We start from the raw sequence: 72,089 nt of genomic DNA on the forward strand, positions 1-72,089 counted from the left end.
CTCTCTCTGCCTGTCTCTCTCTCTCTGTCTCTCTCTCTGTCTCTGTATCTCTCTCTGTATCTCGCTCATATACAGCCTGTATAAGATGGACGGGTTGCATCTAAACCGGAGAGGCATAAATATCCTGGCCGCGAGGTTTGCTAGTGTCACACGGGAGGGTTTAAACTAGTATGGCAGGTGGGTGGGCACGGGAGCAATAGGTCAGAAGGTGAGAGCATTGAGGGAGAACTAGGGAATAGGGACAGTGTGGCTCTGAGGCAGAGCAGACAGGGAGAAGTTGCTGAACACAGCGGGTTGGTGGCCTGAAGTGCATATGTTTTAATGCAAGAAGTATTACGGGTAAGGCAGATGAACTTAGAGCTTGGATTAGTACTTGGAACTATGATGTTGTTGCCATTACAGAGACCTGGTTGAGGGAAGGGCAGGATTGGCAGCTAAACGTTCCAGGATTTAGATGTTTCAGGCGGGATAGAGGGGGATGTAAAAGGGGAGGCGGAGTTGCGCTACTGGTTCGGGAGACTATCACAGCTGTACTGCGGGAGGACACCTCAGAGGGCAGTGAGGCTATATGGGTAGAGATCAGGAATATGAAGAGTGCAGTCACAATGTTGGGGGTTTACTACAGGCCTCCCAACAGCCAGCGGGAGATAGAGGAGCAGATAGGTAGACAGATTTTGGAAAAGAGTAAAATCAACAGGGTTGTGGTGATGGGAGACTTCAACTTCCCCAATATTGACTGGGACTCACTTAGTGCCAGGGGCTTAGACTGGGCGCAGTTTGTAAGGAGCATCCAGGAGGGCTTCTTAAAACAATATGTAGATAGTCCAACTAGGGAAGGGGCGGTACTGGACCTGGTATTGGGGAATGAGCCCGGCCAGGTGGTAGATGTTTCAGTAGGGGAGCATTTCGGTAACAGTGACCATAATTCAGTAAGTTTTAAAGTACTGGTGGACAAGGATAAGAGTGGTCCTAGGATGAATGTGCTAAATTGGGGGAAGGCTAATTATAACAATATTAGGCGGGAACTGAAGAACATAGATTGGGGGCGGATGTTTGAGGGCAAATCAACATCTGACATGTGGGAGGCTTTCAAGTGGCAGTAGAAAGGAATTCAGGACCGGCATGTTCCTGTGAGGAAGAAGGATAAATACGGCAATTTTCGGGAACCTTGGATGACGAGAGATATTGTAGGCCTCGTCAAAAAGAAAAAGGAGGCATTTGTCAGGGCTAAAAGGCTGGGAACAGACGAAGCCTGCGTGGAATATAAGGAAAGAAGGAAGGAACTCAAGCAAGGAGTCAGGAGGGCTAGAACGGGTCACGAAAAGTCATTGGCAAATAGGGTTAAGGAAAATCCCAAGGCTTTTTACACGTACATAAAAAGCAAGAGGGTAGCCAGGGAAAGGGTTGGCCCACTGAAGGAGAGGCAAGGGAATCTATGTGTGGAGCCAGAGGAAATGGGCGAGGTACTAAATGAATGCTTTGGATCAGTATTCACCAAAGAGAAGAAATTGGTAGATGTTGAGTCTGGAGAAGGGTGTGTAGATAGCCTGGGTCACATTGAGATCCAAAAAGACGAGGTGTTGGGTGTCTTAAAAAATATTAAGGTAGATAAGTCCCCAGGGCCTGATGGGATCTACCCCAGAATACTGAAGGAGGCTGGAGAGGAAATTGCTGAGGCCTTGACAGAAATCTTTGGATCCTCGCTGTCTTCAGGGGATGTCCCGGAGGACTGGAGAATAGCCAATGTTGTTCCTCTGTTTAAGAAGGGTAGCAAGGATAATCCCGGGAACTACAGGCCGGTGAGCCTTACTTCAGTGGTAGGGAAATTACTGGAGAGAATTCTTCGAGACAGGATCTACTCCCATTTGGAAGCAAATGGACGTATTCGTGAGAGGCAGCACGGTTTTGTGAAGGGAAGATCGTGTCTCACTAACTTGATAGAGTTTTTCGAGGAGGTCACTAAGATGATTGATACAGGTAGGGCAGTGGATGTTGTCTATATGGACTTCAGTAAGGCCTTTGACAAGGTCCCTCATGGTAGACTAGTACAAAAGGTGAAGTCACACGGGATCAGGGGTGAGCTGGCAAGGTGGATACAGAACTGGCTAGGCCATAGAAGGCAGAGAGTGTCAATGGAAGGATGCTTTTCTAATTGGAGGGCTGTGACCAGTGGTGTTCCACAGGGATCAGTGCTGGGGCCTTTGCTCTTTGTAGTATATATAAATGATTTGGAGGAAAATGTAACTGGTCTGATTAGTAAGTTTGCAGACGACACAAAGGTTGGTGGAATTGCGGATAGCGATGAGGACTGTCGGAGGATAAAGCAGGATTTAGATTGTTTGGAGACTTGGGCGGAGAGATGGCAGATGGAGTTTAATCCGGACAAATGTGAGGTAATGAATTTTGGAAGGTCTAATGCAGGTAGGGAATATACAGTGAATGGTAGAACCCTCAAGAGTATTGAAAGTCAAAGAGATCTAGGAGTACAGGTCCACAGGTCATTGAAAGGGGCAACACAGGTGGAGAAGGTAGTCAAGAAGGCATACGGCATGCTTGCCTTCATTGGTCGGGGCATTGAGTATAAGAATTGCCAAGTCATGTTGCAGCTGTATAGAACCTTAGTGAGGCCACACTTGGAGTATATTGTTCAATTCTGGTCGCCACACTACCAGAAGGATGTGGAGGCTTTAGAGAGGGTGCAGAAGAGATTTACCAGAATGTTGCCTGGTATGGAGGGCATTAGCTATGAGGAGCGGTTGAATAAACTCAGTTTGTTCTCACTGGAACGAAGGAGGTTGAGGGAAGACCTGATAGAGGTATACAAAATTATGAGGGCCATAGACAGAGTGGATAGTCAGAGGCTTTTCCCCAGGGTAGAGGGGTCAATTACTAGGGGGCATAGGTTTAAGGTGAGAGGGGCAAAGTTTAGAGTAGATGTACGAGGCAAGTTTTTTACACAGAGTGTAGTGGGTGCCTGGAGCTCGCTACCGGAGTAGGTGGTGGAAGCAGGGACGATAGTGACATTTAAGGGGCATCTTGACAAGTACATGAATAGGATGGGAATAGAGGGATACGGTCCCAGGAAGTGTAGAAGATTGTAGTTTAGTCGGGCAGCATGGTCGGCACGGGCTTGGAGTGCCGAAGGGCCTGTTCCTGTGCTGTATATTTCTTTGTTCTTTGTTGCTCTCTGTATCTCTCCCTCTGTCTCTCTCTCTCTGTCTCTGTATCTCTCTCTCTGTCTCTGTATCTCTCTCTCTGTATCTCTCTCTCTGTCTCTGTCTCTTTCTGCCTGTCTCTCTCTCTCTGTCTCTCTCTCTCTGTCTCTGTATCTCTCTCTCTGTATCTCTCTCTCTGTCTCTCTCTGCCTGTCTCTCTCTCTCTCTGTCTCTCTCTCTCTCTGTATCTCTCTCAGTCTCTGTCTCTCTCTGTCTCTCTCTCTCTCTGCATCTCTCTCTCTCTCTGCCTGTCTCTCTCTCTCTGTATCTCTCCCTCTGTCTCTCTCTCTGTCTCTCTATCTCTCTCTCTCTGCCAGTCTCTCTCTCTCTGTATCTCTCTCTCTCTATCTCTGTCTCTCTATGCCTATCTCTCTCTCTCTCTGTCCCTCTCTCTCTCTCTCTCTCTCTCTCTGTGTGTCTCTGTCTCTGTATCTCTCTCTCTGTATCTCACTCTCTGTCTCTCTTTGCCTGTCTCTCTCTCTCTCTGTCTCTCTCTCTCTGTATCTCTCTCAGTCTCTGTCTCTCTCTGTCTCTCTCTCTGTATCTCTCTCTCTCTGCCTGTCTCTCTCTCTCTCTGTATCTCTCTCTTTCTCTGTCTCTCTCTCTCTGTATCTCTCTCTCTGTCTCTGTATCTCTCTCTCTGTATCTCTCTCTCTGTCTCTGTCTCTCTCTGCCTGTCTCTCTCTCTCTCTCTCTCTGTCTGGTTCGCTTCCCCCTGTCGGGTGTTTATTCTCTCACAGTCGCATGCCTGCTCTTCTAATCATACCCCTTTCTTCCCCCGTGAATAGGATACTCATAATGGACATTAATTCGGTCCATGTGTATATATTAGGACCTAAGAACTGATTGAATTGTTCCGCCAGTCCTAAGTGGTCTTCCATTAACGTACATAGATATATATTTTTTTGAATGCTCTGACTTCTCCTGAATTTAAAGGAGAATTTACAAATCCTACTTCTCCCTCTCCAATAGGGACTTCCCGAAGGCGGTTCATTTTTGTTATTTCTGGTTCCTTTCCCTGTCCTTTCGTGGATCTTAATATAATTTTACTCTCTCCTTCTTTTTCAGAGACTTTCTCTGATTTGCCTTTATTCATTTGTTGGTCATTTGGCGAGTCCTTGTCGTTTGACTTATTCTTATAAGGGGGTGGCAAATTATCTCGGACGTCCCATTGTTTAAGAGGGGCTGTGGGAACGTCTTCGTCCTGTGTGATTAATGGATATGTTCGGGTGGCGTTCCTGCTAGGAAGCCAACAACTCACGTAACTTACTTCTTTATCGGAACAGGGTCTTTTATCATTGACATACATATTCAAAATTTGGCACACCCAGTCTTCGTCCGAACCGTATTTTGGCCAAAAGACTGAGGGTTTACGGATTACTTCTTCTATCCATATGAAGGAACAAAATGTTATCATTGTTTACCTGTCCTTATTTTTGTACAACTCTCAAAATCCCAATTCACTAACATCCGATCCACTGGACTTTCTGGTGGGATATTCTTAGGGATTTTCTTATCGGCGCCGTCTCCTTGTTTCGAGTTTTTACTTCCCATTGTAATGTACTCAACTTTCACTTATTTCTAGGTAAAGTGTCTAGCTGTGACCGGTCCGTCAAAACAATCACAATTCTGAAAGTACTTATATCATCAATCCGCCCATACACTTATACGGATGTTTAGATACGAACCCAAGTCAACAAGGTAATACTTAAAAGTCGTTTTTCTTTGCTTGCTCCGTGCACAGTGCTGCGCTCTACTGCCCTCTGCTGGATGCGTGCCTTGACGTGAACGCCGTGGGTGTCTTGCTCAGGTACGCTTTATGGATGCAGTGACCGCAATGCACAGATACAAATTTGCCCTGCAACAGCCAATCAGCTGCTCCGCTGCCCCCCCCCCCCCCGGTACAAGCTCTCCCCTCTCTGCCTGAGCCCCACTGATACAATCTCCCTCGTCTCTGCTGAGCAGCCCCTCTCTCCGGTACGATCTCCCTCCTCTCTGTCTGAGCAGCCTCACCGCCGGGCAAAATATCCCTGCTCCCTGCCTGAGCACCCCACCCCCGGTACAATCTCCCTCTTCTCTGCCTGTGCACCCCCCCCCCCCCCCCCACCCACGGTACAATCTCCCTCCTCTCTGCCTGAGCAGCCCTCTCGGTACAATCTCCCTCCTCTCTGCCTGAGCACCCCCCGGTACAGAGGGGGGAGATTGCCCTGCGGGGGGGGGGGGGGCTACACAGCCAGAGAGAAAGGAGATTGTACCGAGGGGGCTGCTCAGGCAGAGAGGAGGGAGATTGTACCGGGGGGGGGGTGCTCAGGCAGAGAGTAGGGTGATTGTACCGGGGTGGGTGTGCTCAGGCAGAGAGGAGGTATTGTACCGCGGGAGGGGGGGTCTCAGATCGAGAGGTGGGAGATTGTACTGGCGGGAGGGTGGGGGGGGGTGGTGCTCGGGCAAGGAGAAGGGAGACTGTCCGGAGGGGGGGGGGTCAGATAGAGAGGAGGGCGATTGTACAGGTGTGTGGGAGCTCACTGAGAGGAGGGACATTGTACCGGAGGGCGTGCTCAGTCAGAGAGGAGGGATTGTACCGCGGGAAGGAGGCTGCTCAGGCAGAGAGGAGGTAGATTGCACCGGGGGGGGGGGGGTGCTCAGGCAGAGAGAAGGGAGATTGTACCGAGGCGGGGGGGGGGGGGTCTCAGGCAAAGAGGAGGGAGATAGTACCGGGGGGGTGGTCAGGCAGAGAGTAGGGAGATTGTACAGGGAGGGTGGGAGATCATTGAGAGGAGGGATATTGTACCGGTGGGGGCGGGGTCTCAGGCAGAGAGGAGGGATTGTACCGAGGGGTGGCAGGGTGTGGGGGGCCTCAGGTAGAGAGGAGTGGTTGTACCGGGGTGGGGGAGGGGGGCGGCGGCTGCGCAGACAGAGAGGAGGGAGATTGTACCGGAGGGGGCGGGGGTGCTGCTCACGCAGAGAGGAGGGGGATTGTACCAACCGGGCTCAGGCAGAGGGGGAGAGATTGTTCCGGAGGGGGTGGGATCTGGCAGAGAGGAGGGCGATTGTACGGGGGGGGGGGTCAGACAGAGAGGAAGGAGATTGCACAGGGGGGGGTAGGAGATCAGTCAGAGAGGAGGGAGACTGTACCGGGGGGTGGGGGGGTGCTCAGCAGAGAGGAGGGAGATTGTACAGGGGGGGTTGGGAGCTCAGGCAGAGAGGAGGGAGATTGTACAGCGGGGTGGGAGCTCAGGCAGAGAGGAGGGAGATTGTACCGGGGATGGGAGCTCATTGAGAGGAGGGACATTGTACCGGTGGGGGGTGCTCAGGCAGAGAGGAGGGAGATTGTACCGGTGCGGGGGGGGGGGGCTCAGGCAGAGAGGAGGGATAATACCGGGGGTGTGGGGCTCAGGTCGCGAGGAGGGAGATTGTACCAGAGGGGGCGGCTCATGTAGAGAGGAGGGATTGTACCGGGTGGGGGTGGGGGGGGGGGGGTGGGGCTCAGGCAGAGAGGAGAGAGGTTGTACCGGCGCAGAGAGGGGGGTAGCGGGGGTTGGTGGGGGTGGCGCTGCCCCTGTGCCTGTTCTAGATTTAAAATGGTGTACTTCAAATTACGGCTGACGGATGGTGTGACTGTGAAATTATACAGAAGTTGAGAGAGAGGCTGACAGCGCGGGGTTGGAGATTCGCGTGTCTGTGTGTGTGTGTGTGTGTGGGGGGGGGGTGGAGGTGTGTGCGTCTGTGTATATCTGTGTGTGTTTTGGGGGAGCTGTTGGTCTCTGGTTTCGATGAATTAAGAAAGAATGCAAGGCTCCTCAAACCTATTCCAGTTATTGATAGAATCCCACCCTCTGCTGACAGACTGCAACAACTCCAGGCTCTGTTCCCCTGTGAGTTACCCCCACCTCCCCTCAACTCCTTCACACACCCGACTTGCGCACTGACAAGGGTCTACAGTTAAAGAGAGAGTTCCAATTCCACTGCTTGTTTTAACTGTCGGACCTCTTTGGAAGGAGGTTGTTTTCTGTGGTGGCAAAGTCCAGGGCAGTTGTTGGATTTTCTCAGGAGCTCATCATTCAGCAGCAACTGATTGGAGAAGGTGCTTGGAGGGTGTTTATTGGAAAGGTGGTGATAGGAGGGAAAGCCCTTGCCCCGGTCTGGCCTACAAATGACTCTAGACCCACACAGAAATGGAGTTAACTCTGAAATGTCCCTCTGAAGTGGCGGAGCGTGACCCGCAGTTGATGGGTTATTAGGGATGGGGAATAAATGGTGGTCCAGATCACACGAGTGAATATTTTTTGAAAGACGATCAAAGGATTGGAATGTGGCAGCTTTGCTGACTCCTGAGATTTTCCGATAATAATCGTATTTGTTTGGCTTACAGTTCAGACAAATGAATTCGGAGCAGTAGTGGGCCACTCGGCCCTTCGAGGCTGTTCCACGAATCAATGTGATCATGGATCAAACCAACATTCTTGCCTCCTCATAAGCTTTCACCCCCTTTTAAGCAACAATCTACCGAGCTCTGCCTCAGAAAACTATTCAATAACTCTGCTTCCACTGCCTTTAGAGGAATATGGTTCCAGAAACTCCAAATACTCCCAGAGAAAAACATTCCCACCATCTGCATCTTAAATGAGTCACCCCTTATGTTTAAACAATGACCCTCTTGCTCTAAATTATGGGACAAGAGGACAGTTTGGTATAATGAGGTAATTAGCCTCAGGAGAAGGTTAACACAGTGTTACAGTAGAGTCCATTCTGTCCCGTTTCCCGTCTGTCCATCGCCTCACTTGTTCCTTGTGCTCTGAATTTGAATTTCCAGTTTGACAGAGTGAGCAAAAAACCCAGAAATCAACATGATTGCAAATTAAAGTTTATTGCCAAGCGGAGATTAATACATAACCAAATCCTACCGGACTGAAGTGTTGCTTCTTTCTCATCTGTAATGGTTTTCAATTGCGACAAATTGAACGTAGCCTCTCAGTAATATTGCCCAGCGATCGTTACAAAGTAGCGGTTAGTCTTTTGTGTCGGCCATGTTGTGCATTGCTGTAAATTGGGATGCAGGGTGGGCGAAAGGGTTTCAGGGAGGGACAGTTAGATTAGTTTAGAGGTGAATGGGAAGTGGCATTGTGCGATGGCAGGAATAATTGTACAGGAGTGGGAATACTGGAAGTTTGTGACTCTGAAATGACAATTATTCTATGAGAATGTTTGAATGAAAGGGGTGCATGTAAAAGGGAGTCTCATGGAGATGAGTGTTGGGATCAGGATTGGGATGGATTGTATGAACGCGGAGTCCGCTGGAGAGGAGAGTCTCACTGGATTTGGAATGTAATTTTCGGATTTTTGTCTTGGGATGGGGACTGCTCTGGAGCGGAGTCTATGCACGTGCAGAGTACTTTGAGGGGAGAGCCCAGATGCAAAGCTAACTGGGCTAAAGGTGTGGATGGGGGTTTGGTCTGTTTGGGAATGAACAGCGAACAGTTTGTGCAGTCGGATAATCTTCTATTGGGCTAGGCGTGGGACAGGGATGATAAGATGGTGCAAGGAGGGAAGGGATGCCCAGAAACTGGAGGGCATATCTCGTGGCAGAATGCGGATTGCAGGAGAGTGTATACCGGAGTGAGAATGTGGCGTGGACAGTAAAGGAGAATGGCATGGTGGAAAGTGTAGAGGGAGAGTTTCTTCCCCGGAATAGATGGAGAGCAGGAAAGCGTGCGCGATTGAAGGAGGATATGTGAAGATTTAAGGACCGACAGCGATTGCGTTGATTAATTATTGACGCAGTAATCATTCTGTCGATTACACTGGTCGCAGGGCAGGTTCTCCTTGCATCTTCGGAACAGGAAAGTACCATTGGGATCGATTCCACCTTCATCCAGACACTGGAAACGCTGAATGATCCGCGCTTTTTTGTTCTTGTCACAATTGTCCACTTCCCCGTAGACAAAGTATTTGTTAATCTTCGGTGCTTTCCAATCCAGAAAGGGCAGGTCCTTGAGAGGACCTACAATGTCTATGAAGTTCTTCCCACTGAAACATTTCCTGGTGCACGGTGTGTTTTCAGTGTATAATAAAACACAACCTCCGTTGATTAAAATCCTGGCCTTTTTCACCTGATCTGCAAACCACAGGGGCAGGCGCTTCCCGTCGCGCATATTAAATATTATCTTAAATTCGGAACAGTCTTCAGCTCCATCTGGGTGAAGAGCGATGTAGTTCAGCTTCGGTTTGAAGTCTTCAGAGTTTCCACTGATTTGTGGCTGTTCACTGGAGATGTTACCGTTCAGGTACATTTGTTTGACGCCTTGTCTGCACTCACTGGGCTTCAGCGCAATGAGAAAGGAGAATTGCTCCTTCTCTTCGGGCCGGACATGCCGGAAACGAAGAGGAAAGAAAGAGGCAACATGAGAAAGTGGGCCAACGCTTTTATGGCGAACCATTCTTATCCAGATTTCCCCATCTCAATTTTGCTCCAGCACCTGTCTCCAAGCCCCTACTGAAAATACAGACAGAGCGGTAATGAGGCAGTCCAGCGCCCCACCCGCCATCCACGGAGGGCCAGGTTGCTTATCCCAGGTGTATCCACAGTCTCCTTACAGTTGATAAATAAGCTTTTAGATCCACAGAGTCTGTACCGACCCGTTGAAAGAGCACCCTGCCTAAGGCCACTGCCCCAGCCTATGTTCATAACATAAAGTGCATACCTTTGGACACGAGGGCAAAATGTAACAAGGACAATCCCCCATCTTTGGATACTGAGGGGAAATTCAGCATGGCCAATCCAGCTGCCCTGCTCATCTTTGGACACTAGGAAACAATTTAGCATGGCCAACCCACCTAACCTGCTCATCTTTGGACACTAGGAGGCAATTTAGCATGGCCAATCCACCGAACCCGCTCATCTTTGGACACGAGGGGAAATTATCATGGCCAATCCACCTAACCTGCACATCTTTGGACACTAGGTGGCAATTTATCATGGCCAGTGCACCTAACCCGCACATCTTTGGACTACTAGGAGGCAATTTAGCATGGCCATTGCACCTAACCCTCTCATCTTTGGACACAAGGAGGCAATTTAGTATGGGCTATCCACCGAAGCTGCATATCTTTGGACACTAGGGGGCAATTTAGCATGGCCAGTGCACATAACCAGCCCATCCTGGGACTCTAGGAGGCAATTTAGCATGGCCAACCCACCCCACCTGCTCCTCGTTGGACACCAGGGGGAAATTTAGCAGGGCCAGTGCACCTAACCGGCTCATCGTTGGACACTAGGAGGCAAATTAACATGACCAACCCACCTAACCCGCTCATCCTTGGGCACTAGGGACAATTTATCATAGCCAATCCACCTAACCTGCACATCATTGGACACTAGGGGCAATCTATCATGTCCAGCGCACCTAACCCGCTCAGCCTTTCACTACGAGGTGGCAATTTAGCGTGGATAATCCACTTAACCTGCTCATCTTTGGAAACTAGGGTAAATTTAGCATAGCGATTGCACCTACCCCGCTCATCTTTGGACACTAGGAGGCAATTTAGCGTGGCCTATCCACCAAACCTGCGCATCTCTGGACACTAGGCGGCAATTTAGCATCGCCAGTGCACCTAACCTGCTCATCTTTGGACTACTAGGAGGCAATTTAGCATGGTCAACCCACCTAAGCTGCTCATCTTTGGACACCAGTGGGCAATTTAGCTTGGCCAGTGCACCTAACCCGCTCATCTTTGGACACTAGGGGGCAATGTAGCATGGCCAGCCCACCTAACCCGCTCATCCTTGGACACTAGGGGCAATTTATCATGACCAATCCATCTAAACTGCTCCCCTTTGGACAATAGGAAGCAATTTAACATGGCCAATCCACCTAACCTGCACATCTTTGGACTATGGGCGCAATCCAGGAAACGCACGCAGACAGGGGAGAACATGCATACTTCGCACAGGCAGTTAGCCAAGGCCCAGGCAGCAGTGTTAACCACTGTGCCACCCGGATCCCGGAAAGATCGTGAACTATGAAGAGTTTATGGGGAGATGGTGGCATAATATGAATGTTGCCTAACGAGCAATCCAGCCACACAGGTTAATATCCTGCTGAAACATGGATTCAGATCCCACCGTGGCAGTTGGTGTAAGTTGATGTCAGTCAGTAAATGAGGATTTGAAAGTTGGTCTCAGACAACCTATACCTTCGGCCAGATCATTTATTTATATCACATACAACAGTGGTACGAGCATGGATCGCTGTGGAACATCACTAGTCACCTTTCGCCATTTTGAGACACTCCCTTCCACCACTACTCTCTGTCTCCTGTTGCCCAGCCAGTGTTTTATCCACATAGCTAGTAAACCCTGAACCCCATACGACTTCACTTTTTCCATTAACCTGCCATGGGAAACTTTATCAAACGCCTTACTGAAGTCCATGTATATGACATCTACAGCCCTTCCATCATCAATTAACGTTGTCACTTCCTCAAAGAATTCTATTTGGTTTGTAAGACATGACCTTCCCTGCACAAAACCATTCTGCCTATCGCTGATAAGTCTATTTTCTTCCAAATGTGAATAGATCCTATTCCTCAGTATCTTCTCCAGCAGTTTGCCTACCACTGACGTCAAGCTCACAGGTCTATAATTCCCTGGATTATCCCTGCTACCCTTCTTAAACAATGATACAACATTAGCAAATCTGCAGTCCTCCGGGACCTCAACCGTGCTCAAGGATGCTGCAAAGATATCTGTTAAGGCCCCAGCTATTTCTTCCCGCGCTTCCCTCACTAACCTGGGATAGATCCCATCCGGACCTGGGGACCTGTCCACCTTAATGCCTTTTAGAATACCCCAAACTTCGCCCTTCCTTATGCCGACTTGACCTAGAGTATTTAACCATCCATCCGTAGCCTCATCATCCGTCATATCCCTCTCCTTGGTGAATACCGATGCAAAGTACTCATTAAGAATCTCACCCATTACCTCTGACTCCACGCATAAATTCCCTCTTTTGTCTTTGAGTGGGCCAATCCTTTCTCGAGTTACTCCTTTGCTCCTTATATACGAATAAAAGCCTTTGGGATATTTTTTAACCCTGTTAGCGTAAGATGTGTCATGACCCCTTTGAGCCCTCTTTATTGCGCGATTGGGATTTGTCCTACTTTCCCGATATTCCTGCAAAGCTTGATCAGTTTTAAGTCTGCTAGATCTTATGTATGCTTCCTTTTTCATCTTAGCTAGTCTCACAATTCCACCCGTCATCCATTGTTCCCTAATCTTGCCATTTCTATCCCTCATTTTCACAGGGACATGGATGTCTTGCACGCTAATCAACCTTTCCTTAAAAGACTCCCACATTTCAAATGTGGATGTACCCTTAAACAGCTGCTCCCAATCCACATTCCCTAGCACCTGCCGAATTTTGTTATACTCGGCCTTTCCCCAATTTAGCACTCTTTCTTGAGGACCACTCTCGTCTTTGTCCATGAGTATTCTAAAACTTACGGAACTGTGATCGCTATTCCCAAAGTAATCACCGACTGAAACTTGAAGCACCTGGCCGGGATCATTCCCAATACCAGGTCCAGTATGGACCCTTCCCGAGTGAACTATTTACATACTTCTCTAAAAAAAACTCTCCTGGATGCTCCTTACAAATTCTGCTCCATCTACGCCTCCAACACTACATAAGTCCCATTCAATGTTGGGGAAGTTAAAATCTCCCATCACGACCAACCTATTGCTCCTACATTTTCTATAATCTGTCGACATATTTGTACCTCTACTTCACGCTCGCTTTTGGGAGGCCTGTAGTAAAGCCCCAACAATGTTACTGCACCCTTCCTATTTCTTAACTCTATCCATATTGCCTCAGTGCTCGAATCCTCCATCGTACCCTCCTTAATAACAGCTGTGATATAATCTCTGACTAGTAATGTAACTCCTCCACCCCTTTTACCTCCCTCTGTATCCCTCCTGAATCATCTATACTCTGGGATATTTAGTTGCCAGTCTTGCGCTTCCCTCAACCAAGTCTCCTTAATACCAATAACATCATATTCCCAGGTACTAATCCAAGCCCCAAGTTCATCTGCCTTACCTGCTACACTTCTCGCATTGAAACATATGCACCTCAGACCACCTGTCCCTTTGCGTTCTTCATCTCTTCCCTGTCTACTCTTCCCCTCAGTCACATTGAGTTAATTATCTAGTACCTTGCTGGCTTTAGTTGCTGCCTCTTTACTGACCACGAACTTCCTTATCTGGTTCCCATTCCCCTGCCACAATAGTTTAAAACCTCCCCAACAGTGTTAGCAAAAGCACCCCCGAGGACATTGGTTCCAGTCCTGCCCAGGTGTAGACCATCCGATTTGTAATGGTACCGCCATCCCCAGAACCGGTTCCAATGTCCCAAAAATCTGAACCCCGCCCTCCTGAACCATCTCTCAAGCCACGTATTCATAGAACATAGACTACTACCTTTGAGGTCCTACTTTTTAACTGATCTCCTAACTCCCTAAATTCTGATTGTAGGACCTCATCCCGTTTTTTACTTATATCGTTGGTGCCTATATGCACCACGACAACTGGCTGTTCATCCTCCCCCTTCAGTATGTCCTGCTGCCGATCTGAGAGATCCCTGACCCGTGCACCCGGGAGGCAACATACCATTCTGGAGTCTCGTTTTCGACCATAGAAACGCCTGTCTACTCCCCTTACGATTGAATCCCCTATGCCTATAGTCCTGCCAGCCTTTTCCCCGCCCTTATGTGCAGCAGAGCCAGCCACGGTGCCATGAGCCTGGCTACTACTGCCTCCCTCTTGTAAGTCATCTCCCCCAACAGTATCCAAAATGGTATGCCTGTTTTGGAGGGAGATGACCGCAGGGGAAACCTGCACAGCCTTTCTGCTCTTTGTCTGCGTTTTGGTCACCCATTTCCTGTCTCCCTCACCAATCCTAATCTGCGGTGTGACTAACTCACTGAACGTGCTATCCACGACCTCCTCCGCATCGCGGATGCTCCAATGTGAGTCCATCCGCAGCTGCAGAGCCGTCATGTGGACTAAGAGGAGCTGCAGCTGGACACACTTCCCGCACATGAAGGAGTCAGGGGCATCGGTCGCGTCCCTGAACTCCCACATTGAGCACGAGGAGCATAACACGCGTCTGGGATCTGCTGCCATTTTTACACTCCCAACAGTAAGTTTAATTTTTTTTTTACTCCACTTCTCAGCAAGCATTCACTCAGTACCACAGCGCCCCGCACAATAACACATCAGGAAAAAGAAAAACCAGTTACCAGTCACAGCCAATCACTTACCTACAGGATGTGACGTCACGATTCAACTTCTTTCTACTTCTACCTGCCCTCGAGGCTCCCTCTTGATCTTTACTCGGCTGGGATCTTTACAGTGATTGTCTCTTTTATTTTGGTCAGAGGAGGAGGTACGGAGGGAAACACTGAAGAAGTGTTTCAGGTTTAACTGTCACTTGACAACAGCTCCTCCACAAACCACCTTTTGGATGCTGTGACCGCAATGCACAGATGCAAGTTTTCCCCACACCAGCCAATCAGTAGCTCCGCTCTACTGCCCCCTGCTGGATGCTTGCCTTGACGTGAACACCTAGGGTGTCTTGCTCAGGTAAACATTCTGGATGCAGTGACCGAAATGCACAGATACAAATTTTCCCCTCAACAGCCAATCGCTCCGCTCTACAGGCCTCAGTTGGATGCTTGCCTTGAGTTGAACACCTAGGGTGTCTTGCTCAGGTACACTTTCTGGATGCAGTGACCGCAATGCACAGATACATGTTTTCCCCGCAACAGCCAGTCAGCAGCTCCGCTCTACTGCCCTCTGCTTGATGCTTGCCTTGAAGTGAACACCTAGTGTGTCTTGCTCAGGTGCACTTTCTTGTTGTTGTGACCGCAATGCGCAGATGCAAATTTTCCCCGCAACAGCCAATCAGCAGCTCCGCTCTATTGCTCTGTGCTGGATGCTTGCCTTTTTAAAAATTTATATGTTTATTCAAATTTTCCAACAAAATTCTTAACAAATCCACCCCCCCCCCCCCATAACAAAAAGAAAGAAACACAAACACAACAGTCAAAAATTATACAGAACTTACACATTGGGTTCCCCCATATACAGTAACCCACCCCCCCATATGACATTCAAAGGTACCGGTAGGGGAAGCCCCACCCACCCGAATGCCCCCCCACCCCCTCCCCCACCCCCGAAAGAGACCCCCCCCCACCCTTGGGTTGCTGCTGCTGCTGACCACCCCCTGACGCTCTGCGAGATAGTCTAGGAACGGTTGCCACCGCCTGAAGAACCCCTGCACAGACCCTCGTAACGGAAACTTTATCCTCTCCAGCTTAATGAACCCTGCCATGTCATTTATCCAGGCTTCCACACTGGGGGGCTTCTCGTCCTTCTATAATAGCAAGATCCTCCGTCGGGCTACCAGGGACGCAAAGGCCAGGATACCGGCCTCTTTTGCCTCCTGCACTCCCGGCTCGTCCGTTACCCCAAATTGTGCCAACCCCCAGCTCGGTTTGACCTGGACTTTCAGCACCTTGGACATAGTCCTCACGAAACCCCTCCAAAACCCATCCAGTGCAGGGCACAACCAGAACATGTGGACGTGATTCGCCGGGCTTCCCGAGCATCTCCCACATCTATCCTCCACCCCAAAGAACCTAGTGAACCTCGCCCCTGTCGTATGCGATCTGTGAGTAACCTTGAATTGTATTAGGCTGAGCCTGGCACAAGAGGAGGAAGAATTAACCCTACTCAGGGCATCAGCCCACAAACCCGCATCGATCCCCCCCCCCCCCCAAGCTCCTCCTCCCACTTGCCCTTTAACTCCTCTACCGAGGCCTCCTCCTCTTCTTTCAGCTCCTGGTAGATCGCCGAAACCCTGCCTTCTCCAACCCATACACCCGAAATCACCCTGTCCTGAGCCCCCTGTTCCGGGAGCAGCGGGAATTCCCTCAACTGCCGCCTCACAAACGCCCTCACTTGCATATACCTGAAAGCATTTCCGGGGGGTAACCCAAAGCTCTCCAGCGCCCCTAGGCTCGCAAACGTCCCATCTATAAACAGGTCCCCCATTCTTCTAATCACTGCCCGATGCCAGCTCCGAAACCCCCCATCCATCCTTCCCGGGTCGAACCGATAGTTCTCCCGAATCGGGGACCAAACCGAAGCTCCCAACTCGCCCCACTGTCGCCTCCACTGTCCCCTGATCTTCAACGTCGCCGCCACCACCGGACTCGTGGTGTACCTTGTCGGCGAGAGCGGCAGCGGTGCCGTCGCCAGCGCCCTCAGGCTCGTTCCCACACAGGACGCCATCTCCAACCTCTTCCACGCCGCCCCCCTCTCCCTCCATTACCCACTTACGGATCATCGCCACATTGGCAGCCCAATAATAGTCGCACAAATTCGGAAGAGCCAGCCCTCCCCTGTCCCTACTACGCTCCAGAAACACCCTCTTTAACCTCGAGGTCTTATTGGCCCACACGAAACCCATGATAATTCTACCTACCCGTTTGAAAAAGGCCTTGGGAATTATAATGGGAAGGCAGTGGGACACAAATAGAGAAACCTGTGGAGGACCATCATTTTAACCGCCTGCACCCTGCCCGCTAGCGAGAGTGGCAGCACACCCCACCTTTTGAAATCCTCCTCCATCTGCTCCACCAACCGCGTCAAATTCAGTTTGTGCAGCACCCCCCCCCCCCAACTCCCAGCCACCCTGGATCCCTAAGTACCGAAAGCTCCTTTCCGCCCTCTTCAACGGCAGGTCGTCTATCCCCTTCCCCTGGTCCCCTGGATGCACCACAAAGAGATCACTTTTCCCGACATTGAGCTTATACCACGCGAAGTCCCCAAACTCCCTTAGGATCCGCACGACCTCCGCCATCCCCTCCAGTGGATCTGCCACATACAGCAACAGGTCGTCCCGTTACAGCGACACCCGATGTTCCGCTCCCCCTCGGACCAGTCCCCTCCATTTCCTGGACTCCCTTAGTGCCATGGCCAGAGGCTTGATTGCCAATGCAAACGACAAGGGGGACAGGGGGCACCCTGCCTCGTCCATCGGTGCAGCCGAAAGTACACCGACCTCCGCCGTTTCGTAGCCACACTCGCCACCGGGGCTCTATATAGCAACCTGACCCAGCTCATGAACCCCTCCCCGAACCCAAACGTCCGCAGCACTTCCCAAACACCCTAGGTGTTCAAGTGAAGGCAAGAATCCAGCAGAGGGCAGTAGAGCGGAGCTGCTGATTGGCTGTTGCGGGGAACATTTCCAGCAGTGCATTGCGGTCACTGCTTCCAGAAAGTGTACCTGAGCAAGATAACCTAGGTGTTCAAGTCAAGGCGAGCATCCAGCAGAGGGCAGTAGAGCTGACCTGCTGATTGGCTGTTGCGGGGAAAATTTGTATCAGTGCATTGCGGTCACTGCATCCAGAAAGTGTACCTGAGCACAACACCCTAGGTGTTCAAGTCAAGGCAAGCATCCAGCAGAGGGCAGTAGAGCGGAGCTGCTGAGTGGCTGTTGCGCAGGAACTTTGTAGCTGTGCATTGCGGTCACTGCATCCAGAAAGTGTACCTGAGAAAGACACCCTAGTTGTTCACCTCAAGGCAAGCATCCAGTCTTCGCATCCAGTCTTCCGGTTGCGGCTATGCCTAGGTAGGTCGCACGTTCGGCAGCTCCCGCCCGGAACGGACCTTTGGGCTCTCTAGAGGGGTCCTAACAGCAATTGTTCGACGGCTTCCGGTGTGGGAAGGTGACAGCAAGGTACCTCTGACATTATATGGATTGGACCAGGAGTGGGGCATTGACAAAAAGTGATCTTGGAGCAGCGAAAAGTGAGATGGAGGAAAGACAAGATGGCGGCGGGTGGAGTCCAAGCTTCATGGGCGCAGTGGTCGCAGGAGCAGCAGGGGTTTCTTAAACGCTGCGTTGAGGAGCTGAAAATCGAAATGCTGGCGCCAATGAAGGCGGCGATTGAGAAGCTGGTGGAGACCCAGAAGGCACAAGGAGCGGCGATCCGGGAGGTGCGGCAAAAAGCCTCGGAGAACGAGGAGGAGATCTTGGGCCTGGCGATGAAGGTGGAGGCGTGCGAGGCGCTGCACAAGAGGTGGGCGGAAACATTTGAGGACCTGGAGAATAGGTCGAGGAGGAAGAATCTTCGGATTCTGGGACTCCCCGAAGGAGCGGAGGGGCCCGATGCTGGGGCATTGGTGAGCACGATGCTCAGTTCGCTGATGGGCGCGGGAGCCTTCCTGAGGCCTCTGGAGCTAGATGGGGCTCACCGAGTCCTAGCAAGGAGATCCAAGGCAAACGAGCCGCCAAGGGCTGTAGTGGTGAGGTTTCACCGCTTTATGGACAAAGAGTGTGTCCTGAGATGGGCCAAGAAAGAGCGGAGTAGCAGATGGGATAACATGGAGATCCGAATCTACCAGGACTGGAGCGCAGAGGTGGCTAAGAAGAGAGCTGGTTTCAATCGGGCTAAGGCGGTGCTCCATCGTCAGTGGGTGAAATTCGGTATGCTGCAACCAGCGCGATTGTGGGTCACGTTCCAGGATCGGCACCACAATTTCGAAACGCCTGATTAGGCATGGAACTTTATACGGACTGAAAAGTTGGACTCAAATTAAGGGTTTGTTGTGGGGGTATGTTTATTGTGTATATGGTGTTTATTACTTTAAGGGAATGTTCCTTTGGTTTGCGTGCTGGATGGGGATGTGTGAAGGGATTTGATGGGTAGAGTATGGGCGTCGGTATTAGAGGGGCAGACCCCCACGAAGTAGGAGGGGGAGTGGAGGCCCGGGGATGGGGAATTGGGGTAAGGCCACAAAAGGAGCTGCGCCAGAGTGGGCGGGGCCGGCTCAGGAAAGCGCGAGCTTTATCCTGCGCTAGGTGAAGGACGGGGGTGGGGGCCGGGGGTGGGGGTTTGGGCGGTGCTGGAGAGGAGCGCACACTGACTGCCAGAGAGGGGGAGGGGGGATTCTCACACTGGGGGGGAGGGTCGATGGAATGGCGGGAGATGCCGCGGTCAGAAGGAGTCAGCTGACTTACGGGAGTGTTATGGGGGAGAAAAAGGACTAGATGTGGATCTAGCGGGGTGGGGGGTGGGGAGGGGGGTATAGGGGTGCTGCTGCATTGGCCAAAGGGGAGTTGGAAATCGGAGAGGTGGTCGGGGCGGGGGTCCGCTGTCTGGAGGACTGGAGGGTGCGGGTGCTCTCTGTCTGAGCAGCCTCACCGCCCGGCAAAATATCCCTGCTCCCTGCCTGAGCACCCCACCCCCGGTACAATCTCCCTCCTCTCTGCCTGTGCACCGCCCTCCCCCCCCCCCCCCCCCCCACCCACGTTACAATCTCCCTCCTCTCTGCCTGAGCAGCCCTCTCGGTACAATCTCCCTCCTCTCTGCCTGAGCACCCCCCGGTACAGAGGGGGGAGATTGCCCTGCGGGGTGGGGGCTGCACAGCCAGAGAGAAGGGAGATTGTACCGAGGGGGCTGCTCAGGCAGAGAGGAGGGAGATTGTACCGGGGGGGTGCTCAGGCAGAGAGTAGGGTGATTGTACCGGGGTGGGTGTGCTCAGGCAGAGAGGAGGGATTGTACCGCGGGAGGGGGGGTCTCAGATCGAGAGGTGGGAGATTGTACTGGCGGGAGGGTGGGGGGGGGGGGTGGTGCTCGGGCAAGGAGAAGGGAGACTGTCCGGAGGGGGGGGTCAGATAGAGAGGAGGGCGATTGTACAGGGAGGGTGGGAGATCATTGAGAGGAGGGATATTGTACCGGTGGGGGCGGGGTCTCAGGCAGAGAGGAGGGATTGTACCGAGGGGTGGGGGGGTGTGGGGGCCTCAGGTAGAGAGGAGTGGTTGTACCGGGGTGGGGGGGCGGCGGCTGCGCAGACAGAGAGGAGGGAGATTGTACCGGAGGGGGCGGGGGTGCTGCTCACGCAGAGAGGAGGGGGATTGTACCAACCGGGCTCAGGCAGAGGGGGAGAGATTGTTCCGGAGTGGGTGGGATCTGGCAGAGAGGAGGGCGATTGTACCGGGGGGGGGGGGGTCAGACAGAGAGGAAGGAGATTGTACAGGGGGGTAGGAGATCAGTCAGACAGGAGGGAGACTGTACCGGGGGGTGGGGGGTGCTCAGGCAGAGAGGAGGGAGATTGTACAGGGGGGTGGGGTGTTGGGAGCTCAGGCAGAGAGGAGGGAGATTGTACAGCGGGGTGGGAGCTCAGGCAGAGAGGAGGGAGATTGTACCGGGGATGGGGGAATGGGAGCTCATTGAGAGGAGGGACATTGTACCGGTGGGGGGTGCTCAGGCAGAGAGGAGGGAGATTGTACCGGTGCGGGGGGGGGGGGGGGGGGGGGGGGAGGGTGCTCAGGCAGAGAGGAGGGATAATACCGGGGGTGTGGGGCTCAGGTCGCGAGGAGGGAGATTGTACCAGAGGGGGCGGCTCAGGTAGAGAGGAGGGATTGTACCGGGTGGGGGGGGGTGGGGCTCAGGCAGAGAGGAGAGAGGTTGTACCGGCGCAGGGAGGGGGGTAGCGGGGGTTGGTGGGGGTGGCGCTGCCCCTGTGCCTGTTCTAGATTTAAAATGGTGTATTTCAAATTACGGCTGACGGATGGTGTGACTGTGAAATTATACAGAAGCTGAGAGAGCGGCTGACAGCGCGGGGTTGGAGATTCGCGTGTCTGTGTGTGTGTGTGTGGGGGGGGGGGAGGTGTGTGCGTCTGTGTATATCTGTGTGTGTTTTGGGGGAGCTGTTGGTCTCTGGTTTCGATGAATTAAGAAAGAATGCAAGGCTCCTCAAACCTATTCCAGTTATTGATAGAATCCCACCCTCTGCTGACAGACTGCAGCAACTCCAGGCTCTGTTCCCCTGTGAGTTACCCCCACCTCCCCTCAACTCCTTCACACACCCGACTTGCGCACTGACAAGGGTCTACAGTTAAAGAGAGAGTTCCAATTCCACTGCTTGTTTTAACTGTCGGACCTCTTTGGAAGGAGGTTGTTTTCTGTGGTGGCAAAGTCCAAGGCAGTTGTTGGATTTTCTCAGGAGCTCATCATTCAGCAGCAACTGATTGGAGAAGGTGCTTGGAGGGTGTTTATTGGAAAGGTGGTGATAGGAGGGAAAGTATCACCCACAGGGGGCAGGCGGTGGCCTAACGCTATTGTCACTGGGCTAACAATCAAGAGATGTCAAAGTAATGCTCTTCGGATCCGGGTTCGAATCCCACCGCGGAATTTTTGAAATGTGAACTTAATTAACAAAGAAAATTTGCGATTAGAAGTCCAATGATAATTATGAAACTGTTGTTGGAACATAAACCCCATCTTGTTGAATAATGTCTTAGGGAAGGAAATCTGGCGCCCTTGCCCCGGTCTGGCCTACAAATGACTCTCGACCCACACAGAAATGGAGTTAACTCTGAAATGTCCCTCTGAAGTGGCGGAGCGTGACCCGCAGTTGATGGGTTATTAGGGATGGGGAATAAATGGTGGTCCAGATCCCACGAGTGAATATTTTTTGAAAGACGATCAAAGGATTGGAATGTGGCAGCTTTGCTGACTCCTGAGATTTTCCGATAATAATCGTATTTGTTTGGCTTACAGTTCAGACAAATGAATTCGGAGCAGGAGTGGGCCACTCGGCCCCTCGAGGCTGTTCCACGAATCAATGTGATCATGGATCAAACCCACATTCTTGCCTCCTCATAAGCTTTCACCCCCTTTTAAGCAACAATCTACCGAGCTCTGCCTCAGAAAACTATTCAATAACTCTGCTTCCACTGCCTTTAGAGGAATATGGTTCCAGAAACTCCAAATACTCCCAGAGAAAAACATTCCCACCATCTGCATCTTAAATGAGTCACCCCTTATGTTTAAACAATGACCCTCTTGCTCTAAATTATGGGACAAGAGGACATGTCCTCCTCGCATGCTTATTATCAATAGCCCACAGGAACTTACTTTCTGAGCTACTGGATACAAACTTATTATTGTGTTCGTGTTCCGGTTTGGGATAATGAGGTAATTAGCCTCAGGAGAAGGTTAACACAGTGTGACAGTAGAGTCCATTCTGTCCTGTTTCCCGTCTGTCCATCGCCTCACTTGTTCCTTGTGCTCTGAATTTGAATTTCCAGTTTGACAGAGTGAGCAAAAAACCCAGAAATCAACATGATTGCAAATTAAAGTTTATTGCCAAGCGGAGATTAATACATAACCAAATCCTACAGGACTGAAGTGTTGCTTCTTTCTCATTTGTAATGGTTTTCAATTGCGACAAATTGAACGTAGCCTCTCGGTAATATTGCCCAGCGATCGTTACAAAGTAGCGGTTAGTCTTTTGTGTCGGCCATGTTGTGCATTGCTGTAAATTGGGATGCAGGGTGGGCGAAAGGGTTTCAGGGAGGGACAGTTAGATTATTTTAGAGGTGAATGGGAAGTGGCATTGTGCGATGGCAGGAATAATTGTACAGGAGTGGGAATACTGGAAGTTTGTGACTCTGAAATGACAATTATTCTATGAGAATGTTTGAATGAAAGGGGTGCATGTAAAAGGGAGTCTCAAGGAGATGAGTGTTGGGATCAGGATTGGGATGGATTGTATGAACGCGGAGTCCGCTGGAGAGGAGAGTCTCTCTGGATTTGGAATGTAATTTTCGGATATTTGTCTTGGGATGGGGACTGCTCTGGAGCGGAGTCTATGCACGTGCAGAGTACTATGAGGGGAGAGCCCAGATGCAAAGCTAACTGGGCTAAAGGTGTGGATGGGGGTTTGGTCTGTTTGGGAATGAACAGCGAACAGTTTGTGCAGTCGGATAATCTTCCATTGGGCTAGGCGTGGGACAGGGATGATAAGATGGTGCAAGGAGGGAAGGGATGCCCAGAAACTGGAGGGCATATCTCGTGGCAGAATGCGGATTGCAGGAGAGTGTATACCGGAGTGAGAATGTGGCGTGGACAGTAAAGGAGAATGGCATGGTGGAAAGTGTAGAGGGAGAGATTCTTCCCCGGAATAGATGGAGAGCAGGAAAGTGTGCGCGATTGAAGGAGGATATGTGAAGATTTAAGGACCGACAGCGATTGCGTTGATTAATTATTGACGCAGTAATCATTCTGTCGATTACACTGGTCGCAGGGCAGGTTCTCCTTGCATCTTCGGAACAGGAAAGTACCATTGGGGTCGATTCCACCTTCATCCAGACACTGGAAACGCTGAATGATCCGCGCTTTTTTGTTCTTGTCACAATTGTCCACTTCCCCGTAGACAAAGTATTTGTTAATCTTCGGTGCTTTCCAATCCAGAAAGGGCAGGTCCTTGAGAGGACCTACAATGTCTATGAAGTTCTTCCCACTGAAACATTTCCTGGTGCACGGTGTGTTTTCAGTGTATAATAAAACACAACCTCCGTTGATTAAAATCCTGGCCTTTTTCACCTGATCTGCAAACCACAGGGGCAGGCGCTTCCCGTCGCGCATATTAAATATTATCTTAAATTCGGAACAGTCTTCAGCTCCATCTGGGTGAAGAGCGATGTAGTTCAGCTTCGGTTTGAAGTCGTCAGAGTTTCCACTGATTTGTGGCTGTTCACTGGAGATGTTACCGTTCAGGTACATTTGTTTGCCGCCTTGTCTGCACTCACTGGGCTTCAGCGCAATGAGAAAGGAGAATTGCTCCTTCTCTTCGGGCCGGACATGCCGGAAACTAAGAGGAAAGAAAGAGGCAACATGAGAAAGTGGGCCAACGCTTTTATGGCGAACCATTCTTATCCAGATTTCCCCATCTCAATTTTGCTCCAGCACCTGTCTCCAAGCCCCTACTGAAAATACAGACAGAACGGTAATGAGGCAGTCCAGCGCCCCACCCGCCATCCACGGAGGGCCAGGTTGCTTATCCCAGGTGTATCCACAGTCTCCTTACAGTTGATCAATAAGCCTTTAGATCCACAGACTCTGTACCGACCCGTTGAAAGAGCACCCTGCCTAAGGCCACTGCCCCAGCCTATGTTCATAACATAAAGTGCATATCTTTGGACACGAGGGCAAAATGTAACAAGGACAATCCCCCATCTTTGGATACTGAGGGGAAATTCAGCATGGCCAATCCAGCTGCCCTGCTCATCTTTGGACACTAGGAAACAATTTAGCATGGCCAACCCACCTAACCTGCTCATCTTTGGACACTAGGAGGCAATTTAGCATGGCCAATCCACCGAACCCGCTCATCTTTGGACACGAGGGGAAATTATCATGGCCAATCCACCTAACCTGCACATCTTTGGACACTAGGTGGCAATTTATCATGGCCAGTGCACCTAACCCGCACATCTTTGGACTACTAGGAGGCAATTTAGCATGGCCATTGCACCTAACCCTCTCATCTTTGGACACAGGGAGGCAATTTAGTATGGACTATCCACCGAAGCTGCATATCTTTGGACACTAGGGGGCAATTTAGCATGGCCAGTGCACATAACCAGCCCATCCTGGGACTCTAGGAGGCAATTTAGCATGGCCAACCCACCCCACCTGCTCCTCGTTGGACACCAGGGGGAAATTTAGCAGGGCCAGTGCACCTAACCGGCTCATCGTTGGACACTAGGAGGCAAATTAACATGACCAACCCACCTAACCCGCTCATCCTTGGGCACTAAGGACAATTTATCATAGCCAATCCACCTAACCTGCACATCATTGGACACTAGGGGCAATCTATCATATCCAGCGCACCTAACCCGCTCAGCCTTTCACTACGAGGTGGCAATTTAGCGTGGATAATCCACTTAACCTGCTCATCTTTGGAAACTAGGGTAAATTTAGCATAGCGATTGCACCTACCCCGCTCATCTTTGGACACTAGGAGGCAATTTAGCGTGGCCTATCCACCAAACCTGCGCATCTCTGGACACTAGGCGGCAATTTAGCATCGCCAGTGCACCTAACCTGCTCATCTTTGGACTACTAGGAGGCAATTTAGCATGGTCAACCCACCTAAGCTGCTCATCTTTGGACACCAGTGGGCAATTTAGCTTGGCCAGTGCACCTAACCCGCTCATCTTTGGACACTAGGAGGCAATGTAGCATGGCCAGCCCACCTAACCCGCTCATCCTTGCACACAAGGGGCAATTTATCATGACCAATCCATCTAAACTGCTCACCTTTGGACAATAGGAAGCAATTTAACATGGCCAATCCACCTAACCTGCACATCTTTGGACTATGGGAGCAATCCAGGAAACGCACGCAGACAGGGGAGAACATGCATACTTCGCACAGGCAGTTAGCCAAGGCCCAGGCAGCAGTGTTAACCACTGTGCCACCCGGATCCCGGAAAGATCGTGAACTATGAAGAGTTTATGGGGAGATGGTGGCATAATATGAATGTTGCCTAACGAGCAATCCAGCCACACAGGTTAATATCCTGCTGAAACATGGATTCAGATCCCACCGTGGCAGTTGGTGTAAGTTGATGTCAGTCAGTAAATGAGGATTTGAAAGTTGGTCTCAGTCAGGGTGACTAGGAAGAAAAGCCCGGTTATGATAACCAGACATCTCCATCGCTTTACCTCCATTTGACCCTGAAATGGCCTGGCCAGCCACTCCAGGTGGCCCACGTCCAACTGCCGAGACACACTAAAGGATGTGCCTCGCATTGACCTCGCCCAGGGTGATACTGAGGGAGAAAACTGGGTTCAGATATTCACTCCATTCTTTGCGAATAAGGCGGAGTTATGACTTTATTTTGGAGAGAAAATAACATGTGTCTGGGGAGATATGAAATGAAAATGGCTTAATGTCACAAGTAGGCTTCAAATGAAGTTAATGTGAAAAGCCCCTAGTCGCCACATTCAGGCGCCTGTTCGGGAAGGGCTGGTACGGGAATTGAACCGTGCTGCTGGACTGCCTTGGTCTGCTTTCAAAGCCAGCGATTTAGCCCTGTTCTAAACCAGCCCCTGCTAAACCAGCCCCTTGATACAGAAAGATCATGGAAGGACGGAGCACAATTTGTGAACAGCTCCTACAGCAATGTGATGATCAGCACTTCAAACGTTTCCTGATTTTTATTGAGATTTTGGTGGTCAAACCGTGAGTGAGTGAGATTGACACCATATATCCTGCGACTCAGAGGGACCGAAACGGTGCCACAACCGGTGATACAGGGCACTTCACCCTGGTTCTGGACCGAATACTTGAAGGCCACCCGATTGGCAGTAACTGTGACATTGCACATTAGGCTGGAATGAGATAGGAACATCGCAGAAATATGATTGTTTGCATAAGGTCCGTGAATTATGAAACACTTACTCCTTAATGATTTTAGTCAGGATGGTATCATTTAGTTCCGTTGCATCCATTTCGCGGGCACAGAGGAAAGCCAGAAGGAAGAGAGAGACAGGCGTCATGATTGATCAGCTCAACCTAAAAGATCAGGCACAAGGATCAGTTCAGTGATTTTACTTTTGTTATTTATTAATTACAGCACAGGAGGAGGCTATTCTACCCACCGTACCCGCACCCGATCCCAAAAGAGCTACCCACCTCGTCCCATTCCCAGCCCTATCTCCGTAGCCCACTAAATTAAGCTCTTTCGAATATATATCCAGCTCTCTTTTGAAACCTCCTGTGGCATCCGCCTTCACCACCTCCCAGGCAACACATACCAAACCCAACAACTTTGAGTGAAGAAGTTTCTCCTCACCTCACTCCAACATGCTGACGATCTTGAAATTGTGAGCCTTCGTCACTGACATACCAACCATTGGAAACAGAATATCCTTCTTCACCTTGTCAAAATTGTTCACAAGTTTGAACACCTCAATAAGGTCGACTCTTAATCATCTCTTCTCCAAGGAGAACAAGTCCAATTTCTCCAAACTTTCATATAACAAAGGGCCATCTGGACACGGCACGTTAGCTATTTTCTCTCCCGACAGATGCTGCCAGACCTCCTGAGATTTTCCAGCAATTTCTCTTTTGGTTTCTCCAATTTTTCCTTGTATCTAAAATTCCTCATTCCTGGTATCATTCTAGTAAATCTCCTCTGCACCATCTCCAGGAATTTAAGATCGTTTCTTAAATAAGGTGCCCAGAACTGAACACAATACACGAAATATGGTGTGCCCAATGTTTCAACGAGGTGTAGCATAACTTTCTTGCATTTATATGCTGTGCGTCTATCTATAAACCCAAGGAGCCTACAAGTATTCTTAATTATTGTTTCAACTTGCCTGGCCACCTTCAGAGAATTATGCACGAAAACCCTGAGTTCCCTCTGCTCCTGTACTCCCCTCAAGGTTGCACCATTGTGCCTATATTGTCTCCCCATGTTTCTCCTGCCAAAATGCATTATCTCACATTGAAGTTCATCTGACAGGTGTCTGCCGATTTGGCTAACTTCTCAATGTCCATCTGGGGTCGCGCAGCGTCATCCTCGTAATTCATTATTCTGTCTAGCTTAGTATCACCTGCAAATTTAGAGCTTTTGCCTCAACGCCCGCCTCTAAATAATTTATACAAGTATATGATATGAAATGGTTTGCAATCACAGTGAGAATTACTTTGAGAAACGGACTGATCACACCTCACACAGGCAGAAAACCCACAACAGTGCAGGAATCGCTGATCACAGTCCCCATTTAGAGGAAGATTAGTCAGGGACAGCAGTGCCAGTTCCACTCCCTCTGAAAGAGGCATCAACACAGAGTCACAAACTCTAACTTCAATCCAGGTCAGGCAGGAGACATCACTGTGGCAGAACCTATTATCAAAGTCTCTGTTCAGAGCTTGTATTCAGGACAGGGGCTCGATTTGAGATCACTTTCCCAATTAGAGAGATACTCGCAGGGACACAACCACTGATCACAGTGCTCAATTAGAGACAGTTCTTAATAATGCTGCAGACTCTATTCCCAGCTGCCACTGAGAGAGAGAGAGAGAGTGACAGAGAGAGAGAGAGAGAGAGACAGAGAGAGACAGAGAGAGAGGGAGAGAGAGACCGAGACAGAGAGACAGACAGACAGAGAGAGAGAGACACACACAGAAAGAGCGAGACAGAGAGGGAGATAGAAAGAGAACAGGAGTGAGAGAGAGAGAGAGCGACAGAGAGACAGACAGAGAGAGCGAGCGAGAGAGAGATAGAGAGAGACAGAGGGAGAGAGAGAGAGAGAGAGAGAACCGGATTGAGAGGGAGGGAGAGAGAGAGAGAAACAGAGAGAGAGAGAGACAGAGAGGGAGAGAGAGAGAGAGAGAGAGAGACAGAGAGAGACAGAGGGAGAGAGCGATAGAGAACGGGAGGGAGCGGGAGAGAGCGAGCGAGAGAGAGAGACAGAGAGAGAGACAGAGAGAGCGAGAGGGACAGAGTGAGAGACAGAGAGAGAAAGAGAGAGAGAACGGGAGTGAGAGGGGGAGAGAGATAGATAGATAGATACAGACAGAGAGACTGAGAGAGAGAGAGAGAACGGGAGTGAGAGGGAGAGAGCGAGAGACAGAGAGAGAGAAAGAGAGAGAGATTTTATAGGGAAATCACCCGTGATTATATTTTGTAGTCAGACGGAAAGAGTTGAGAACAAAGATAAACATTCTGAACTCACTCTCAAAGAGGGAGTGATATAAACATGGGCACCGTCGAGGTCTCTCAATGTACTGCGGGACATTGGCACCAACACGAAGATTGTGATCGCAGTTCCACTGAAAGGTCCCCAGAGGGACAAAGACCCTGATCACACTCTCCAGCCACACAGCGAGATCAGCAAAGCGGCATCATCCTCACAGGGAGAGATGATGGGACACACTAATTCGAATCCTGTTCAGGGGCAGAGATCAGCGCTGGGAGACGGTATCCAGCCCTCACACTAACAGGGAGAGATCAGGGGAGACACCGAATCTATTCCCTGTTCAGGAACAGAGATAATGGAACATAGAACATAGAACTGTCCAGCACAGTACAGGCCCTTCGGCCCACGATGTTGTGCCGAACTAGTCTGAAACTAAGATCAAATCAACCTACTCTCAATCATTCTAGTGCACTCCATATGCCTATCCAAAAACCGCTTGAAAGCTCCTAAAGTGTCCGACTCCACTATCAAAGCTGGGAGTGCGTTCCAAGCCCTAACCACTCTCTGAGTAAAGAACCTACCTCTGACATCCCTCCTATATCTTCACCATGAACCTTATAGTTATGCCCCCTTGAAACAGCGACATCCACCCGAGGAAATAGTATCTGAACGTCCAGGCTATCTATCCCTCTCATCATCTTATGCACCTCAATTAAGTCACCTCTCATCCTCCTTCGCTCCAATAAGAAAAGCCCTAGCTCCCTCAACCTTTTCTCATAAGAACTACCCTCCAATCCAAACAGCTCCCTGGTAAATCTCTTTTGCACCCTTTCCAATGCTTCCACACCTTCCTATAATGAGGTGACCAGAACTGCACACAATACTTCAAATGTGGTCTAACCAAGGTCTTGTACAGTTGCGCATTAACCTCACGGCTCTTTAATTCAATCCCTCTGTTAATAAATGCTAACACATTGTAGGCTTTCTTGACGGCTCTATCCACTTGGGTGGCAACTTTTAGGGATCTATGGACATGTACTCCGAAATCTCTCTGCTCCTCCACATTCTTCAGAACCCTGCCGTTAACCCTGTAATCCGCATTCAAGTTTGTCCTACAAAAATGAATCACCTCACACTTTTCAGAATTAAACTCCATCTGCCATTTTTCAGCCCAGCTCTGCACCCTATCAATGTCTCTTTGCAGCCTACAACAGCCCTCCACATTATCCACTGCTCCACCATTCTTGGTGTCATCAACAAATTTACTAGCCCAACCTTCAACTCCATCATACAAGTCATTGATAAAAATCACTAATTGCAGAGGACCCAGCACCGATCCCTGTGGTACGCCGCTGGTGACTGGGCTCCAGGATGAGAATTTACCATCTACCACCACTATATTCCCTGTCTTCTATGTGATAGCCAGTTACTGATCCAATCGGCCAAATTTCCCTCAATGCCACGCCTCCTTACTTTCTGCATGAGCCTACCATGGGACACCTTATCAAAATCCATGTATATATATCAACTTCTCGGCCTTCATCTATGTACTTAATTACCTCCTCAAAGAATACAATCAAACTTGTGCGGCAAGACTTCCCCCTCACGAATCCGTGCTGACTCTCCTGGATTAAGCTGTATCTTTCCAAATGATCATAAATCCTATCCCTCAGGACCCTCTCCAGTAATTTACCCATGGCCGATGTGAGACTAACCGGCCGAAAATTCCCAGGGTTATACCTATTCCCTTTCTTGAACAAGGGGACAACATCTGCCTCCCTCCAGTCTTCTGGCACTATTCCTGTAGACAGTAAGAACATAAAGATCAGAGCTGGGAAACCGCATCCAGCCTTCATCCTCACAGGGAGAGATTAGGGGAGACACCGAATGTATTCCCTGCTCAGGGGAAGAGATCAGCGCTGGGAAACAGCATCCAGCCCTCATCGCCACAGGGAGAGATCAGGAGAGGCACTGGTTCTACTCCCTGCTCAGGGGGAGAGACAGCGCTGGGACAGAGCTTTGGGCGCGCACATCACAGAGTGACATTCTAATCAATCGGGATTGCCTGCTCCTCCTGGGTACGGTGCCTCACGGCAATCAATCGCATCAATGCATCTGTGGGCTTGCCTTCAAAGTTTTATACAGAGTTCTCTGATGGCGGTGTGCCAAAGGACACATCCGTTTCTTATATTCTTGCTCGTGTCCAGGAATGACCTTCATGCCGCCCTGACACGGTTTGGAATACCTGTGGCTCCAGATCCACATCAATGTGGTTGACTCTCCAATGTCCTCTGCAGTGACAGTTCTGCACGGGCATTAGATGATAGCGGAGTCAGCAATGCCCACAGCCTATGAATATTTTTTTTGGTAGTGCTCAGACATAGAGTCTATGCTGAATCGGAGTCTTAACCACCTTGTACATCCCGTGAAGCCTCTTTACATTGAACTGGCTAGCAGACAAATTTCAAGGACAACCTAATTCGCCTCCCACCATTATGCAGTCATATTTATAATCATAAAGATAGGAATAATATGATCAGGGATAGTCAGCATGGCTTTGTGAAGGGTAGATCATGCCTCACAAACCTTATTGAGTTCTTTGAGAAGGTGACTGAACAGGTAGATGAGGGTAGAGCAGTTGATGTGGTGTATATGGATTTCAGCAAAGCGTTTGATAAGGTTCCCCACGGTAGGCTATTGCAGAAAATACGGAGGCTGGGGATTGAGGGTGATTTAGAGATGTGGATCAGAAATTGGCTAGCTGAAAGAAGACAGAGGGTGGTGGTTGATGGGAAATGTTCAGAATGGAGTACAGTCACAAGTGGAGTACCACAAGGATCTGTTCTGGGGCCGTTGCTGTTTGTCATTTTTATCAATGACCTAGAGGAAGGCGCAGAAGGGTTTGGGTGAGTAAATTTGCAGACGATACTAAAGTCGGTGGTGTTGTCGATCGTGTGGAAGGATGTAGCAGGTTACAGAGGGATATAGATAAGCTGCAGAGCTGGGCCGAGAGGTGGCAAATGGAGTTTAATGTAGAGAAGTGTGAGGTGATTCACTTTGGAAGGAATAACAGGAATGCGGAATATTTGGCTAATGGTAAAGTTCTTGAAAGTGTGGATGAGCAGAGGGATCTAGGTGTCCATGTACATAGATCCCTGAAAGTTGCCACCCAGGTTGATAGGGTTGTGAAGAAGGCCTATGGAGTGTTGGCCTTTATTGGTAGAGGGATTGAGTTCCGGAGTCGGGAGGTCATGTTGCAGCTGTACAGAACTCTGGTACGGCCGCATTTGGAGTATTGCGTACAGTTCTGGTCACCGTATTATAGGAAGGACGTGGAGGCTTTGGAGCGGGTGCAGAGGCGATTTACCAGGATGTTGCCTGGTATGGAGGGAAAATCTTATGAGGAAAGGCTGATGGACTTGAGGTTGTTTTCGTTGGAGAGAAGAAGGTTGAGAGGAGACTTAATAGAGGCATACAAAATGATCAGGGGGTTGGATAGGGTGGACAGTGAGAACCTTCTCCCGCGGATGGAAATGGCTGGCACGAGGGAATATAACTTTAAACTGAGGGGTAATAGATATAGGACAGAGGTCAGAGGTAGGTTCTTTACGCAAAGAGTAGTGAGGCCGTGGAATGCCCTACCTGCTACAGTAGTGAACTCGCCAACATTGAGGGCATTTAAAAGTTTATTGGATAAACATATGGATGATAATGACATAGTGTAGGTTAGATGGCTTTTGTTTCTGTGCAACATCGTGGGCCGAAGGGCCTGTACTGCGCTGTATTGTTCTATGTTCTATGTTCTATATCATTGAATCACAGAATAATACAGCGTAGATGAGTACTTTCGGCCCATCAAGTCAGCACCGACGCATGAGAAACACCTCCCAACCTAATCACGTTTGCAGCATTTGGTCCACAGCGTGAATGTTAAGACGTGCTAATACACATCCAGATACTTTTTAAGGGATGTGAGGCATCCCGCCACTACGACCCCCCCCCCCCCAAAGGCAGTGCATTGGAGACCGTCACCACCCTCTGGGTAAAAATAAATAATACTGAAATCCCTCCTAAACCTCTTGCCTCTCAACTTGAACTTGTGCTCCTTCGTAATTGACCCTTCAACTAAGGAGAACAGCTGCTCCCTATCCACCCTGCCATGCCCCTCATAATCAGGTACATCTCGATCATGACGCCCCTGAGTCTTCTCTCCTCCAGCTAAAACAACCCACGCCTATCGAACCCATCTTCATAACTTAAATGTTCCATCCAGGCAATATCCTGGTGAATCGCTTCTGCATTCGATTCAGTGCAATCACATCCTCCCTATAATGCAGCGACCAGAACTGCACACAATACTCCAGCTGTGGCCTCACCACACCTCTACACAAGTCCACCATGACCTCCGGCTTTTGTAATCTAGGTCTCGACGGCAAACGTTAACTGTCTCATGCGCCTTTTCCACCACCTTATTAACCTGCCCTTCTGTTTTATATGCTTATTATTTGATTCCTGCAACATAAAACGAGACAACATGTCACTTTCTGAATGATTTCTACACAATTCTCTTGTCAATAATTATACGAACTGTAGGTCCGTTTATGGTGTCACCTGTTATGGGCCAGGGTTTAGATCACTCCAAAGTGTATCATGGAGATCACCTGTCCCATGACTTTTACTAGATGGTGGTATGGGGAGCACACGGCCCACTCTACAGGTGTGGTGCACCATAAATCAAAAAGTATTTTTTAAAGCAAAACAATTAACTCAGTTAACCTTTTTAAAACATACAGTGAAAATATAAGCAACCACCAATTCAAATACAACCCCCAAATATACAACACTCAAACTAATCCTTAAACTTTCCTTTTAACATCCAAAAGACAAAAAAAAAAACCTTTCTACAGACGCACATCAGGTTTCAGTTCTTTACTGAGAGCAGTTATCACTCTGAATTCACCAAATGATCTTGTCATAGCCTTTAGATGGCAGATAGATAAAAATTGCATCTTTTCTGACTGGCTGCAGCTCCAACACTAAAACGAAACTAATATACACAGACACACCCAAGCTTTTCCTCAAAGCGAAACTAAAAAGCAGAGCCAGAGCTCAACTGCACTCACGCTCTGACATCACTGCGACCACTTGAGCAGATAAACATTTCTTAAAGTGAAATTCCCATGACACACCTATCCACTACCAGCGGTGGATTGTATAAAATGGGGCCTCATTCTCTATTAGCATCAAGATTCTCCCAAATTCATAGCGACCCTGGGTTTTCTCTTTCCTTGTAACAACAAGACAATATTACCTATTCGTCCTCCCGAAGGTAATCTTTCCAACCAAAATGCGATTTGGGTTCCTGTAAATTATCGGTATCTGTAGTGTCCTTGCGGTATATTGAGCTACAAACAATATTCAGTTTTCTGTCACTACACAATCATGTTGCTACATGGGGGAAGGCAGTAGAATTATGTGGTCTTCAGAACGTGAAACCAATGGCTGGGACAGGCGCATGGGAATATTTGAACTGGGGTAGACGATTCTACCCCTCAAAGAAGTTCCAGCGTTTCCACCTAGGAGCTGCAACCCAGGCCTGGGAATTCCCCTACAGCGGCTGCCAGAGACCAGGAAACCGCGCTAGAAGCCAGGGCTTCATTCTACAAGCTCCCAGAGACCTGGAAAACACCACACAAGCCGGAAGCTCCACTCTTCTGCTCTCCGACGACCAGGCCAGCATCGCAGCATCTGCAGCCCTCCACCCTCCCCCCCCCCCCCCCCCCAGCTTCCAACCCCACTATCCCGGAGAGCTGCGGCCCCCTGCAGGCCCCACGCACTGCTTCCACTCCCCCCTTTACAGTCGCCCCATACTCCTAAAAATCAACTCCCAAAGTCTAACAATCACTCATACTGCTGTTCTAAATGTACTTGTAGGTCGAGAGATCCTCCATCCTCTGAAGGAAGACCGCGATCTGAAAAGGACCTTGCAGAACACAGCACACGGACCCGGCCATCGCCTCATCCTCAACCGCGATCCCAGAGACGCATCCACTTACCGGCCTTCACCCCATCCGCGCCGGAACATGGTCTGGACATCCACCAACCTGTGCAGGCAAACCACAGCCCGACAGCGAGCCGGAACGCTCGACCGCGCAGACCCACCTACCAACGCAAGAACCGCAAGCAAGGCATCAAATCCTCCATCCACACACCGACCAGAGTGAATAACCTCATCGGACACAACTATTCCCTTAACACTGCATACTCTCACCGTCACCCACGCTCGAAAAGAAGCAGTCACTCCAGGAAGAGTGGAACACGTGCAGACCTGCAGGTGAGAGTGAAACAACGCGGCCCCAAAGCCCCTCGCCCAGCTTACTCCTAGCTAATGTCCAATTTCTAGAAAACAAGATAGACGAACTTAAAAAGCCAGACTCACTTTTCAAAGGGAACTAAGGGACTGCTATGTGCTCTGCTTCCCGGAGACATGGCTCACTTCTGTTTCAGCGAACTGTGCCCAACAACCAGACGGCTTCTCAATCTACCGAATGGACCGTCCGGCGGCCTCAGGCAAGGCAACGGGTGCTGGGGTCTGCCTCCTAATCAACACTTCCTGGTGCCTAGATGCAGCAACAGTGGCGAGTTTCTGCTCCCCGGACCAAGAATATCTGACGCTAAAATGCCACCACTTCTCCCTTCCGCGGGAGTTCAGCTCCGTTATCCTGATGGCAGTTTACATCCCACCCCATGCGAACGTGAAAATCGCACTGGACGAAATATTTACCATCACAAATAACCTTGAAACGAAACATCCCGAGGCCTTGTTCACTGTAGCTGGGGACTTCAATCATACCAAGCTCAAGAGCGTACTACCAAGTTACCACCAACATGTCACCTGTTCCACTAGGGGCCCAAATATCCTGGACCACTGCTGCGCAAATATCAAACATGCCTACCGCTCTATCGCCACCCACACTTTGGCAAATCTGACCACAAGGCTGTGCTCCTGCTCCCCGGTTATGAGCAAAACCTGAAGCGGGTGAATCCGCCAAAGACAGTCGTGCATTGTTGGTCTGTGTAATCGAATGATTTCCAAAGGACTGCTTGGAGTCAGTGCACTGGTCAGTATTTAAAAACTCTGCGACCAGCCTGAACGAGTACACCACGACAGTAGCTGACTTCATTAGTAAGTGTGTAGAAGACTGTGTGCCAAAGAAGCAAATCCACGTGTTTCCCAACCGGAAACCCTGGATGAACAGGGATATTTACTGAAAATGAAATGAAATGAAAATCGCTTATTGTCACAAGTTGGCTTCAAATGAAGTTACTGTGAAAAGCCACTAGTCGCCACATTACGGCGCCTGTTCGGGGAGGCTGTTACGGCTGTTACTGCTTGCTGAAGTCTAGGTCTGAGGCGTTCAAATCAAGCAACCCTGACCTCTACAAGAAAGCCAGATACGATTTGCATAAATCCATCAAAGGTGCCAAAAGACGGTACCGGACCAAGCTCGAGCCCCAGGCTAGCCACACGGATACCCACCGTCAATGGCGAAGTCTGTAAGACATAACAGGCTATAAGATGAAGGCATGTAAAATCGACGGCTCCCACGCACCCCTCCCTGATGAGCTCAACGCATTCTATGCCCGCTTTGAGCAAGAGGTCAGCGAGAGCGAGCCCTCCACCCCAGAAGCCGCGGATGAACTTGTACCTGAGATCACCACTGCAGACGTCAGAGCAGCCTTCTCGAAGGTCAACGCACGGAATGCCACTGGCCCGAATGGGGTACCCGGACGAGCATTCAGGTCTTGCGGGGATCAGCTGGCGGGGGTATTCGCAGACATCTTCAACCTCTCTTTACAACAATCTGAGGTCCCTATCTGCTTCAAGAATACGACCATCATCCCTGTCCCCCAAAAAGTCAACTATCGTCGAGTGGCTCTGACATGCATCATCATGAAGTGCTTCTCAGGTTAGTCATGGTACGAATCAACTGCGCCTCCCGGATTGCGTTGATCCACTACAGTTCGTCTACCGCTGCAACAGGTCCACAGCAGACGCCATCTGCATGGCTCTGCTCTATACCCTGGAACACCTAGATAACAAAGCCACCTACGGAAGACTCCTATTTATCGACTATAGCTCAGACGTCAACACAATCATTCCTACGAAACTCATCTCCAAACTCCGTGGCCTTGGCCTCGGCTCCTCCCTCTGCGACTCGATCCTGAACTTTCTAACCCACAGGCCACAATCAGGAAAGATACGCAACAACACCTCCTCCACGATCATCCTCGACACCTGTCCCCACAAGGCTGTGTCCTCAGCCCCCACTATACTTCTTATACACCCATGACTGTGTGGCCAAATTCCCCTCCAACTCGATTTTCAAATTTGCTGATGACACCACCGCAATGGGTCGGATTTTAAACAATGGCGAGACAGAGTACAGGAATGAGATAGATAATCTGGTGAACTGGTGCGACTACAATAATGTCTCCCTCAATGTCAACAAAACTAAGGAGAATGTCATTGACTTCAGGAAGCGTAGAGGAGAACATGCCCCGATCAATGCCAACGAAGTAGAAAGGGTCGAGAGCTTCAGGTTTTGAGGTGTACAGATCATCAACAGCCTGTCCTGGTCCTCCCATGCCGACACTATAGTTAAGGAAGCCCACTAACGACTCTAATGTCTCAGAAGACTAAGGACATTTGGCATGTCAGCTCACCAACTTCTACAGATGCACCATAGAAAGCATTCTTTCTGGTTGCAGCACAGCTTGGTATGGAGTCTGCTCTGCCCAAGACGACAGGAAACTACAAACGGTCGTGAATGTAGCCCAGTCCATCACGCAAACCCGCCTCCCATCCATTGACTCTATCTATAATTCCCGCTGCCTCAGAAAGGCAGCCAGCATTATTAAGGACCCCACGCACCCCAAACATACTCTCTTCCACCCTCTTCCGTCACGAAAATGATACCAATGTTTGAGGTCACGTACGAACCGACTCAAGAACAGCTTCTTCCCTACTGCCATCAGACTTTTGAATGGACCTACCTCGTATTAAGTTGATCTTTTCACTACACCTTGCTATAACTGTAACATTATATCCTGCAGTCTCTCCTTCCTTCCTTATGTACGGTATGCATTGTTTGTGCAACATGCAAGAAACAATACTTTACACTGTATATAATACATGTGACAATAATAAATCAAATCAAATCAAATCAGTGGATCTTATTCGCTTTGATTCCATATCTGTTGATAACATTATCCATTGAATATCTGGCACCCATAATCTTTAATGCACTCCATCGCCCATCGGTATTTCCCGATTAAACTCTCCCTCATTCTCGGAATGAATGATACTTTACTCGGATTTCAGGCCAGGTGAAAAATAAATTCGGAACACACAACAGCTCACCTAGGAGGGCAACCTGGAACATAGAAACAAAAATTGCCATTAAACTAATGTGTCAACGAGCGATATATATCTTACCCTCACCCTTCACCAGATGTGCTTCGTTTTCTGGATTTAAGTTGGGGAGAGATGTTCCTACCCGGTATTTAACAGCAGTTCAATGTACTCGCTGGTGTGTAAGGCAGAACCTTAAATGGGCACGTATTGCATTAGTCCTTGAAGCAGTTTCAGGATGTAGTATGTGAAAGTTCAATGTGATAATATTGCATCCGCTCTGATACTGGACCACACAGATAGTGACTGCGGTGGAGTCGTTGCTGTCATTCACAGTGCGGCGGGGCATAGGGAATAGTCTTGGCCTCAGTATCCACAGGGTTGTCGAGGGGGTGGGGGGCGGGTACCTCAAAGTTCATCCCGCTACTCACATGCCGATGAGTGGTGGTGGAAAATACCGACACAATCCCAACTGTCCAGTAGGAGGCCCCTTGACCCGTCGAGTCTGCACCGAATCTCTGAAAGAGTACCCTACCCTGGGCCCATGCCCCGACACTATCCACCTATCCCCAGATAAATGTTTGGACACTAGGGGCCAATTTAGCATCGCCAATCCACCGAACCTTCACATCTTTCGATTGTGGAAACCGGAGGAAACCGGAGCACCCGGATGAACCCACGCAGACACGGGGAGAACGTTCAGACTCCACACGGACAGTGAACCAAGCCGGGAATCGAACCTGTGACCTTGGAGCTTTGAAGCAACAGTGATAACTACTATGCTACCAATTCATTTTTTATTAAATATAAAAAGTTGAGACCCCAGCACTGATCTCTGCGACACACCACTTATCATATCCTGTCAATCTGAAAAAGATGACCTTTACCAAGATGACGCCGGAGCGAGGCGACTCTCTGCGAGCTCTCACAAACAGATCCACTTTTTACTTAACTTATTCTCGTTCTAATCTTTTAAAATGTAATTCTAACGCTAACATTATTACTAACCTCTCTATTTTCCCTATTATGTATTTTCTTTTATTCCCTTTTCTTCTCATGTACTTAATGATCTGTTGAGCTGCTCGCAGAAAAATACTTTTCACTGTACCTCGGTACACGTGACAATAAACAAATCCAATCCAATCCAATCCAAGTTAAATTTATGCCTATCCTCTGTTTTCTGTTAGCAAGCTTTGCTCCAACCATGCCAGGATGCTACCAACGCCAACATGAGCTTTTGCATTTTGCAATAAATTTTGATGTGGCACCTTTTAAAATGCCTTTTGACAATCGAAGTACCTGGTTAAAGTAAGAAGTCTAACAGCACCACGTTAAAGTCTAACAGGTATGATTGGAATAACGAGCGTCGCTCCTTCATCAGGTAAGTGAAGCGGTAAGTTACACAAACATTGCATACGCAGACAAAGCCAATGATGCAAGATGGCACTTTGAATGCGAGTCTTTGCAGGTGATTAAGTATTTAGAGGACCAGACGGTGCGATTGGCGAGAGGGAGAATTAGAGTTTAAAGAGGTGTCAATTGTCTCAAGCCCGAGGTGTGTTTCATTGGAACATAGACCATAAAGTGCAGAATGATACTATTGTGCCCATCGAGACTGCACTGACCAACTTAAGCCCTCACTTCCACCTTATCCCCGTAATCCAATAACCCCTCCTAACCTTTTTTTTGGTCACTAAGGGCAATTTATCATGGCCAATCTACCTAACCTGCACGTCTTTGGACTGTGGGAGGAAACCGGAGCACCCGGAGGAAACCCACACAGACCTGGGGAGAACGTGCAGACTCCGCACAGACAGTGATCCAGCAGGGAATCGAACCTGAGACCCTGGCGCTGTGAAGTCACAGTGCTAATGACTTGTGCTACCGTGCTGCCCTTTCATTGGCGAGAACATGCAGACACTGCGACAATGGATGAACGGACAGGAATCCCTTCTAGTTCCCTTCTAGTGGCGGAACACTTCAGCAGTAAAGGGCATTCAGCCACTGATCTTCAGGTAAGCGGCCATAAGGACGCGTGCCAACTCAGAATCGCCGAGCAAAAACTGATAGCCAAGTTCCGCGCACATGAGTACGGCCTCAACCGGGAAGTTGGACATATTGTCCCCCCCCCCCCCCCCCCGTCCCCCCGTCCCCCCCCCCAACCATTTGGCTTGGGCTTGCGAAATCCTACCAATTGTCCTGGCTTAAGACAATTCAGACCTCTTTAACCTGCCACTATCCCTCTCTCCAGTCACACCGTCTGGACCAGCAAATACTTAATTGAAAGATTCGCATAGAAAGTATCATATTGCATCATGGCTTTGTATTTTAAAAATAAATAAATTTAGAGTGCCCAATTCTTTTTGTTCCAATTAAGGTGCAATTTAGCATGGCCAATCCACCCACCTTGCACATCTTTGGGTTGTTGGGTTGTGGGTGCGAAACCCACGCAAACATGGGGAGAATGTGCAAACTCCACACAGACAGTAACCCAGAGCCGGGATCCAACCTGGGACCTCGCCGCCGTGAGGCAGCAATGCGAACCACTGCGGCACAATGCTGCCCCGGCTTTGTTTTTATATGTTCTTTTTGTGCAACCTACCTCTTCACTCACCTAATGAAAGAGCTACGTTCGGAAAGCTCGGGATTCTAAACACACCTGTTGGTCTTTAACCTGCTGTTGCACAATTTCTTCCTGCGCCCACCCCGTGCAACTCCGGCATCTCCACATTATGGCTACGTGATTGAAGGAGGGGCAGAATTGGCAGCTGAACGTTGGAGGCTATACATGCTTCAGGACAGATAGAGGGGGATGTAAAAGGGGTGGTGGAGTAGCATTACTGGTTGTGGAGACTACTATAGCTGTACTGCGGGAGGACACTTCGGTAGGGCTCATACAACGAGGCAACCTGGGTAGGAATAGGAAGGAGGCAATCACAATGTTAGGGTTTTATTACAAGTCCCCTAATGGTCAACGGGAGATAGATGAGCAGATAGGTGAAGAGATTTTATAGAGGTGCAAAAGTAACAGCGTTGTTATGGTACGAGATTTTACTTTCCCCGAGATTGACTGAGACTCACTTAGTGCCAGGGGCTTGGATCGGGGAGGGGTTGTAAGGTGCATCCAGGAAGGCTTCTTCATGCAATATTTAGAGAGTTAGAGAGTGCAATTAGGGAAGGGCCAGTACTGGATCTGGTAATGGGGAATTACACTGGTCAGGTGGTTGTGGTTTCAGTAAGGGAACAATTTGGCAGTAGTTACCACAATTCCGTAAGTTTTAGGGTACTTTTGGACAGGGATGAGGGTAACCCTCGCGTTAAACTGGGGAAAGGCATATTACCATAACATTAGATAGGAATTCAAGAATTTGGTATCGGTGCGGTTGTTGGATAGTAAATCAACATCGGAAATGTGGAGTCTCTCAAACCACAGTTGATTAGGATTCTGTAAAGTCACTGGGAAAACGAAGGATAAGTATGGGAAGTTTAGGGCGCGTTGCATAATGAGAGATATTGTAAACCTCGTCAAAAAGAAAAAGGATAATTTTTACGGCATAGAAGGGTAGGGAGAGTCGAAACTGTCATGTGAGAGTACCTTTAAGAAATGGGTGTTTATAAATGGGTGTGTATGTAAATATCTGTAGTGCGAGTACCTTTAAGAAATGGATGTGTATTACTGCAGTGATGTCAGAGTGTGGGCGGAGCTGGGCTGTCTGTCGGCTTTTTACTTTCGTTTTAGGCTGTTTGCTGCAGGGTGTGTTTTGGTTTCGTTTTCCGTGTTGGAGCTGAAGCCAGACAGAGCAGATGTATTGTTGATCTCTCTGCCATGAAAATACTATCGCTTCATCATTTGGTGAATTCAGAATTATAAATGTTCTCAGTTGTCAATGTAAACCGAATGTGCTTCATGTAAAAGGCATTTTAAGTTTTATGGATGTTAAAAGGTAAGCTTAAAGGATTACTTAGTGTTGTATTCTTTGGGGGTTGTATTTGAATTAATGACTGCTAAGATGTTCACTGTATGTTTTTAAAATGTTAACTTGAGTTCATAGAATAAACATTGTTTTGATTTAAAAAATACTTTCCCATTTCTGCTGTACCACATCTGTAGAGTGGTCCGTGTGCTCCATATACCACAATCTATTAAAAGTCGTGGGTCAGGTGAACTCCATGATACACTTTGGGGTTCTCTAAACCCTGGCCCATATCAAAACACTTGAGGAGTATAAAGGAAGTAGGATTTTACTTAAGCGGAAAATTAGGAAGGCTAGCAGGTATCATGAAAAGTCCTTCGCAATACGATTAAAATGAATCCCAAAGCATTTTATTTAGATATTTAAAAAAACTATATGTTGGCTAGGGAGAGGATTGGATAACTTGAGGACAGTGGGGGAATATATGTGTTGAGCCAGTAGAAATAGGAGAGGTAAATGCCTACTTTGCATCAGTGTTCACCAAAGAAAATTACTTGTGGAAGGTGATTCTTAGGTAGGGCGTGTAGACAGTATGGGTCATCGTGACATCGAAAAGGAGGAGGTATGGGGTCTTTTAAAAGATATTAAGGTTGATAGGTCTCCTGGGCCGGATGAGATTTCCCCCAGAATGCTGAAGGAACCAAGCGAGGAACTTGCTAGGGCCTTGACTGACGTCTCATTTGTTACAAGTGAAGGCCCAGAGGACTGGAGAATATCTAATGTTGTACCTCTGTTTAGTAAAGGTAGCAGGGATAATCCTGGAACCTATTGGCCGGTGAGCCTCACGTCGGTAGTAGGTAAATTAATGGGGGAACTTTTCAAGCCCAGGAATTGTACCCATTTGTAAACAAATAAGTTCGTTAGCGATAGACAAGCATGGTTTTGTGGCGGGGAATTCGTGCCACACTAACATGATCAGGGTTTTTGAGGAAATAACAAATATATTGGTGAAGGGAGGGCGGTGGATGTTGTTTACATGGACGTTTGACAAGGTGCCTCATGGAAGACTGGTACCATAGTCATTTCACAGGTGATCAGCGGTGAGGTGGTAAGATGGATACGGAGCTGGCTCGGTCACAGAAGGCCAAAGGTAGGAGTAGAAGTTTTTTTTTCTGAATGGAAGGTCGTGACTAGCAGTGTTCCACAGGGATCGGAGCTGGGGCATCCATAAACTTGTGGTATACATAAACGATTTGGAAGAAAATGTAGCTGGTCTGATTAGTAAGTTCCCGGATGACACTGAGGTTGGTGGAGTGGCAGTTAGTATCGAGGGTTGTCAGAGAATACAGCTGCACATAGACAGGTTGGGGTCCTGTGCAGAGAAATGGCAAATGGAGTTTAATCAAGACAAATGTGACGTAATGCATTTTGGTATGTCTAACATAGAGGGGAAATATAACGTAAATGGCAAAACCCTTCGGAATATAGAAAGTCAGAGAGATCTGTGCGTACAGGTCTACATATTTTTGAAAGTTGCAATATAGGTGGACAAGGTAGTCAAGAAAGGATGTGAAATGCTTGCCTTCATAGAATTGGACATCGAGTATAAAAACTGGCAAGTCAAGTCAGCTGTGCAGAATTCTGGTGAGACCGCACTTGGAATATTGCGCACAATTCTGGTCTCCACACTACAAGAAGAATGTGGAAGCTTTGGAGAATGTGCAGAGGACGTCACCAGGATGTTCCCTGGACTAGAGCGTGTTAGCTACGCGGAGAGGCTGAATAGACTCGCACTATTATCATTCGATAGACGGAGGTTGTGGAGTGACCTGATAAGGTCTACAAGATTTTGTGGGATATGGACAGTGTGGATGGTCAGGCATTCTTTCCCAGGGTGGAGGGGTTAGTTCACCAGGGGTCATAGGTTTCACAGGAATCAGTTCTGGGGACTTTGTTTTTCGTGGTGTAGATATAGAATTTGGAAGAAAATGTAGCTGGTCTGATTCGTAAGTTCGCAGAGGACACATAACTTGGTGGAGTTGCGGATTTTGAAGAGGATTGTCAGAGGATACAGCAGAATATAAACTGGTTGGAGTCTTCGGCAGAGAAATGGCAGATGGAGTGTACAAAGAACAAAGAACAAAGAAATGTACAGCACAGGAACAGGCCCTTCGGCCCTCCAAGCCCGTGCCGACCATACTGCCCGACTAAACTACAATCTTCTACACTTCCTGGGTCCGTATCCTTCTATTCCCATCCTATTCATATATTTGTCAAGATGCCCCTTAAATGTCCCTATCGTCCCTGCTTCCACTACCTCCTCCGGTAGTGAGTTCCAGGCACCCACTACCCTCTGCGTAAAAAACTTGCCTCGTACATCTACTCTAAACTTTGCCCCTCTCACCTTAAACCTATGCCCCCTAGTAATTGACCCCTCTACCCTGGGGAAAAGCCTCTGACTATCCACTCTGTCTATGCCCCTCATAATTTTGTATACCTCCATCAGGTCGCCCCTCAACCTCCTTCGTTCCAGTGAGAACAAACCGAGTTTATTCAATCGATCCTCATAGCTTATGCCCTCCATACCAGGCAACATTCTGGTAAATCTCTTCTGCACCCTCTCTAAAGCCTCCACATCCTTCTGGTAGTGTGGCGACCAGAATTGAACACTATACTCCAAGTGTGGCCTAACTAAGGTTCTATACAGCTGCAACATGACTTGCCAATTCTTATACTCAATGCCCCGGCCAATGAAGGCAAGCATGCCGTATGCCTTCTTGACTACCTTCTCCACCTGTGTTGCCCCTTTCAATGACCTGTGGACCTGTACTCCTAGATCTCTTTGACTTTCAATACTCTTGAGGGTTCTACCATTCACTGTATATTCCCTACCTGCATTAGCCCTTCCAAAATGCATTACCTCACATTTGTCCGGATTAAACTCCATCTGCCATCTCTCCGCCCAAGTCTCCAGACAATCTAAATCCTGCTGTATCCTCAGACAGTCCTCATCGCTATCCGCAATTCCACCAACCTTTGTGTCGTCTGCAAATTTACTAATCAGACCAGTTACATTTTCCTCCAAATCATTTATATATACTACAAAGAGCAAAGGTCCCAGCACTGATCCCTGTGGAACACCACTGGTCACAGCCCTCCAATTAGAAAAGCATCCCTCCAGTGCTACCCTCTGCCTTCTATGGCCTAGCCAGTTCTGTATCCACCTTGCCAGTTCACCCCTGATCCCGTGTGACTTCACCTTTTGTACTAGTCTACCATGAGGGACCTTGTCAAAGGCCTTACTGAAGTCCATATAGACAACATCTACTGCCCTACCTGCATCAATCATCTTAGTGACCTCCTCGAAAAACTCTATCAAGTCAGTGAGACACGACCTCCCCTTCACAAAACCGTGCTGCCTCTCACTAATACGTCCATTTGCTTCCAAATGGGAGTAGATCCTGTCTCGAAGAATTCTCTCCAGTAATTTCCCTACCACTGAAGTAAGGCTCACCGGCCTGTAGTTCCTGGGATTATCCTTGCTACCCTTCTTAAACAGAGGAACAACATTGGCTATTCTCCAGTCCTCCGGGACATCCCCTGAAGACAGCGAGGATCCAAAGATTTCTGTCAAGGCCTCAGCAATTTCCTCTCCAGCCTCCTTCAGTATTCTGGGGTAGATCCCATCAGGGCCTGGGGACTTATCTACCTTAATATTTTTTAAGACACCCAACACCTCGTCTTTTTGGATGACAATGTGACCCAGGCTATCTACACCCCCTTCTCCAGACTCAACATCTACCAATTCCTTCTCTTTGGTGAATACTGATGCAAAGTATTCATTTACTCGCCCATTTCCTCTGGCTCCACACATAGATTCCCTTGCCTATCCTTCAGTGGGCCAACCCTTTCCCTGGCTACCCTCTTGCTTTTTATGTACGTGTAAAAAGCCTTGGGATTTTCCTTAACCCTATTTGCCAATGACTTTTCGTGACCCCTTCTAGCCCTCCTGACTCCTTGCTTAAGTTCCTTCCTACTTTCCTTATATGCCACACAGGCTTCGTCTGTTCCCAGCCTTTTAGCCCTGACAAATGCCTCCTTTTTCTTTTTGACGAGGCCTACAATATCACTCGTCATCCAAGGTTCCCGAAAATTGCCGTATTTATCTTTCTTCCTCACAGGAACACGCCTGTCCTCTATTCCTTTCAACTGACCCTTGAAAGCCTCCCACATGTCAGATGTTGATTTGCCCTCAAACATCCGCCCCCAATCTGTGTTCTTCAGTTCCTGCCTAATATTGTTATAATTAGCCTTCCCCCAATTTAGCACATTCATCCTCGGACCACTCTTATCCTTGTCCACCAGTACTTTAAAACTTACTGAATTGTGGTCACTGTTACCGAAATGCTCCCCTACTGAAACATCTACCACCTGGCCGGGCTCATTCCCCAATACCAGGTCCAGTACTGCCCCTTCCCTAGTTGGACTGTTTACATATTGTTTTAAGAAGCCCTCCTGGATGCTCCTTACAAACTCCGCCCCGTCTAAGCCCCTGGCACTAAGTGAGTCCCAGTCAATATTGGGGAAGTTGAAGTCTCCCATCACCACAACCCTGTTGTTTTTACTCTTTTCCAAAATCTGTCTACCTATCTGCTCCTCTATCTCCCGCTGGCTGTTGGGAGGCCTGTAGTATACCCCCAACATTGTGACTGCACCCTTCTTATTCCTGATCTCTACCCATATAGCCTCACTGCCCTCTGAGGTGTCCTCTCGCAGTATAGCTGTGATATTCTCCCGAACAAGTAGCGCAACTCCGCCTCCCCTTTTACATCCCCCTCTATCCCGCCTGAAACATCTAAATCCTGGAACGTTTAGCTGCCAATCCTGCCCTTCCCTCAACCAGGTCTCTGTAATGGCAATAACATCATAGTTCCAAGTAGTAATCCAAGCTCTAAGTTCATCTGCCTTACCCGTAATGCACCTTGCATTAAAACATATGCACTTCAGGCCACCAGACCCGCTGTGTTCAGCAACTTTTCCCCGTCTGCTCTGCCTCAGAGCCACACTGTCCCTATTCCCTAGTTCTCCCTCAATGCTCTCACCTTCTGACCTATTGCTCCCGTACCCACCCCCCTGCCATACTAGTTTAAACCCTCCCGTGTGACACTAGCAAACCTCGCGGCCAGGATATTTATGCCTCTCCGGTTTAGATGCAACCCGTCCATCTTATACAGGTCACACCTGCCCCTGAAGAGCTCCCAGTGGTCCAGAAAACGGAAACCCTCCCTCCTACACCAGCTGTTTAGCCACGTGTTTGTCTGCTCTATCTTCCTATTTCTAGCCTCACTGGCACGTGGCACAGGGAGTAATCCCGAGATTACAACCCTCGAGGTCCTGTCTTTTAACTTTCTGCCTAGCTCCCTGAACTCCTGCTGCAGGACCTCATGCCACTTCCTGCCTATGTCGTTAGTACCAATATGTACAACGACCTCTGCCTGTTTGCCCTCCCCCTTCAGGATTCCCTCTACCCGTTCGGAGACATCCTGGACCCTGGCACCAGGGAGGCAACATACCATCCTGGAGTCTCTTTCACGTCCACAGAAGCGCCTATCTGTGCCCCTGACTATAGAGTCCCCTATTACTATTACTCTTCTGCGCTTTGACCCTCCCTTCTGAACATCAGAGCCAGCCGTGGTGCCACTGCTCTGGCTGCTGCTGTTTTCCCCTGATAGGCTATCCCCCCCGACAGTATCCAAAGGGGTATACCTGTTCGAGAGGGGGACAACCACAGGGGATTCCTGCACTGACTGCCTGCCCTTTCTGGTGGTCACCCATTTCTCAGCCTGCACCTTGGGTGTGACCACATTTACATAACTGCGATCTATGACGCTTTCCGCCACCTGCATGCTCCTAAGTGCATCCAATTGCTGCTCCAACCGAACCATGCGGTCTGTGAGGAGCTGCAGTTGGGTGCACTTTCTGCAGATGAAGCCATCCGGGACGCTGGAAGCCTCCCGGACCTGCCACATCTCACAGTCAGAGCACAGCACCCCTCTAACTGACATTGCGTCAATTAATTAAAATTAAAATTTGTCTTTTTTTTTTTATTGCAAAGTTACTGTCAACTATCTGTTTCCTAGCACTAGATTTCTAATAGAAATGCGATAGCTAACTATAATACTCTCCGATCTCTGGCTTAGATATCCTCTAAATTATAATTAAGTTATTATGTTTAATTAGTTCCCAAATACTCAAATTTTTAAAAAAAATTTAGGTTAGAATCCCAACCAGCCACTCAGGTCACAGCTTTTCTGTGATGTCGCTTCAGTTTCCCCCCGACACACACAATTTGAAAAAAGGTATAAAAGTAAAAATCACTTACTTGCCTTCTGAGTGTCTGAGATGTTCTCAGGTTCTCTCGCTGACAGAGACTGCTCCTCCACCACCGATCCTTGACCTGCACAATGCTAATAATATAATAATATAATATGGCTCTTACATTACACCAATGGGTCTTATTATTAGGTTAGAGGAGGAGGGCGGGTGGGAGACACTACACGTGTAGTGTCTCGGGTTTCCTCTCCACCAGAATTTATTGGTTGGGGGGGGGGGGGGGGGGACGGACTTGCCAGAGGTAGAACTTCCGGTTCCCGCCTTATATAAAAACAAATAAAACTGAAAAGAAGAACAGACACGGGACCAGGCAAGGCTTTTTAAACTAACTACTCACCTCCCAGAAGGCCCCTGCGCACCGCTGCCGCCGAAATCCAAAGGGCTGCTCCTGTAAAGGTAAGGTTTTTAAATACACTACTCACCTCCCAGAAGGCCCCTGCGCACCGCTGCCGCCGAAATCCAAAGGGCTGCTCCTGTAAAGGTAAGGTTTTTAAACTAACTACTCACCTCCAAGAAGGCCCCTGCGTAATCCGGCCACATGTGAGGCGATGCACTTTGGAAGGTCCAATGCATGTAGGAATTGCAAAATAAATGGTAGAACTCTTGTGAGTACAGATAGGCAGAGAGTTCTGGGCGTCCATGTCCACCGATCACTGAACGTGGCAAAGCATGTCGATAAGGTGGTCAATAATGCATACCGCATGCTGGCCTCGATTGGTCGCTGCTTTCAATTTTGAAATTGGCAAGTCATGTTGCAGCTGCATAGGACCTCAGTTAGGCCTCATTTGGAATATTGTGCACAGTTCTGTCGGTTACAGTACCAGAAGGAAGTGCATGCTTTGGAGAGGGCATAAAAACGGTTTGCTAGGATGTTGCCTCGTATGGAGGTATTAGCGATCAGGAGAGGTTAGATAAACTCGGTCTGTTCTCACTGGATCGACGGAGGTTGAGAGGCGATCTGATTGAGATCTACAAAATAATGAGCGGCATGGACAGAGTGGATAGTCAGATGTTCTTTCTTAGGGTACGGAGTCGCTTACTCGGGGACACAGAGTTAATTCGCGTGGGCAAACGTTTAGAACAGATGTGCGAGGCACGTTTTTTACACAGAGTGGTAAATATATGGAGCGTGCTGCCTGGGGAGGTGGTGGGAGTAGGTACGATAGCGGCATTTAAGGGGCATCTGGACAATTATATCAATAAGGTGGGAATGGAAAGACACGCAGTCCGTAAGTGGAGACGGGTTTAGTTTAGGCAGATACCAAGATCGGCACAGGCTTGGAGGGCCGAAGAGCCTGTTCCTGTGCTGTATTGTTCTTTGTTCTTGGTTCTTTTTTCTTTGTCAGTATATCCACGAGTTCCCCTCTATCCACAGAACATGTTACTTCTCAAAATGAAACCAATAAATGTGATAAACTGATGTCCCTTTCATAAAACCATGATGAATCTGCCCACGCACATTGTCTCTTTCTAAGTATCCGCTATGGATTGTGTAATAATAGCTTCTAACGGCTTCCCGAAGACAGATGCTGAACTAACTGGCCTAATTTTTCCTGCATTTTGTCTCTCTCTATTGTTGAATAAATGCGTTACAGTCACTATTTTCCAGTGTAATGAGACCTTCCTGGAATCGTTGGAATTTTGGAAAACCACAGCCAACACATTAACTATCTCACTGGCAACTTCTTTGAAGGAGCACTTGCTGTGAGTGCTGGATAGCTTTGTCCCACTGAGGCAAGGAAAGAATGGTAAGGTGAAAATGCCTTGTGTGACAAGAGAAGTGGAGCGTCAAGTCAAAAGGAAGAAGGAAGCTGACATAAGGTGAAGGAAGCAAGGATCTGGCTCGGCTCAAGAGGGTTACAAGGTAGCCATGAAAGAACTCAAAAATTGACTTAGGAGAGCTACAAGTGGGCATGGAGAAGCCCTGGCGGGAAGGATTAGGGAAAAGCCAAAGGCGTTCTACTCTCATGGGACAAACAACAGACCGATCAGAGTGGGAGTAGGGCCGAACAGAGATAGTGGAGGGACCTTTTGCCGAGAGTCTGAGGACGCAGGGGAGGCCCGAAATGAATATTGTGCTTCAGTATTCAGAAGACAGAGGAACCAGGTTAATAGCTTCGAACAGCTTGATATTAAGAAGGACGATGTGCTGGAAATTTTGAATCGCATCAGGGTAGATAAGGCCCAAGGGCATGGCGGGATATACCCAAGGTTACTACGGGAAGCGAGGGAGGAGGCTGCTGCGCCGTTGGCGATGATCTTTGCGTCCTCACTTTCCACTGGAGTAGTATCGGATGATTGGAGGGAGGCGAATGTTGTTCCCCTGTTCAAGAAAGGGAATAGGGAAATCTCAAGGAATTACATACACATCAGTCTTACGTCTGTGGTGAGCAAAATCCTGGAAAGGATTCTGAGAGATATGGTGGGTTCTCCGCCGGCGGGATTCTGCGTTTTGCCGGCGCCCTGTGGTTTTCCAACAGCGTGGGGCTGCCCCACAATGGGAAACCTCATTGACCGGCCAGCGTAACCGAGAATCTCGCCGGCGTGTCGGGGCAGAAATGTGGCGTGGGCGGGCGGAGAATCAAGCCCAGGATTTATGATTATTTAGAAAAACATAGTTTGATTAAAGATAGTCAGCATGGCTTTGTGAGGGGCAGGTCGTGCCTCACAAGCCTCATTGAATTCTTTGAGGATGTGACGAAACACATTGACCAAGGTCGGGCAGTGGATGCGTGTATATGGATTTCTGGAAGGTATTCCATAAGGCTTTCCATGGTAGGCTCATTCAGAAAGTCAGGGACCATGGGGTGCAGGGGCATTTGGCTGTCTAGATACAGAATTGGCTGGTCGAAAGAAGACAGCGAGTGGTAGTGGGTCGAAAGTATTCCGGCTGGAGGTCGGTGACCAGTCATCTGTCCTGGGACCTTTGATCGTTGTGTTTTTTGTTGGTTGAGGAATTGGAAGGGTGGGTTAGTAAGTTTGCCGATGAAACGAAGGTTGGTGGAGTTGTTGATAGGGTTGACGGCTGTTGTAGGTTAAAACAGGACATTGACGGGACGCAGAGCTGGGCTGAGAAGTGGCAGATGGAGGTCAATCTCAATAAATGTGAAGTTATTCATTTTGGAAGGTCGAATTCGAATGCTGAATACAGGCTTAAAGGCATGATTCTTGGAAGTGTAGAGGAACAGAGGGATATTTGAGTACACGTTCATTCCTGAGAGACAGTTATTTGTCAGTCACCTGAGGTCTGTTTAGTGGCACAAGGGTGCACATTGTATTCTTTTGTTTGAAGCTTAAATAGTGTGAATCATCTTGTTTAACTGGGTTGTGTATAAAAGACAGACAGAAAGCGCACTCAGTAAGCTTTGCGCAGGTGAAGGAGACACAGTCTGAGTGAGTGAGACACAACCAGAGTGGGAATTGCAACTTGGTAATTTGGGCAGTGTGGTAATTCGGCGCGGAGTGGAAGGAGGTGCTGTTTCCCTTTTTGTTCTGTTTCCTTCGTTTGGCTTTGTAACTGGTGATCAGCAGGGAGAAATCCAGAGTTCATTCCGGAAAGCAAAGAGAAAACGCGGGTGCACCCTGGGAAGGTAGGGGATATAAAATCTTATCCCCTGGTTCCAGTGTCCTTCATTTTCGGGAGCGAGTGTGTGTGTGTGTGTGTGAGAGAGAGAGAGAGAGAGAGAGAGGGGGGAGAGAGAGAGAGAGAGAGAGAGAGAGAGAGAGAGAGAGAGAGAGAGAGAGAGAGAGAGAGAGAGAGAGAGAGAGTGCAGGGGTGCAGCTTGGGAACAGGTAAGTGATAGATATTCTGCTACTTTAAGTGATCCGCGTGGGAGGCGGGGACGGGGGGGGGGGGGGGGGGGGGACGGGGACGGGGGGGAGGGGGGGGGGGGACTGAAATGTGACGTCCTCTAACCAAAAAAAAAACCAACCGCTGTAAAGATCAAGAGGAAGGCTCGTGGTCAGGTCGTAGTAGAAACAAGTTGTACCGTGACGCCACAGCCTGCAGGTAAGGGATTCGCTGGTGACTGGTAAGTAGTTTTTCTTTTATTTTCCCTCAGGTGATATCGTGCAGGGCGCAGAGGCTGCTGAGTGAGTGCTTGCTGAGAAGGGGAGTGAATAACAGGTAAGCTCTTTCTTTTTCTTTTTTTTCTAGAGAGGATGGCAGGGAAGTTAACGCAATGTTCCTCCTGCAGAATGTTTGAGGTGAGGGACGCAGACAGTGTCCCTGCTGATTTCATCTGTGGGAAGTGCACCCATCTCCAGTTCCTCAGAAACCGCGTTAGGGAACTGGAGCTGGAGCTGGATGAACTTCGGATAATTCGGGAGGCAGAGGTGGTCATAGGTAGAAGCTTCAGGGATGTAGTTACTCCGAAGAATAAAGATTGATGGGTGACGGTGAGAGGGGCTGGGAGGAAGCAGTCAGTACAGGGATCCCCTGTGGTCGATCTCCTTAGTAACAAGTATACCACTTTGGATACTGTTGGGGGGGGGGATTACCAGGGGTAAGCCATGGGGTGCAGGTCTCTAGCACAGAGTCTGTCCCTGTTTCTCAGAAGGGAAGAGGGGAGAGGAACATAGAACATAGAAAATACAGCACAGAACAGGCCCTTCGGTCCACGATATTGTGCCGAACCTTTGTCCGAGATTAATTATAGATTATCATTGAATTTACAGTGCAGAAGGAAGCCATTCGGCCCTTTGAGTCTGCACCGGCTCTTGGAAAGAGCACCCTACCCAAACTCAACACCTCCACCCAACACCAAGGGCAATTTTGGACACTAAGGGCAATTTATCATGGCCAATCCACCTAACCTGCACATCTTTGGACTGTGGGCGGAAACCGGAGCACCCGGAGGAAACCCACGCAGACACGGGGAGGATGTGCAGCCTCCGCACAGCCAGTGACCCAAGCCGGAATCGAACCTGGGACCCTGGAGCTGTGAAGCAATTGTGCTATCCACAATGCCACCGTGCTACCCTTTAGAACAAATATATCAACACTATATAATTTTACCGTAATCCATGTACCTATCCAATAGCTGCTTGAAGGTCCCTAATGTTTCCGACTCAACTACTTCCACAGGAGTAGAGCATTAGTCATTGGAGACTCCATAGTTAGGTGGATAGATGGGAGATTCTGTGGGAACATAAGAACATAAGAACTCGGAGAAGGAGTAGGCCATCTGGCCCCTCGAGCATGCTCCACCATTCAATGAGATCATGGCTGATCTTTTGTGGACTCAGCTCCACTTTCCGGCCCGAACACCATAACCCTTAATCCCTTTATTCTTCAAAAAACTATCGATCTTTATCTTAAAAACATTTAATGAAGGAGCCTCTACTGCTTCACTGGACAAGGAATTCCATAGATTCACACCCCTTTGGGTGAAGAAGTTCCTCCTAAACTCAGTCCTAAATCTACTTCCCCTTATTTTGAGCCGATGCCCCCTAGTTCTGCTTTCACTCGCCAGTGGAAACAACCTGCCCGCATCGATCCTATCTATTCCCCTCATAATCTTATATGTTTCTATAAGATTCCCCCCCCCCCCCCCCCCCCCCCCCTCATCCTTCTAAATTCAAACGAGTACAGTCCCAGTCTACTCAACCTCTCCTCGTAATCCCACCCCTTCAGTTCTGGGATTAACCTAGTGAATCTCCTCTGCACACCCTCCAGTGTGAGTACGTCCTTTCTCAAGTAAGGAGACCAAAACTGAACACAATACTCCAGGTGTGGCCTCACTACCACCTTATACAATTGCAGCATAACCTCCCTAGTCTTAAACTCTATCCCTCTAGCAATGATGGACAAAATTCCATTTGCCTTCTTAATCACCTGTTGCGCCTGAAAACCAACTTTTTGCGACTCATGCACTGGCACACCCAGGTCTCTCTGCACAGCAGCATGTTTTAATAATTTACCATTTAAATAATAATCTCTTTTGCTGTTATTCCTACCAAAATGGATAACCTCACTTTTGTCAACATTGTATTCCATCTGCCAGACCCTAGCCCATTCACTTAGCCTACCCAAATCCCTCTGCAGACTTCCAGTAGCCTCTGCACTTTCTGCAGAGACTCGCGGTTAGTGTGTTGATTCCCAGGTGCCAGGGTGCGTGATGTCTCGGATCGTGTTTTCGGGATCCTTAAGAGGGAGGGGGAGCAGCCCCATGTCGTGGTCCACATAGGTACCAACGACATAGGTAGGAAAAGGGATAGGGATGTGAGGCAGGAATTCAGGGAGCTAGGGTGGAAACTTAGGTCAAGGACAAACAGAGTTATTATCTCTGGTTGTTACCCGTGCCACGTGATAGCGAGACGAGGAATAGGGAAAGAGAGGAGTTGAACAAGTGGCTTCAGGGATGGTGCAGGAGGGAGGGTTTCCGATTTCTGGATAATTGGGGCTCATTCCTGGATCGGTGGGACCTCTACAAACGGGATGGTCTACACCTGGACCAGAGGGGTACTAATATCATGGGGGGGGGGGAGGGGGAAGGGGGGGTGAATTTGCTAATGCTCTTCGGGAGGGTTTAAATTAGTTCAGCAGGGGCTTGGGAACCGGAATTGTAGCTCCAGTATACAGGAGGTTGAGAGTAGTGAGGTCATGAGTAAGGTTTTAAAGTTGCAGGAGTGTACCGGCAGGCAGGAAGGTGGTTTAAAGGGTGTCTTCCTCAATGCCAGGAGCATCCGGAATAAGGTGGGTGAACTTGCGGCATGGGTTGGTACCTGGGACTTCGATGTTGTGGCCTGTTCGGAGACATGGATAGAGCAGGGACATGAATGGTTGTTGCAGGTGCCGTGGTTTAGGTATTTCAGTAAGCCCAGGGAAGGTGGTAAAAGAGGGGGAGGGGTGGCATTGTTAGTCAAGGACAGTATTATGGTGGCAGAAAGGACGTTTGACGAGGACTCGTCCACTGGGGTAGTATGGGCTGCGGTTAGAAACAGGAAAGGAGAGGTCATCCTGCTAGGGGTTTTCTATAGGCCTCCGAAAAGTTCCCGAGATGTAGAGGAAAGGATTGCAAAGATGATTGCAGATAGGAGCGAAAGTAACAGGGTAGTTGTTATGGGGGACTTTAACTTTCCAAATATTGACTGGAAACGCTGTAGTTCGAGGACTTTAGATGGGCCCGTTTTTGTCCAATGTGTGCAGGAGGGTTTCCTGACACAGTATGTAGTTAGGCCAACGAGAGGAGAGGCCATATTGGAACCAGGACAGGAGTTCGATTGGCGTTGCTAGCGAGGCCAACATTCATTGCTCACTCCTAATAGCCCTTGAGCAGGTGGTTGTGGCTGGCGAAAACCTGGGACCTCATGAGGAAATTCCAGAGGGCACTTATAATTCTGAAGTCACATTTGGCTGAATCCAGATGTAGACAAGCTCAGGTCAGTGCAATACATCGCTGCTCCTCAAGAAAGTTAAAAGAAATAATAAATTATGTTAAGATCACAATGGATGTGTGGGGATCATAATCAAGAGGACAAACAATTCACTCCTGTTTTATGATTCAATTCAATTGAAGTGAAATTCCTCCCAGCTTACATGGTGTAATGTGAAATACTGCATGTGGATTATTGGTGCAGACCTGTAACTATTCCAGTAATAAGATTGCGACTATCCCAGCTACCTATGACATCGATGAGGCCCGGAAAGTGTGAGATCAATGAATAAAACTTAACTTAAACAACCGGGATTGTTTAAATGCTAAATGCAAACAAAAATAGACATTTAGAAAGAGATTAATCGTTAAGATATCCTCAATCACCAATGTCTATTTTTGTTTGCATTTAGCATTGAACCAATCCCGGTTTTTTAAGTTAAGTTTTATTCTGTGCAATGCTCAAGAGAGATCGATGGCACTCTCCAAGAGCCACAGCTGGATTTGGTTTATTTGATTGCTAGCTGATTTAGATTTTCAACAGAATTGACACATTTGCGTCCCAGTTGCTTTCAACTGAGGCTCAGGCTTGGAAATGGAATGCGGCTTGGATAGAGTTAGAAGCTGGGAGTTTAATGAGTGAGGGAGTCGGTAACAGGGGTACGAGGTGCTGTTGTATTTTTCAGCTTCCTATTTCAGTCATGGGGAAAAATATGATTCGTGACCAACTGGTAACATGTTCTACTGATCATAAACGTTTTGTAAATTGAAGGCATGATAAGGCAGATTTGGTCAAGGGGAATGTGCCTGCTGTGGCACGTGGGATGTCATGGATGCACAATTTTCTCCTGATCCAGACACATCTACAGGAGAAAATACCGCCTGCTGGACCTTTACAACTAGTTTGAGGACCGCGAGCCATAGCTGATGTTACTGTGATGCAAGTACAAGGCACATAACTACATGATTAGTGAGCTGACAGCAGCAGTCCAATGACAGGTCAAATATGGAAGAAATTGGTGACTTCCAGGCAGGCTACGAGAATCAAGCAGTTACTGCAGGAGGCCGCTGAGTCGATTTCACTCGCCATCCAGTTTAACAAACTGGAAACTGGTGAGGGTGATGGTTCCACAGAGGAATGCAAGAGGGGGCAAGCCTGTGGCACCAAAGGTGGCTCTGTTTCACAAGAGAGGGCAGAGAATAATAATCTTTATCAGTGTCACAAGTTGGATTACATTAACACTGCAATGAAGTTACTGTTAAAATCCCCTAGTCGCCACATTGCTGCGCCTGCTCGGGTACACAGAGGCAGAGTTCAAAATGTCCAATTCACCTAACAAGCAAGTATTTCAGGAATTTAGGGAGGAAAGCGGAGCACCCGGGGGAAACTCACGCAGACACTGGGAGAACGTGCATACTCCGCACAGACAGCGACCCAGCCAGGAATCGATCCCGGGATCCTCGCACTGTGAAGCAACAGTGCTAACCACGGTGTTCCCATGCCGCCCAAGAATGTCAGAGTAATAGTGATAGGGGATTCATTCATTAACGAAACAGAAGGAGGCTCTATGGCCTAGCCGTAACTGCAGAATGGAGGTTTGCTTCCCTGGTTCCATGGTTGATGCAATCTCTAAGTGGCAGTAGGACATTCACCTGGGCGGAAGGGGAACATCCATAGATCGTGGTCCACACTGCTACCAACGAGATATGTAGGAAGAGGGAGGAGGCCCTCAAAGGAGATTTTAGCGAACTAGGAAGGGAACTTACGAAACCGAGCTGAAAAGAAGAAATCTCAGATTTACTTTCAGTGCCATGTCTTCGTGACATTGGAACAGGAAGAATGATCAACGGAACACTTGGCTGGTAGGCTGGTGCAGCAGGGAGGGCATCAGATTGATGAGGTAATGGGACCGATTGAGGGTCACGTGCGATCAAGATCGAACGTTGTAACTTAGCTAGTCTGGGATGCAGATACTCGTTAGAGTGGTTGGGGAGGGTTAAAAAAAGATTTCCAGTGGATTGGGAAACAAAAGTGGAACTCAGACTGCGTGGAAGCAAAACTGGTAACAGAACGTCGGAAAGTATTCAGGCAATTTTGAAGGCAAACATCAAAACGGATCAGAATGCGGGATAATGTTAAGAAGACAATGATCTGCGGCAAGATTTTCCATTCATGAGACTAAGTGTTGCCGCTGGGGCAGGATTCGTGAAGTCCCAGTACAGCAAAACTGCGTCACAGGTGGACCAAATTCAGCGACCGTCGAGGGTCTAGCACAGGCGCCATGTGGAACACAATCGATTCCAATGGAAAAAGGTGCCGGATTCGGAATAACCATTCAGGAAACTGTCAACCTGCAGTCGCATAAACACTCCTTCAATCCCCACACACACCATCCCAGCCAACAAGATGGCAGCTAAGAGAGCGGCCCCGTGATTTACGGGCGCTGAGCTCGAGAGCCTCCTGGCCGCCAGAGTGGTGACCCGATATGCCGCCCGAGAAGAAGACGGCCAGCCACCTCCGTTTGCTGTGCCAGGGCGCAGGTGACAGAAGCCCCCTGGCGCGTAACACTACTGTCAGAACACGATGGCGAAATTGGAGACTTGCCATGCCCACTCTCTGTCCCTCAGCAGCCACGGCGCCTGTTTCCCAATTTCTCAAACTACAAGTGGAACTGGCCATCGGCAATTCCTCCTGGCGGAAGAGGAGCACAGAACAAAGAACAAAACAGAGAGCAGAGAACAAAGAACAAAGAACTAAGAACAAAGAACATACAGCACAGGAACAGGCCCTTCGGTACTCTAAGCCTGCGCCGCCTATGCTACTTGCCTAACCTAAAACTGTCTGCACTTACTGAGTCCATTTCCTTCCATTCCCAGCCTTTTCATATGTTTGCTTTGAGGTCAATTAAATGCCATTTTCATACATGCTCCCACCACCTCTCCAGGCAGCGCGTTCCATACATTTACCACCCTCTGTGTAATTAACTTGCCTTGCACATCTGTTCTAAACCTTTCCCCGCACACTTTAAACTTATGTCCCCGATTGCTTGACTCTCCTACCCTGGGAAAGAGCATCTAACTATCCACTCTGTCCATCCCACTCATAATCTCGTAGACCTCTAGCAGGTCGCCTCTCAAACTACGTCGTTCCACTGAGAACAAACCGAGTTTGTTCAACCGCTCCTCAAAGCTAATGCCCTCCATAACCAGGCAACATCCTAGTAAACTTCTTCTATACCCTCTCCAAAACATCCAAATCATTCTGGAGATGTGGCGACCAGAATTGTTCACAGCATTTCAAATGAGTCCCAACTGAGGTCCTGTCCAGCTGCAACATGAATTTCTAATTTTTATATTCAATGTCCCGACGGATGAAGGCCAGCATGCCGTATGCCTTCTTGACCACCTTATCCATCATGCGTTGTCACTTACAGTTTCCCGTACCAGCCTCCCCGAACAGGCGCCGGAATGTGGCGACTAGGTGCTTTTCACAGTAAGTTCCTGGAACCCTACTTGTGACAGTAAGCGATTTTCATTTCATTTCATTTCAGTGATCGGTGGACATGCACGCCCAGATCTCTCTGCCTGTCAGCACTCGCAAGAGTTCTACCATTTATTGTGTAATTCCTACTTGCATTGGTCGTTCCAAAGTTCGTTCTGTGGTAGTATGCATTAGGGGGTCATGTGGGACTGTGAAGCCGTGATGTCATTGGCTGACAGATCCCGGTTCCTGGTTGGCTGTTGACCTCTAGCTCCGCCCTGAAGGCGGAGTATAAGAACCAGGAGTTCTCCCCCGCAGGCCAGTCTGTTACTGAAGTGCGGGGAACAAGTCACGCTTAATAAAGCCTCATCGACTTCATCTCTATTCGTCTCTCGTGAGTCTTTGTGCGCTACAATTTATTAAGTGTGACTAAAGGATTATGGAGCTCAGGATCATCCCGGAATCCCTGAGGATCAGCCCCAACGCAGTGAACTCAGCAGCAGTTTTCAAACACTGGCAGACTTGTTTCGAGGCCTACCTCAGAACGGCCCCCGGCCGGGTCACAGAAGACCAGAAACTACAGGTCCTGCACTCGAGGGTAAGCCCGGAAATTTTCCCTCTCATCGAAGGCGCAGAGGATTTCCAGACGGCGTTCGCAGCAATAAAGAGCACCTATATTCGCCCAGTGAACCAGATCTACGCACGCGACCAACTCGCAATGAGACGGCAAAGTCCCGGAGAATCGCTGGACGAATTCTACGCCACGCTGCTAATTTTGGGACGGGCCTGCAGCTGCCCGCCGGTAAACGCGATTGAACACATGGACTTTTTGATGCGCGATGCTTTTGTCGCAGGTATGAACTCTCCCCAAATCCGCCAAAGACTTTTGGAAAAAGAGTCGCTGGGACTATCGGAGGCATGGGCCCTTGCAGCCTCCCTGGATGCAGCCGCGCGAAACGCCCGCGCGTACGGCCCAGACCGCGCGGCAGCCCCTTGGGCTCCGTGGACCCCCGTCGCGACAACCCCCCCCCCCACCACCCCACAGGCTTGCGCGGTTCAGACTCCAAGTCGTCCTGGGGGAGCCCGCTGCTATTTCTGCGGCCAGGCGAAACACCCCCGGCAGCGCTGCCCGGCCCACGCAGCGATTTGCAAAAGCTGCGGGAAAAAGGGCCATTTCGCGGCTGTGTGGTCCCGGGAGGTCGCCGCTGTCCCAGGAGAAGAAGCAGTCCTGCGCGTTTCTAACGCTTCCCAACCCCCCCCCCCCCCCTCAGTGCCCTATGTACGACCCGCAAGCGCAGCAATTTTGGGTCTCGGCCACCGCTGTCCCCGGAGAACAAGGAGTCCTGCGCGTTTCTAACGCTCCCCAACCCCCCCCCCAGCGCCCCATGTGCGACCCGCAGGCGCCGCCATTTTGGGTCCCGGCCACCACGAGGGGAGGAGGGGCGCCGCCATCTTGGGACCCCCCCAGCCCTGTGCGACGCATGGGGGCGGCCATTTTGTCCACCCCTGCCGCCATCTTGTGACCCCCCCCCCCAGCCATATGCGATGCATGGGGGCGGCCATTTTGTTCACCCCCGCCGCCATCTTGGACGGCAACAACGGACCCCAGTGTCGACGGCTCCACGGGGTTCGAGGAAGACGCTCAAGCACTACGATCACGTCTGGCCTCAATGACGCTGGACCAAACAGGGCCCCGGACGCTCCAGACGACGACAACAACGGTGCTGATAAACGGCCACGAGACACCATGCCTGCTCGACTCCGGGAGCACAGAAAGCTTCATCCACCCCGACACGGTAAGACGCTGTTTTTTGACCATCCGTCCCAGTGCGCAAAAGATTTCCCTAGCTGCAGGATCCCACTCCGTACAGATTTAAGGCTTCTGCATAGTAACCCTAACGGTGCACGGGTGGGAGTTTAAAAACTACAGGCTCTACGTCCTTCCCCAACTCTGCGCGCCCATATTACTGGGATTAGACTTCCAGTGCAATCTGCAGAGCCTAACCTTCCAATTCGGCGGCCCAATACCCCCACTCACTATCTGCGGCCTCGCAACCCTCAAGGTTGAGCCCCTATCCTAGTTTGCAAACCTCACCCCGGATTGCAAACCCGTCGCCACGAGGAGCAGACGGTACAGCGCCCAGGACCGGACATTCATTCGGTCCGAAGTCCAGCGGCTACTGAAGGAAGGCATAATCCAGGCCAGCAATAGTCCCTGGAGAGCACAGGTGGTAGTAGTAAAGACAGGGGAGAAGCAAAGGATGGTTATAGACTATAGCCAGACCATCAACAGGTACACACAACTAGATGCGTACCCTCTCCCCCGCATATCCGACATGGTCAATCGGATTGCCCAATATAAGGTCTTCTCCACCGTGGACCTCATGTCCGCCTACCATCAGCTCCCCATCCGCCCAAGTGACCGCAAGTACACAACCTTCGAGGCAGACGGGCGATTACACCACTTCCTAAGGGTCCCATTTGGCGTCACAAACGGGGTCTTGGTCTTCCAACGAGAGATGGACCGAAAGGTTGATCAACACGGGTTGCAGGCCACGTTCCCGTATCTCGACAACGTAACCATCTGCGGCTACGATCAGCAGGACCACGACGCCAACCTCCAAAAATTCCTCCAGACCGCTAAAGCCTTGAACCTCACATACAATGAGGACAAGTGCGTTTTCAGCACAAACCGGCTAGCCATCATGGGATATGTAGTGCGCAATGGGATAATAGGCCCCGACCCCGAACGCATGCGCCCCCTCATGGAATTTCCCCTCCCTCACTGCTCAAAAGCCCTAAAACGCTGCCTGGGGTTCTTTTCATATTACGCCCAGTGGGTCCCCCAGTACGCAGACAAGACCCGCCCCCTAATACAGACCACGACTTTCCCTCTGTCGACAGGGGCTTGCCAGGCCTTCAGCCGCATCAAAGCGGATATCGCAAAGGCCACGATGCACGCCATCGACGAGTCCCTCCCCTTCCAGGTCGAGAGCGACGCCTCCGATGTAGCTCTAGCGGCCACCCTTAACCAAGCGGGCAGACCCGTGGCCTTTTTCTCCCGAACCCTCCACGCTTCAGAAATCCGCCACTCCTCAGTGGAAAAGGAAGCCCAAGCCATAGTGGAAGCTGTGCGACATTGGAGGCATTACCTGGCCGGCAGGAGATTCACTCTCCTCACGGACCAACGGTCGGTAGCCTTCATGTTCGATAATGCACAGCGGGGCAAAATTAAAAACGACAAGATCTTAAGGTGGAGGATCGAGCTCTCCACCTTCAACTATGAGATCCTGTACCGTCCCGGAAAGCTGAACGAGCCGTCCGATGCCCTATCCCGCGGCACATGTGCCAACGCACAAATTAACCGCCTCCAAACCCTCCACGAGGACCTCTGCCACCCGGGGGTCACTCGGTTCTACCACTTTATAAAGTCCCGCAACCTCCCCTACTCTGTGGAGGAGATCCGTACAGTCACAAGGAACTGCCACATCTGCGCAGAGTGCAAACCGCACTTTTTCAGGCCGGATGGTGCGCACCTGATCAAGGCTTCCCGTCCCTTTGAACGCCTTAGTCTGGATTTCAAAGGGCCCCTCCCCTCCACCGACCGCAACACATACTTCCTGAATGTGGTGGACGAGTACTCCCGTTTCCACTTCGCCATCCCCTGCCCTGACATGACAGCGGCCACAGTCATTAGAGCCCTTAACACCATATTCACACTGTTCGGTTGCCCCGCATACGTCCACAGCGACAGGGGGTCCTCCTTCATGAGTGACGTGCTGCGCCAGTTCCTGCTCAGCAACGGTATAGCCTCGAGCAGGACGACCAGCTACAACCCCCGGGGGAACGGGCAAGTAGAGAGGGAGAACGGCACGGTCTGGAAAACCGTCCTACTGGCCCTACGGTCCAGGGACCTCCCAGTTTCACGGTGGCAGGAGGTCCTCCCAGACGCTCTCCACTCCATCCGGTCGCTACTGTGTACTAGCACTAACCAAACGCCTCATGAGCGCCTCCTTGTCTTCCCCAGGAAGTCCTCCTCTGGAACGTCGCTGCCGACCTGGCTGGCGGCCCCAGGACCCATCTTGCTCCGAAAACATGTGCAGGCGCCCAAGTCGGACCCGCTGGTCGAGAGGGTTCACCTCCTCCACGCGAACCCGCAGTACGCTTACGTGGAGTACCCCGACGGCCGACAGGACACGGTCTCCCTGCGAGATCTGGCGCCCGCCGGCAACACGCCCCCCCCCCCCCCCCCCCCCCGCCCCCGACACCAATCACCCCTCCCTGCCACCGGCGCACCCCGCCACCGCCCCCTTCCCGGGAGGATCGGTCCTCCTCCCAGGTCCGACCAGAAGTGAAGCTGAAGCAGAAACCGTAACGCTCCCGGAGACGACAACACGGGAACAAGCACCACCACCGGGGCCGAGGCGATCGACAAGAACGACCAGACCGCCCGACCGACTCGTGGCACGGATGTAACACTACAATGTTGTGGACTTTAACGAGAACTTTTTTCATTTCCCCCTTACGACCACTGTAAATAGTGCAAAACAAAACAAAAACCCTGTACATACTGTGATGACATGCAAACGTTTTTCTCCCAGGACCAGCCTTGTAAACCCTTACCACTATGCGAAGCACCACCCCGCCGGGTTCATTTTTAACAAGGGGTGAATGAGGTAGTATGCATTAGGGGGTCATGTGGGACTGTGAAGCCGTGATGTCATTGGCTGACAGATGCCGGGTCCTGGTTGGCTGTTGACCTCTAGCTCCGCCCTGAAGGCGGAGTATAAGAACCAGGAGTTCTCCCCCGCAGGCCAGTCATTTACTGAACTGCGGGGAAGAAGTCATGCTTAATAAAGCCTCATCGACTTCATCTCGTGAGTCTTTGTGCGCTACACGTTCCAAAGAACAAAGAACAAAGAAAAGTACAGCACAGGAACAGGCCATTCGGCTCTCCAAGCCTGTGCCGACCATGCTGCCCATCTATACTAAAATCGTCTACACTTCCTGGGCCCGTATCCCTCTATTGATAAATTCTTGATTTCTCGAGGTATTTAGGGCTATGGAGAGAGAGCTGAAATCAGCCATGCTTGAATGGTGGAGTGCACTCGATGGGCCGAATGGCCTTACTTCCGCTCCTATGTCTTATGGTCTATTCCCATCCTTTTCATGTATTTGTCGAGATGCCCATTAAACGCCACTATACGTCCGTAAACGTCTGTAATGTCATTATCGTCCCTGCTTCCACCATGTCCTCCGGGAGCGAGTTCCAGGCACCCACTACCCGCTGTGTAAAAAAACTTGCCTCGTACATCTCCGCTAAACCTTGCCCCTCGCACCTTAAACCTATGCCCCCTAGTAATTGACCCCTCTACCCTGGGAACAAGCCTCTGACTATCCACTCTGTCTATGCCCCTCATAATTTTGTTGACCTCTATTAGATCACCCCTCAGCCTCCGTCGTTCCAGTGAGAACAAACCGAGTTTGTTCAACCGCTCCTCATAGCTAATGCCCTCCATACCAGGCAGCCTCCTGGTAAATCTCTTCTGCACGCTCTCTAAAGCCCGCACATCCTTCTGGTAGTGTGGCGACCAGAATTGAACACTATACTCCAAGTGTGGCCTAATTAAGGTTCTATACAAATGCAACATGACTTGCCAATTCTTATACTCAATGCCCCGGCCAATAAAGGCAAGCATGCCGTATGCCTTCTTGACTACCTCCTCCAGCTGTGTTGCCCCTTTCAGTGACCTGTGAACCTGTACACCTCGATCTCTCTGACTTTCAATACTCTTGAGGTTTCTACCATTCATTGTATATTCCCTACCTACATTAGACCTTCCAAAATGCATTACCTCACAATTGTCCGGATTAAACTCCATCTGCCATCTCTCTGCCCAAGTCTCCAAACGATCTAAATCCTGCTGCATCCTCTGACAGTCCTCATCGCTATCCGCAATTCCACCAACCTTTGTGTCGACTGGAAACTTACAAATCAGAGCAGTTACATTTTCCTCCAAATCATTTATATATACTACGAACAGCAAAGGTCCCAGCACTGATCTCTGCAGAACACCACTCGTCGCAGCCCTCCAATAAGGAAAGCACCCTTCCATTGCTACTCTCTGCTTTCTATGACCTAGCCAGTTCTCTATCCATCTTGGCAGCTCACCCCTGATCCCCTGTGACTTCAACTTTTGTACCAGTCTACCATGAGGGACCTTGTCAAAGGCCTGGCTGAAGTCCATATCGACAACATCCACTGCCCTACCTGCATCAATCATCTTTGTGACCTCTTTCCAAAACTCTATTAAGTGAGTGAGGCACGACCTCCCCTTCGCAACACCATGCTTCTCTCGCTAATATGGCCATTTGCTTCCAAATGGGAGTAGATCCTGTCTCGAAGAATTCTCACCAGTAATTTCCCTTCCACTGACGTAAGGCTCACCGGCCTATAGTTCCCTGGATTATCCTTTCTACGCTTCTTAAACAAAGGAACAGCATTGGCTATTCTCCAGTCCTCCGGGACATCACCTGAAGACAGTGAGGATTCAAAGACCTCTGTCAAGGCCTCAGCAATTTCCTCTCCAGCCTACTTCAGTATTCTGGGGTAGATCCTATCAGGCCCCGAGGACTTATCTACCTTAATATTTTTCAAGATGCCCAACACCTCGTCTTTTTGGTTCTCAATGTGATCCAGGCTATCTACACACCCTTCTCCAGACTCAACATCCACCAATTCCTTCTTTTTGGTGAATACTGATGCTAAGTATTCATTTAATACCTCGCACAATTTCTCTGGCTCCTCACATAGATACCCTTGCCTATCCTTCAGTGGGCCAACACTTTCAGTGGCTACCCGCTTGCTTTTTATGTACGTGTAGAAAGCCTTGGGATTTTCCTTAACTCAAACCTGTTACCTCACACTTGACTGGATTAAACTCCATCTGCCAGTTCTCCGCCCATGACTCCAACCAGTTTATATCCTGTTGTATCGCCTGACAGTCCTCTTCATTATCCGCAACTCCACCAATTTTTGTGTGGCCTGGAAATTTTCGAATCAGACCAGTTACATTTTCTACTTAATCATTTATACACACCGCGAACAACAACGTCCCCAGATCTGATCCTCGTTGGAGGCCGCGAGTCACAGCCTTCGATTCAGGAAAGTACCCTGCTACTGCCACCATCTGTCTTCTGTGCTCAAGACAGTTCTGTATCCAACTTTCCCGCTCTCATCTGATCCCATGTGGCTTCACCTTGTGTACAAGTCTACCGTGAGGCACCTTGTCAAAGTCTTTATTGAAGTCCATGTATACATCATCTACTGCCTTTCCATCATCTATCAACTTTTTGCTTCCTCGAAAAACTGGATCAAATGAGTGAGGCATACCATAGCGCAGGCTCCAGTGAATACCGGGTCAGGCCTGCTAATGATACGCCAACGACGTTTACTATCCTTGCGGAGTAGAATGCACTGACTAACCACTGTGCTACCCTTCCGCCCATAGAGATAGTTGGTGTATTGTTGGCGACCTATCAAAATTCTACTGGTTCTGGACCGCTTCAGGCAGACTGGAAAGTCGCGAATGTAACCCCACTAGTTTTGAATGGGACAATAGCGAAAAGAGAGATGTACGGATCTGTTGGTTTGACGTGAATGGTCGAGAACATGTCAGATTCCATTATAAATGTTGTGATAACTAGGCACTTAGAAAATAATGTTATAACTGGCTTGAGTCAACAGAAAATAATTTTTGACAGATCTGTTGGATGTTTCATAGAACTTAGAACATACAGTTCAGAAGGAGAACATTCGGCCCATCGAGTGTGCACCTACTCACTTAAGCTCTCACTTCCATCCGATCCCCTTAACCCAATATGCGCTCCTCGCCTTTTTGGTCACTAAGGACAATTTATCATGGCCAATCCACCTAACCTGCCCGTTTTTGGACTGTGGGAGAAAAGCTGACCACCCGGAGGAAACCCACACAGACACAGGGAGAACGTGCCGACTCCGCACAGACAGTGACCCAGCCGGGAACATAAGAACATAAGAACTAGGAACAGGAGTAGGCCATAGGCCCCTTGAGCTTGCTCCGCCATTTAATGAGATCATGGCTGATCTTTGTGGACTCAGCTCCACTCTCCGGCCCGTACACCATATCCCCGAATCCCTTTATTCTTTAGAAAGGCATCTATCTTTTTCTTAAAAACGTTTAAAGAAGGAGCCTCAACTGCTTCAGTGGGCAAGGAATTCCAGAGATTCACAACCCTTTGGGTGAAGAAGTTCCTCCTACACTCTGTTCTAAATCTACCTCCCCTTATTTTGAGGCTATGCCCCCTAGTTCTGCTTTCCCCGACCAGTGGAAACAACCTGCCCGCACTTATCCTAGCTATTCCCTTCATAATTTTATATGTCTCAATAAGATCCCCCCCGCATCCTTCTAAACTCCAATGAGTACAGTCCCAGTCTACTCAACCTCTCGTCATAATCTAATCCCCTGAACTCTGGGATCAACCTAGTGAATCTCCTCTGCACTCCCTCCAGTGCCAAAATGTCCTTTCTCAGGTAAGGAGACCAAAACGGAACACAATACTCCAGATGCGGCCTCACCAACACCCTATACAATTGCAGCATAACCTCACTAGTCTTGAACTTCATCCCTCCAGCAATGAAAGACAAAACTCGATTAGCCTTCTGAATCCCCTGTTGCACCTGAACACCAACTTTTTGCGACTCGTGCACCAGCACATCCAGATCCCCTGCACAGCAGCATGTTTTAACATCTTACCGTTTAAATAATAATCCATTCTGCTGTTATTCCTCCCAAAACTGATAGCCTCACACTTGGCAACATTGAATTCCATCTGCCAAACCCTAGCCCATTCACCTAACCTATCCAAATCCTTCTGCAGACTTCCGGTATCAAAGAACAAAGAACAAAGAAATGTACAGCACAGGAACAGGCCCTTCGGCCCTCCAAGCCCGTGCCGACCATACTGCCCGACTAAACTACAATCTTCTACACTTCCTGGGTCCGTATCCTTCTATTCCCATCCTATTCATATATTTGTCAAGATGCCCCTTAAATGTCCCTATCGTCCCTGCGTCCACTACCTCCTCCGGTAGTGAGTTCCAGGCACCCACTACCCTCTGCGTAAAAAACTTGCCTCGTACATCTACTCTAAACTTTGCCCCTCTCACCTTAAACCTATGCCCCCTAGTAATTGACCCCTCTACCCTGGGGAAAAGCCTCTGACTATCCACTCTGTCTATGCCCCTCATAATTTTGTATACCTCTATCAGGTCGCCCCTCAACCTCCTTCGTTCCAGTGAGAACAAACCGAGTTTATTCAATCGCTCCTCATAGCTTATGCCCTCCATACCAGGCAACATTCTGGTAAATCTCTTCTGCACCCTGTCTAAAGCCTCCACATCCTTCTGGTAGTGTGGCGACCAGAATTGAACACTATACTCCAAGTGTGGCCTAACTAAGGTTCTATACAGCTGCAACATGACTTGCCAATTCTTATACTCAATGCCCCGGCCAATGAAGGCAAGCATGCCGTATGCCTTCTTGACTACCTTCTCCACCTGTGTTGCCCCTTTCAATGACCTGTGGACCTGTACTCCTAGATCTCTTTGACTTTCAATACTCTTGAGGGTTCTACCATTCACTGTATATTCCCTACCTGCATTAGCCCTTCCAAAATGCATTACCTCACATTTGTCCGGATTAAACTCCATCTGCCATCTCTCCGCCCAAGTCTCCAGACAATCTAAATCCTGCTGTATCCTCAGACAGTCCTCATCGCTATCCGCAATTCCACCAACCTTTGTGTCGTCTGCAAACTTACTAATCAGACCAGTTACATTTTCTGGTATGTAATCCTCTGCACTTTTTGCTTTACCACTCATCTTAGTGTCGTCTGCAAACTTTGACACATTGCACTTGGTCCCCAACTCCAAATCGTCTATGTAAATTGTGAATAACTGCGGGCCCAAACTAATCCTTGAGGGACCCCACTAGTTACAGGTTGCCAAACAGAGAAACACCCATTGATCTCCACTCTCTGTTTCTGTTAGCTAACCAATCCTCTACCCATGCTACCACTTTACCCTCAATGCCATGCATCTTTAGTTAATGCAGCAACCTTGTGTGTGGCACCTTGTCAAAAGCTTTCTGGAAATCCAGATATACCACATCCATTGGCTCCCCGTTATCTACAGCACTGGTAACGTCCTCAAAAAATTCTACCAAATTAGTCAGACACGACCTACCCTTTGTGAACCCATGCTGCGTCTGCCCAATGGGACAATTGCCCTCCAGGTGCCCCGCTATTTCCTCCTTAATGATAGATTCCAGCATTTTCCCTACAACCGAAGTTAAGCTTACCGGCCTATAATTACCCGCTTTCTGCCAACCTCCTTTTTTAAACAATGGTGTCACGTTTGCTACTTTCCAATCCTCTGGGACCACCCCAGAGTCTAGTGAATTTTGATAAATTATCACTAGTGCGTTTACAATTTCCCTAGCCATCTCTTTTAACACTCTGGGATGCATCCCATCAGGGCCAGGAGATTTGTCTACCTTTAGCCCCATTAGCTTGCCCAATACTGCCTCCTTAGTGATTACAATCATCTCAAGGTCCTCACCTATCATACCTTTATTTCCATCAGTCACCGGCATGTTATTTGTGTCCTCCACTGTGAAGACTGACCCAAAAAACCTGTTCAGCTCCTCAGCCATTTCCCCGTCTCCTATTATTATATCTCCCTTCTCACCTTCCAAAGGACCAATATTTACCTTAGCCACTCTTTTTTCTCTTATATATTTGTAGAAGCTTTTACTATCTGCTTTTATGTTCTGAGCCAGTTTAGTTTCATAGTCTACCTTACTCTTCTTTATGGCTTTTTTAGTAGCTTTCTGTTGTCCCCTAAAGACTTCCCAGTCCTCTAGTCTCCCACTAATTTTTGCCACTTTGTATGTTTTTTCCTTCAATTTGATACTCTCCCTCACCTCCTTAGATATCCACGGTAGATTTTTCCCCTTTCTACCGTCTTTCTTTTTTGTCGGTATGAATCTTTTCTGAACACTGTGAAAGATCGCTCGGAAGGTTCTCCACTGTTCCTCAACTGCTTCACCATGAAGTCTTTGCTCCCAGTCTACCTTAGCTAGTTCTTGTCTCATCCCATTGTATTCGCCTTTGTCTAAGCACAAAACACTAGTGTTTGATTTTACCTTGTCATCCTCCAACTGTATTTTAAATTCCACCATATTGTGGTCGCTCCTTCCAAGAGGATCCCGAACTATGAGATCATTAATCAATCCTGCCTCATTACACAGGACCAGATCTAGGACCGCTTGTTCCCTTGTAGGTTCCATTACATACTGTTCCAGGAAACTATCCCGGGCACATTCTATAAACTCCTCCTCAAGGCTGCCTTTACCAACCTGGTTATACCAATCGATATGCAGATTAAAATCTCCCATGATAACCGCTGTACCATTTCTACATGCACCCGTTATTTCTTTGCTTCTTGCCTGCCCTACCATCCTGTTACTATTTGGTGGCCTATAGACTACTCCTATCAGTGTCCTTTTCGCCTTATCATTCCTGATTTCCACCCAAATTGATTCAACCTTGTCCTCCATAGCACCAATATCATCCCTTACTATTGCCAGGATGCCATCCTTAAACAACAAAGCTACACCACCGCCCTTACCGTCCATTCTATCCTTTCGTATAGTCTGATACCCTTGGATATTTAACTCCCAGTCGTGACCATCTTTTAACCATGTTTCAGTAATGGCCACTAAATCATAGTCATTCACGATGATTTGCGCCATCAACTCATTTACCTTATTTCGCATACTACGAGCATTCAGGTAAAGTACACTTATGCTGTTTTTTATGTCTTTGTTATGAATCCTAACACCTTGATCAGTAACTTTTCGCAATTTATTTTTCCTCTTACCCTTTCTCCTAATTTTCCTTATCTTCGAACCCATATCTCTACTTCATAACCTGTCACGTAACCTGCTGCCTTGATCTCCATTAACCACTATACTGTCCATAGCTTTACATTTCCCTCCCCCCCCCCCCCCCCCCCCCCAACTTGCTAGTTTAAAGTCCTTGTGACCAACCTATTTATCCTATTCGCTAGAACACTGGTCCCAGAATGGTGAAGACCGTACCAACGGTAGAGGTCCCTCCTGGCCCAGTGCTGATGCCAATGACCCATGAAATGGAATCCCTCTTTCCCGCACCACTCCTTTAGCCACGTGTTAACTTCTCTAATTTTCTCAACCCTATGGCAATTGGCACGTGGCTCGGGTAGTAATCCGGAGATTATAACCCTGGAGGACCTGTTCTTTAATTTAGTCCCTAGTGTTTCATAATCCCCAAACAGGTCCTCTTTCCTAGTCTTACGTCTATTGTTAGTCCCAACGTGGACCACAACAACTGGATCCGACCCTCCCTCTCCAAAATCCTTTCAAGCCGATCAGAGATGTCCCTCACCCTGGCACCGGGCAGGCAACATACCATGCAGGACTCTCGATCTGGTTTACAAAGGATGCCATCAATCCCCCTAATTATAGAATCCCCTACAACTACCACTTGTCTTTTTGCTCGCCCCTCTTGAATGGCTTCCTGTACCACGGTGCAGTGGTCAGTCAACGCATCCTCCCTACAGCCCTCTTCCTCATCCAC

The 72,089-nt window shown here is 49.1% G+C and overlaps 1 protein-coding gene across 1 annotated transcript; it reads right to left on the reverse strand.

Moving 5' to 3' along the window:
- Window positions 1-22,410: 22,410 nt before the first annotated feature.
- LOC140404537 (uncharacterized) lies at window positions 22,411-38,449 on the reverse strand. Its single transcript, XM_072493142.1, has 3 exons — window positions 38,290-38,449; window positions 26,542-26,655; window positions 22,411-23,940 (listed from the first exon to the last, which is right to left on the reverse strand). The coding sequence occupies exons 2-3, from the start codon at window positions 26,637-26,639 to the stop codon at window positions 23,328-23,330; spliced, it is 711 nt and encodes a 236-aa protein (XP_072349243.1). The 5' UTR covers window positions 26,640-26,655; window positions 38,290-38,449; the 3' UTR covers window positions 22,411-23,327.
- Window positions 38,450-72,089: the final 33,640 nt, after the last annotated feature.

This window comes from Scyliorhinus torazame, chromosome 31, assembly GCF_047496885.1.
Source record: "Scyliorhinus torazame isolate Kashiwa2021f chromosome 31, sScyTor2.1, whole genome shotgun sequence".
In the NCBI taxonomy this organism is placed as follows: domain Eukaryota; kingdom Metazoa; phylum Chordata; class Chondrichthyes; order Carcharhiniformes; family Scyliorhinidae; genus Scyliorhinus; species Scyliorhinus torazame.

Bases quoted from the DNA above. Each gene is read 5' to 3' on its own strand.
- LOC140404537 (XM_072493142.1), bottom strand. From the start codon at position 26,639: ATGACGCCTGTCTCTCTCTTCCTTCTGGCTTTCCTCTGTGCCCGCGAA. The intron at 23,941-26,541 runs GTAAGTGTTTCA...CTTTCCTCTTAG, and splicing joins CTGACTAAAATCATTAAGGA to TTTCCGGCATGTCCGGCCCG.